The sequence below is a fragment of the Brachypodium distachyon genome, chromosome 3 (genome assembly GCF_000005505.3).
Source record: "Brachypodium distachyon strain Bd21 chromosome 3, Brachypodium_distachyon_v3.0, whole genome shotgun sequence".
Taxonomy (NCBI): domain Eukaryota; kingdom Viridiplantae; phylum Streptophyta; class Magnoliopsida; order Poales; family Poaceae; genus Brachypodium; species Brachypodium distachyon.
In genome coordinates, this window is record NC_016133.3 from 38,678,412 (window position 1) to 38,749,008 (window position 70,597).

General features: G+C 47.7%; 5 protein-coding genes and 1 long non-coding RNA gene across 7 annotated transcripts; 2 read left to right on the plus strand and 4 right to left on the minus strand.

Moving 5' to 3' along the window:
• Positions 1-24,317: 24,317 nt before the first annotated feature.
• LOC112271857 lies at positions 24,318-26,043 on the minus strand. The gene is made up of 2 exons (XM_024462056.1): positions 25,945-26,043; positions 24,318-25,848 (listed from the first exon to the last, which is right to left on the minus strand). Exon 2 carries the CDS (start codon positions 25,364-25,366, stop codon positions 24,425-24,427), a length of 942 nt encoding a protein of 313 aa, XP_024317824.1. The 5' UTR covers positions 25,367-25,848; positions 25,945-26,043; the 3' UTR covers positions 24,318-24,424.
• A 1,430-nt stretch (positions 26,044-27,473) lies between these two features.
• On the plus strand, positions 27,474-29,413 carry LOC100826992 (protein COFACTOR ASSEMBLY OF COMPLEX C SUBUNIT B CCB1, chloroplastic). The gene is made up of 4 exons (XM_003574470.3): positions 27,474-27,767; positions 27,988-28,112; positions 28,667-28,819; positions 28,911-29,413. The coding sequence occupies exons 1-4, from the start codon at positions 27,489-27,491 to the stop codon at positions 29,095-29,097; spliced, it is 744 nt and encodes a 247-aa protein (XP_003574518.1). The 5' UTR covers positions 27,474-27,488; the 3' UTR covers positions 29,098-29,413.
• A 4,498-nt stretch (positions 29,414-33,911) lies between these two features.
• Positions 33,912-42,314, minus strand: LOC106866459. Its single transcript, XR_001406832.2, has 4 exons — positions 42,129-42,314; positions 40,789-40,888; positions 34,329-34,484; positions 33,912-34,232 (listed from the first exon to the last, which is right to left on the minus strand). It is a non-coding gene; the product is annotated as an uncharacterized LOC106866459 (long non-coding RNA).
• LOC106866458 (transcription factor TB1) lies at positions 34,418-35,868 on the plus strand. Its single transcript, XM_014900703.2, has one exon. It carries the CDS (start codon positions 34,796-34,798, stop codon positions 35,603-35,605), a length of 810 nt encoding a protein of 269 aa, XP_014756189.1. The 5' UTR covers positions 34,418-34,795; the 3' UTR covers positions 35,606-35,868.
• An 11,588-nt stretch (positions 42,315-53,902) lies between the features above and the next one.
• Positions 53,903-57,274, minus strand: LOC100827598 (ATP-dependent Clp protease adapter protein CLPS1, chloroplastic). 2 transcript variants are annotated; one of them, XM_010236847.3, is made up of 3 exons: positions 57,059-57,274; positions 56,278-56,419; positions 53,903-54,477 (listed from the first exon to the last, which is right to left on the minus strand). In XM_010236847.3, exons 1-3 carry the CDS (start codon positions 57,123-57,125, stop codon positions 54,216-54,218), a joined length of 471 nt encoding a protein of 156 aa, XP_010235149.1. In that variant the 5' UTR covers positions 57,126-57,274; the 3' UTR covers positions 53,903-54,215. The 2 variants fall into 2 exon arrangements, with proteins under 2 accessions (XP_010235149.1, XP_003574520.1); XM_003574472.4 differs by having other exon boundaries at positions 56,278-56,422; positions 57,059-57,273.
• Positions 57,275-61,915: 4,641 nt separating this feature from the next.
• On the minus strand, positions 61,916-65,145 carry LOC100835858 (transcription factor AIG1). The gene is made up of 2 exons (XM_003572178.4): positions 64,333-65,145; positions 61,916-63,024 (listed from the first exon to the last, which is right to left on the minus strand). The coding sequence occupies exons 1-2, from the start codon at positions 64,825-64,827 to the stop codon at positions 62,416-62,418; spliced, it is 1,104 nt and encodes a 367-aa protein (XP_003572226.1). The 5' UTR covers positions 64,828-65,145; the 3' UTR covers positions 61,916-62,415.
• Positions 65,146-70,597: the final 5,452 nt, after the last annotated feature.

The following is a 70,597-nucleotide window of genomic DNA, read 5'->3' on the forward strand; positions in this document are numbered from 1 at the left end:
CAAAAAGAGAGCACCCGGGGACCCTCCCTCGGGAACTTGTAAACCCTCTGTTTTACAATAATACAAGCCCAGACAAGCAAGACGTAGGGTTTTACACCTCCGGGTGGCCCGAACCTGGGTAAAAAGGGTGTGCATGCGTTCTTAGTGTCTTTGCAGGCTTTGCATTGGCCCCGCTGGCAATCGCCGGAGCGATCCCCACAGTCCATTGCCGAACCTAAAAGGGGGTGCCCGCGCACCCCAGGTGTCGGAGCCCCCCGCGATGACATCCGGCGCGCCAGGTAGGTGGCGCGTGAGGAGAGCTCGCCGGTCACCGCCGGCAGCGACGTCTACACCAGCATCGGCTTCGTCTTTCTCGACGACAGAGCCAGCCACCATGCCCCCCAAGCGGGCTGGTGACTCGAGGATCGACCCGCGTGCGGCCCCAGCGGCGCACACGCGGTCGCACGACGTGCCACGCGCGTCACAGGAACAGGGTGATCCTGAGCCTGCCCGAGCGCAGCCATCACAGCTGCCATCACCGCCTGCATGACCGTCGGCTGATAACCGGTCAAGAGGGCCGCCGTCTCCCAGCACCGGAGCCAGCTGCGCGAGCGGTCACAACGCCACCCGCGCCTTGCAGCGGGGTGGTCCGCAGGCTGACGAACTGCAGCAGCCGCACGAGGAGCACGGAGCATCACAGGCGACACCAACCGGCTCGCGTCCGGCTCACCAGAGGGTGTCCGGGGATAGAGCGGAGGGCAGCCGTTTGGGAAACTGGCAGCCACCCGCACAAACCCCGGCAGAGGCCATCATCGCTGCGCGAGTCATGGTGCGCTACGAGCCGCCCAAGGGCACTCTGGCGCACGAGGCGTGGAGCGCTGAGTTGGACACGCTCCTCGCGCTCGCCGCCCAACAGCCACAGGGCGAATTCGGCCCGGCAGGCTCAGGCCGCGGGCAGAACCTGGGGCGCGGAGATGTGCCCCGCGCCTCGCGGCAAGGGGAAAACCCTCCCCCGCAGGGAGGCCCAGGAGGCGGAGACCTGGAGGGGTCCTCGGACTCGTCACCCACCGTCGCGCGAGGCGACGCGCGCAGCATCTTGAATGCCCGTCAGTAGGAGGACCTGAGTCAGCGCCTGGAGCGCCGGCGCCGGCACCAGGAAGAGCGCCAACGCCCATAGGAGCAGGAGGATACTCCTATGGGCCCCGAGGACGGCTGCACCGCGTTTACGCGTGAGTTGCGGTGGGTGACATTGCCCCGCAAGTTCCGAGCGCCCGTGCTCGGTACGTACGACGGGACCGTGAATCTCAAGGATTTCCTTCTGACCTATACGTTGGGGATGCATGCCATCGGCGCCGACGACAAGGTCAGAGCCAACTGGTTCCCAACGGTACTGAAAGGATCAGTGAGAACCTGGCTGCTCAACCTGCCTGCTGGGTCCATCGCCACTTGGGTGGACCTGCGTGAGCAGCTTGTGAGCGCGTTGCAGGCAGCTACAAGCACCCGGGAACAATGGCGGAGCTGCACACTGTAGTGTAGAAGTCGGGAGAGATGCCGCGGAGCTTCATCAACCATTTCTCCAGTCTCTTCTACTCCATCCCGGAGGCGGAGGCTGCTGCCATCGTCATCACCATCAACGTCCGTGACCCCAAGATGCGCGAGAAGCCGAGCACGCATCGGATCCGGACGACGCAGGATATGTACGCCCTGGCGCACAAGTGTGCCATGGCCGAGGAAGGGCGCCTAGCACCCGAACTTGCAGCTAAGGCTGCTGCGAGCCGGGGAGAGGGTTCGCAGAAGAAGAGTTCCCGCAAGCGCAGCGGGAAGCAAGTCCTCGCTGCGCAGTCAGGGGCTGCTGTGAGGCCTCCAAAGAAGGCCTCGCCCGGTGGCGGGTCTGGCGGCAAGCAGGGCGACGCGCCCCGCTGCCCCATCCACGCCAACTCCACGCACGACGTGCAGGACTGCCGCATCCTGCAAGGTATCAAGCAGCGGCGCGAGCAGCGCCACGACGAGCGACGAGCAGCCGGCGCCTACTACAACTGCAGCGACATCGGGCATCTCTCCCGGGATTGCCCGAACGACCCCAGAACGGGGCCGAAACCTGCGGGCGGCAACGCTGGCAGGGAGGAAGCCCAGGGGGAACGTGGCCAAGCCCGCGCCGGCAGGGAGCGCCCTCCCCGGGGACAAGACAGGGCTCATGAGCAGCGCGAGTCCGACTGCACTGGCGGCAACGAGCCGGGCTTCCAGGAGCCTCGCGGCGTCGCCTGCATCCATGGGGGAGCTTACGCTCTCCCATCTCACGCCGTGGTGAAGCGCCTCACCCACGATGTCTGTGCGCTGTTGCCGGACACGGAGCCGCAGTAGCCGCTGAGGTGGTCGCATGTGCCGATCACCTTCAGCGCCGACAATCACCCAGCGCGGTAGCTGGGTTCAGGGGTCATACCCTTCGTGGTTTCACCGATCATCAGCAACATGACGGTGACCAAGGTGCTGGTGGATAACGGAGCGGGGATGAACCTCCTGTCCGCCAGGTTGGTGGAGAAACTCCAGTTGTCGGTAAAGCAGCCAAAGCCCACCGACCCGTTCCGGGGAGTGAACCCCGGGATCGTGGGCCCCCTGGGGCACATCACGCTGCCGGTGACCTTCGGGTCCCGGGAAGCATTCAGGACCGAGCACGTAGTGTTCAACATGGCGCATACCCTGTTGCCCTACAACGGGATCCTTGGTCGGCCGGCATTGATCATGTTCATGGCGGTGACCCATTGCGCCTACGGCGTGATGAAGATGCCATCCGTGTACATCGTCCTCTCCATTAGGTGCGATCTCAAGGACGCGGCCTGGTGTGTTGGCAAGGTCGCTAGGGCCCCCCCTGCAGCCGACGCCGGTGATGAAGATGTTGCCGGAGACGAAGGCTTGCCGGGCGACGGCCCGGCAACGAAGAAGGGCCGCGCTGCCCCGCAAGAGCTTGCTGGGGGAAGCGCAGGCTCGAGCTCGTGCCTCGGCAAGGGCCAGAAGCTCCGGGAGGAGGCCGCCAGGGTGAAGAGGTTGCCCCTCCAAGCCGGCAGCAAGCAGCGCACCGTCACTATCGGTGCAAACCTTACTGCCAAATAGGAAAGCGCCCTCATCACCTTCCTCCGGGAGAATGTCGACGTGTTTGCTTGGGAGCCGTCGAACCTTCTCGGAGTCCCTAGGGGGGTGACTGAGCATCGACTTGCAGTGCGTCCGGACGCCCGCCCCGTCAAGCAGAAGATCCGCCGGTAAGCGCAGGAGCGGAAAGATTTCATCAAGCAAGAAGTGGACAAGCTCAAGGCTGCAGGGGCTATCAGGGAAGTTCTGTACCCCACTTGGTTAGCTAACCCTGTAGTACTACCCAAGGCGGGAAATAAGCTTCGCAGGTGTGTAGATTTCACTGATCTTAACCGTGCATGTCCCAAGGATCCTTTCCCTGTACCCCGCATCGATCAGATAGTTGATTCCACTGCTGGTTGCGACTTGTTGAGCTTTTTGGACACTTTTCCCGGCTAACATCAAATTAAGATGGTAGTCCAAGACGAGGAGAAAATAGCGTTCATCACCCCGGTTGGCTGTTATTGTTACACGAGCATGCCTTTCGGGTTGAAGAATGCGGGCTCAACATTCCAGCGTGCGCTGCACGAGTGTTTGGGACCCAGCTAGGCCGGAACGTGGAGGACTACATGGACGATATCGTCATCAAATCGAAGCGCGGGGACTCGCTTACTAATGACCTGCGGGAAACATTTGATAACCTCCGCAGGATCAAACTCAAGTTGAACCCTGAGAAGTGCACCTTCGGTGTAGACTCGGGCCAGCTTCTGGGTTTCTTGGTTTCGCACAGGGGGATACAAGCCAACCAACACAAGATAGAAGCAATCGAGAAAATGGAGGCTCCACGCAAGGTGAAGGATGTCCAGCGCCTCAACCGCTGCGTTGCCGCGCTGGGCCGCTTCATCTCGAGGTTAGGCGAACGCGCCCTGCCCTTCTTCAAGGTAATGAAGAAGAAGGGTCCGGTTGACTGGACCCCCGAGGCCGAGGCAGCGTTCCGGGATGTCAAGCAGTACCTGAGGTTGCCGCCCGTCCTCGTCGCCCCCAAGCCGGGCGAGCCACTGCTACTCTACTTAGCAGCGACTGACCAGGTGGTCAGCTCGGTGCTGGTTGCCGAGAGGGAGGAAGACGTCCCGGGGACGGAGGCTGCGAGGCAGAGGGCTGAATGACCCCCGGCAGCCACCTCGGACCCCGGGACCACCCCCGAGCCGGCAGCGTCGGCACCGCGCAGGCAGCTCATGCAGCATCCGGTGTACTTTGTCAGCACGGTGCTGCGCGACGCCTGTACGAGGTACCCGCAGGTGCAGAAGCTCCTCCTGGGGATTCTCCTCGCCTCCCGCAAGCTTCGCCACTACTTCCAGGCGCACCACGTCATGGTAATGTCGGGGTTCTGCCTTGAGCGAGCCCTCCCCAACCGTGAAGCCACCGGGAGGGTGGCTGAATGGAGGATGGAGCTGTCAGAGTTCGATATGCACTTCACCAACTCTAAGAGCATCAAGATTGCAGCCCTGGTGGACTTCGTCGTGGAGTGGACGTCGACGGGTGTACAAGAGGAGGTGCCGGAGACCAGCCTACCAGGCAGGCTGGACGAATGCCATTCGGTCCTGTACTTCGACGGCGCGTTCAGCCTATAGGGGGCTGGCGCTGGGGTCTTCATCGAGTCACTGACGGGAGATCAGTTGAGATTTGCTATCCAACTTGATTTCCCGAACTCCACCAACAAATCGGCGGAGTACGAGGGTTTGCTCACCGGGTTGCGAGTAGCAATCGCCCTGGACATTAAGCGTCTGGTCGTTCGCGGGGACTCCCAGCTCGTGATCAACCAGGTTAACAAGGACTACGACTGCCCGCAGATGGCACCGTACGTGGAGGAAGTCCGCAAGCTAGAACACAAGTTCAAGGGTTTGCGATTCGAGCACGTCAAGCGGAAGGACAACTTCACAGCTGACGAGCTGTCCAAGATGGCAGCAGTTGCTGGGGAAGCCCCTCCGGCAACCAAAGGAAACCCCGCAACAGTAGGTGTCCATGTTGCTGACGTAGCGGCATGTATTGGCAGGGAGACCCCTCCTTGGGCTGTGGAAATCGCCCGTTACCTGAAGGGGGAGGCTCTCCCGGAAGACGACGTCGCCGCGGAGCGAGTGGCTCGGCAAGCCAAGATGTACGCCGTGGTGGACGGGAACCTCTACCGCAGGCGTGCAAATGGAGTCAAGCTCCTCTGCGTGCCCCAAGATGAAGGGCGCGCACTGTTGGAGGAGATACATCGAGGCACATGCTCCCACAATGTGGCCTCCCGGGCGCTGGCCGCCAAGGCGTTTCGGCACGGTTTCTACTGGCCCAAGGCCCTGGCCGACGCGGAGTAGCTGGTGAAGACGTGTGAAGCGTGCCGGTTCCACGCGAAGAAGAGCAACCAGCCGGCGCAGGCCCTGCAGGTCATCCCGTCCCGTGGCCATTCGCGGTCTGGGGGCTGGACATTGTCGGCAAGCTGCCGAGAGCGGTCGGCGGCTACGAGTACTTGCTCGTGGCCATCGACAAGTTTTCCAAGTGGGTGGAAGTGGAACCGGCGCGAAAGGTGACCGCCCAGGCGGCCATCAAGTTCTTCAAGAGCAGTGTGTGCCGGTTTGGTGTGCCTAACAGCATCATCACCGACAACAACACGCAATTCATGAGCGCGGTGTTCCAGGCCTACTGCGAAGGCATGGGCACCAGGATACAATTCGCGTCCGTTGCTCACCCAAGGAGTAACGGACAGGCGGAGCGAGCCAACGCGGAAGTTCTGCGAGGGCTCAAGACGAGAACCTTTGACAAGCTCAAAGGCCACGGGAAACACTGCTTCGAAGAACTCCAGCCCGTGCTGTGGTCAATCAGGGCCACACCTAGCCGGGCAATGGGCGAAACCCCTTTCGCCCTTGTCTACGGGGCAGAAGCGGTGCTGCCCCTCGAGCTCAAGCACGGATCTCCTCGAGTACGCGCGTACGGCAACTCCAGCCAACACGAGCAAAGGGTTGACGATCTGAACTTCATCAAAGAGCTTCGATGCCGGGCTGCTGCGAGAGCCGCGCGCTACCAGCAGGGACTCCATCGTTATCACGACAGGCGAGTCCGTTCCCGGGGGCTCGAAAACGGAGACCTTGTCTTGCGCCGGATACAAGGAACGAAGGCCGGAAACAAGTTGACTCCGAAATGGGAGGGGCCCTTCCGGGTAGTGCAAGTGACCAGGCCGGGGGCTGTCCGGCTGGAAACCGAAGAAGGCTTGCCGGTGCAAAATAGCTGGAATATTGAGCACCTGCGCAAGTTCTACCCGTGAAGCAGCGGAGCCCGACCCTCAGGTGATTCCGCCGATGCATACCTCTTGAACTAGTGTAGCCGGGCAGCCCCCGAGTGTAAACCACTAGTTACTGTGAATAAAGATAAGTGCCGTTTCCTGAATGCCCTCGTTTTATTTGCATGTTCCTTTCACTTCTGTCTCCTGCCCTAGGTGCAAATAAGTTTCTTCCCATACTTGGTTGTGAGCAGGGGGCTGCCGGAGCCTCGAAAACGTAAACCCGTTCCCGGATCCCTCCGGCACGGGGCATGCAGTTGCCAGGTTTCCCACAACGTGCATCACGGCGTGCAGTTGCCGGGCTCCCCGCAACGTGCATCACGCACTCGCTGCGTCTGGGAAATAAAAGTGCTCACATTCAAGTTTGGTATCGACCCTTCTGTGCCCGGGGGCTGGGAGGCAGGAGAGTTATCCATACTGCTGCTTTGTGTTTTTCGTGAATTTCGAATTTTTTTTTGCAGCATCTCGAGCTTGCTAAGAATCTAATGTGCAGGGTAAAGGGGGAATCTTGCGCACTGTAATGCTCGTGGACCGCCCATGGGTCGCGGCGTGTAGCAACGCCTTGTGGTGCAGAGCAACCGCACCACGAGGGACTCGCCGCACTTCGAGGCCCTTGGTTCAGGAGGAAGCCGCCACGTGTGCCACATCAACTTGACATGCGGAGTCGCGAGGACCGTACCGCACTCCAAGGGGTGGGGCGCCATGTATGCTGCCTTGACCCGGCGCACGTGGTGGCAAGCCCCCCTCCCGTGCCTATAAAAGAAGCGTCCCGGCCATGGAACGGCTCAGAGCGAAGCCAAGGAAGAGGCTGCGAAGGCGAACGGTGCCGCAAAGGCACGACGGTAGTGCATGCCATCAGCACCCAGCACCGACGGGTGCACTGCCGTCGCACCCTTGCCGCATTCCTCCACCGAGCCCACTCCGAGGGGTGCTGCAGAGACACGGTGGTGGTGCATCCCACCAGCGCTCGGCACCGGCGGATGCACTGTCGCCGTGTCCTTGCCACACCTCCTCTAGTGAGCGGCTCCGGGGCGAGGGTTGCCGCGGAGACACTGTGGTGGTGCATTCCATCAGCGCTCAGCGCTAACGGGTGCGCTACCGCAGTGCCCCTGCCGCATCCCTCCAGAGGGTATCTCCGCAAGGAGGGAGGGTTGCCGCGGAGACACTATGATAGTGCATGCCATCCGCGCCCAGCGTTAACGGGTGCACTGCCATAGTGTCCCTGCCGCACCCCTCCAGAGGGCGCCTCCATAGGCGAGGGTCGTCGCGAGGACGCTGTGATGGCGCTGGTGCCGGCGTTCGCCATCTGCTTCGGCCCACCACAACGTCCCTGCTACGCCCCTCAGGTGCACTTTCCCCTAGCAGCGAGGGCTGCTGCGGGGATGCCGTCATGTCTTCGCCACCCGCGTCTGCCGGTGGTGGTGAGGATGTCACGGCGTCCCTGCTGCACCCCTCAGGACGGGTTCCTCAGAAAGCAAGGGCTTTTCCAAAGGCGAGGATTGTTGCGTAGGCATGGTGGCAGCATCGTCGTCGGCGCTTGTCGCCGGCAGCGATCCTGCCACGGCGTCCCTACCGCATCCCCCAGTAGGCTCTCTCAAGGGAGACGTCCCAGGCGCACCCCTCCGGCAAGCGTACCGAGCACGAGGCCGAACGAAAAGCTAAGTACTTGAACCTGAACGATGAACTCTTTGAGAACTAAGCGTAACTGAACGCTACCTCGCTAAGTGTGACTCCGAAACATGCGTGTGGCTGGAGTGTTAGAAGGATGCTTGCGGGGGGAGTGCGCTCCCCGTGCGGCTTCCGGGTCCGTCCCGGGAGGGCATGGCTTGGAGTAGTTACCCCGCAAGCGGAGTGACTCGCCGCTGTTGCTTGACCCCAGGTCGGCACTGCGGGTCCGTCCTGGGTCCCTGGTCCGGTCAAGAGTGAGGCGCGCGAGTCCCCGGCAACACAAAGCATAACACACAACGGCTGACGGATCCACCCCGCGAGGCAGCCCTGGGAACAAGGAACGAGGATTAAGCAGAACTAAAAGCTGGATCTCACCCCGGGCGGCAACGAGCAGGCTGCCCGGCAAGCTACCAGCCCGGTAGGGCTAGCGGGGCTTCTGGGAATAATTCCGCTTGGGCACCTCCCGGGAAGGCACTTTCCGGGAGGATGTGTTCCCGGGCGCAGGTTTCCGCCGTGAGGGCGGGGCCGAGCGAACGGAGCAGCAGCGCCACGTGGGCACGCGGCAGGCGTCCAGTGTGCAGTTTGGCCAGGACAAGGAGTGAGGCGCACGACGCATTTAATGACCCGGCAGGAGGGTCGTTATCCGTCTAGTCAGGCGAACAGTGGTTGTCCAGGCCTAGTTTTTAGGCCTTAGACCCTAGCCACGGGGTTGGCGCTCATGCATGCATGCCAGCGCACCGTGGAGGAGCTGCCCAAGCTCCCTGCTCGCCACTTGTAATTCATGCACCATGGCACCTGTGGTATCCCCTTGGCTATAAAAGGAGGACCTCCGCCAACGGTCAAGGGTTTGGTTTTTTGGGGAGGGGTCGGTTCGGTTGTTTTCGGTCAAACAACTCATGGTTTTACACTAGCATTAGCCAAAAGTAGCAAGGAGCACTTAGCCAAAAAGAGAGCATCCGGGCACCCTCCCCCAGGAACTTGTAAACCCTCTGTTTTACAATAATACAAGCCCAGACAAACAGACGTACGGTTTTACACCTCCGGGTGGCCCGAACCTGGGTAAAAAGGGTGTGCATGCGTTCTTAGTGTCTTCGCAGGCTTTGCATTGGCCCCGCCGGCGATCGCCGGAGCGATACCCGCAGCCCACTGCCCAACCTAAAAGGGGGTGCCCGCGCACCCTCGCTGTCGGAGCGCCGCGCGACGACATCAAATCAAAGCGCGGGGACTCGCTGATTGATGACCTGCTGGAAACGTTTGATAACCTCCGCAGCATCAACTCAAGTTGAACCCTGAGAAATGCACCTTTGGTGTAGACTCGGGGCAGCTTTTCGGATTCTTGGTTTCGCACAGGGGGACTCAAACCAACCCAAAGAAGATAAAAGCTATCAAGAAAATGGAGGCTCCCCGCAGGGTGAGGAACGTGTAGCGTCTCAACGGCTGCGTAGCCGTGCTGGGACGCTTCATCTCGAGGTTGGGCGAACGCGCTCTGCCTTTCTTCAGGGTAATGAAGAAGAAGGGCCCAATTGACTAGACCCCCGAGGCTGAGGTGGCATTCTAGGATCTCAAGCGATACCTGGAGTCGCCGCCGATCCCCGTCGCCCCTAAGCCGGGCGAGCCGCTGCTACTGTACTTAGCGGCGACTGACCAGGTGGTCAGCTCGGTCCTAGTTGCCGAGAGGGAAGAAGAACCCCCGGGGGCTGATGTTGCGGGGCAGGGGGCTGAGCTAGCCCCAGCAACCGCTTCGGACCCGACGACCGCCGTTGAATCGGTGGCGTCAACACCGTGCAAACGGCTCGCGCAGCACCCTTTGTACTTCGTCAGCACGGTGTTACGCGACACCCGCATGCGGTACCCGCAAGTGCAGAAGCTCTTGCTGGGGATTCTGCTTGCATCACGCAAGCTGCGCCACTACTTCCAGGCGCACCGTGTCACAGTGGTGTCGGGATTCTGCCTCGAGCGGGCCCTCACCAACCGTGAAGCCACCGAAGGGTGGCCAAATGGAGGATGGAATTGTCGGAATTCGACCTGCACTTCACAAACACCAAGAGCATCAAGAGTGCGGCTCTGGCTGATTTCGTTGCGGAGTGGACTTCGACGGGCGTGGAGGAAGAAGAGCCGGAGACCAGCCTGCCCAGCAAGCTGGACGAAGGCCACTGGATCCTGTACTTCAACGGCGCGTTCAGCCTGCAGGGAGCTGGCGTCGGAGTTGTCATCGAGTCGACCACAGGAGAATAGCTAAAGTTCGCCATTGAGCTCGACTTCCCCAACTCCACCAACAACACGACCGAGTACGAAGGGTTGCTCGCCGGGTTGCGGGCGGCAATCGCCCTCGATATCAAGCGCCTGGTTGTTCGCGGGGATTCCCAACTCGTGATCAACCAGGTTAACAAGGACTACGACTGCCCGCTGATGGCAGCGTACGTGGATGAGGTCCGCAAGCTGGAACGCAAGATCAAGGGCCTACGGTTCGAGCACGTCAAGCGCAGGGATAACTTCACGGCTGACGAGCTGTCCAAGTTGGCAGCAGAGCGCCGGAAGGTTCCGGCGGGGGTGTTCTGGCACAGGCAGACTGCGCCTTCGGTTGCCCCCAAGCCGGCTGCCAGGGAACTCCCCCTGGCAACCGAAGGAAACCCCGCAACAGCGGAGGTCCATGCCGCTGATGTAGCGGCATGCATGAGTAGGGAAACCCCGCCTTGGGCGGTGGATATCGCCCGCTACCTGAAGGGGGAAGCCCTCCCGGAAGATGACACTGCCGCGGAACGCGTAGCCCGGCAAGCCAAGATGTACGCCCTAGTAGACGGGAACCTCTACCGGAGGCGTGCAAATGGAGTGAAGCTCCTCTGCGTGCCCCAAGACGAAGGGCGCGCACTTCTGGAAGAGATACACCGAGGCACATGTTCCCACCATGTGACCTCCCGGGCTCTGGCCGGCAAGGCTTTCCGGCACGGCTTCTACTGGTCTACGGCGCTAGTCGATGCTGAGCAGCTAGTCAAGACGTGCGAGGCGTGCCAGTTCCACGCAAAGAAGAGTAACCAGCCAGCGCAGGCCCTGCAAGTCATTCCATCCTCCTGGACGTTCGCGGTCTGGGGGATGGACATCGTCGGCAAGTTGCCAAGAGCAGTTGGCGGCTACGAGTACTTGCTTGTGGCCATCGACAAGTTCTCCAAGTGGGTGGAAGTGGAGCCAGTGCGGAAGGTGACCGCTCAGACAGCCATCAAATTCTTCAAGGGCATTGTGTGCCGGTTTGGTGTGCCTAACGGCATCATCAGCGACAATGGCACACAATTTACGAGCGCCGTGTTCCAAGCCTACTGCGAGGACATGGGCACCAAGATCCACTTCGCTTCTGTTGCTCACCCGAGGAGCAACGGACAGGCGGAGCGAGCCAACGCAGAGGTGCTGCGGGGGCTCAAGACGAGAACCTTTGACAAGCTCAAAGGCCACGGGAAGCACTGGGTCGAAGAACTCCAGCCTGTGCTGTGGTCGATCAGGACCACACCTAGCCGGGCAACGGGTGAAACTCCTTTCGCCCTTGTCTATGGGGCAGAAGCGGTGCTGCCCCTCGAGCTCAAGCATGGATCCCCTCGAGTACGCACGTACGGCAAGCATAGCCAACACGAGCAGAGGGTTGACGATCTAAACTTCATCGAAGAACTTCGATGCCGGGCTGCTGTGCGGGCTGCATGCTACCAGCAAGGACTCCGCCGTTACCATGACAGGCGGGTCCGTCCCCGAGAGCTCGAGATCGGAGACCTTGTCCTGCGCCAGATACAAGGAACGAAGGCTGGGAACAAGCTGGCTCCGAAATGGGAGGGCCCCTTCCGGGTAGTGCAGGTAACCAGGCCGGGGCTGTCCGGCTGGAACCGAAGAAGGCTTGCCAGTGCAAAACAGTTGGAACCTTGAGCACTTGCGTAAGTTCTACCCGTGAAGCGGCGGAGCCCGACCCACAGGTGATGCTCCGGCAGCATGCCTCTCGAACTAGTGTAGCCGGGCAACCGCCGATTGTAAACCACTAGTTTCTATGAATAAAGATAAGTGCTTTTTTCTGAGTTTCAAGTTGTCTTGATTATTTGCATATTTTTTCTTCTTTCTCCTACTTTAGGTGCACAGATGTCTCGTTCCATCCTTGGTTGTGAGCAGGGGGCTGCCGGAGCCTCGAAAACAAAAACCCGTTGCTGGATCACTTCGGCACGGGCCCATGCCGTTGCTGGGCTCCCCGCAACGCGCATCAAGCAGAAGCTGCGACCTGGAATGGAAGAGTGGTCACAACCAAGTTTGGCATCGACCCTTCTGTGCCCGGGGGATGGGAGGTAGGAGGGTAACCTGTGCTCTATCTCTGTTGCGTCTTTTTCGTGCATTTCGAAAAATTTTACAGCATCTTGGGCTCGGTAAGAATCTGACATGCAGGGCAAGGACGGAATCGGGCGCACTTTGGTGCTCGTGGACCACTCACGGGCTGTGTCATTTAGCGGTGCCCAGTAGTGCGTGGTGACCGCACTTCAAGGTCCTCACCGCACTTCGAGGCTCCTGTTGCAGGAGGGAGCCGCCACGTGTGCCACGGTGACTTGGCGCGCATGGTGGCAAGGCCTTTGCCGCACTTCAAGGGGTGTGGCACCACGTGTGCCGCGGTGACTTGGCGCGCATGGTGGCAAGGTTCTTTGCCGCGCCTATAAAAGGGTGTGGTGGCCATGGATCAACTCAGAGCGAAGCCAAGAAGATAGCTTCCGAGGGGAGGGAGGTCGCGGAGGCACGGTGGTGATGCATGCCATCAGCGCTCAACGCTGATGGGAGCACTGCCGCCGTGCCCTTGCCGTACCCCTCCAACAGGTTGTTCCGAGGCGAGGGCTGCCGCGGAAACGCTGTGGTAGCATTCCTGCCGCATCCCTCCAGCGAGCGTTCCAAGTGCGAGAACAGACAGCTAAGTGCATGGTCCTGATCACCTAACTTTCTGACGCTTAGCATTAACTCGCTGGTGTGGATTGAGCCCTCCGTGTGGCTAGGGTGTTAGAAGGACGCTTGCGGGGGGAGTGCGCTCCTCGTGCGGCTCGCGGGTCCGTCCCGTAGCGCATGCTTGGGGATAGCTATCCCGCAAGCGGAGTGGCTCGCCGCCGCTACTTGACCCCAGGTCGGCACTGCAGGTCCGTCCCGGGTCCTCGGTCCGGTTAAGTATGTCGCGCGCGAGTCCCTGGCAACACAAGGCGTAGCACACGAAGGCCAGTAGATCCGCCCCGCGAGTCAATCCCGGGAAGGAGAAACAAGTACCAAGTAGAACCGGAGAATGAAATTCATAAAAAGCAGTGAACGATTACACGAGCTAATAAAATGATAATTGTTCGAACGGCGCCAAGCGCGGTACTTGCAGGAATCAAAAACAAAGACACAAAGATAAAACAAGGACTGGCAGGGGGCTGCGGTGACTAGTTGCCGGGGTCTTCAGCTGGGGGATCCGCCTCCGGCTCCGGCTTCCTCTACATCCGGTCCGCCACCTCCTCGACGAACCTGTTCACCGCCTTGCAGTGAGTGGGGCCATCCTCGCTGTCCGACCAGGCGTCCCACAGCGTCTCGAAGGGGAAGTCCGGGTGGTGGAGGTGCACCCGAGGGAGGATCGTCTCAGCGATCTCCCTGGCGCACGAGGCTATCTCCCCGTCGCAGAACTTGGAGATCCACACGTCGAGCACCCCGAGTTTCCCCACCATGTCGGAGAAGAAGGGGATCAATGTACTGACGACCGTGCCGTCCACCTTCGCGGCCTGCATTTCGAACCTCGGCAGCAGGTCATGCACGGCCTGGGCGATCTCGTGGAGCTTCTTGGTCTCCCTCCGCCACTGCTCCGCCAGCTTGTCATGGTTGCCGCGCACCAGCACCACCGCTTTCTTGGCCTGCTGGAGGAGTTCTCCTCGCCGCGAGATCTCCGTGGCCTTGGCCATGTTGTCCTCGCCCATCTTGACGAGCTCGCCCCGGGCAGTGGCCAATTCGGACTCGAGTTGGGCGCTCTTCTCCTTGGCGGAGTTGAGCTCCTTCTCCCGCCGTGCCGACGCCGCTGCCGCGTCCTCTGCAGCCTTGGACTGCTCCTCCTGCTTGGTGCGCAGCCCTTGGAGCTGGGAGAGGTAGCTACAGACCAGCTCGCTCTTCTCATTGAGGCGAGCTTTAGCCGTAGTGAGCACCTCCTCGTGCTCCTTCTTGGCCTTCTCCTGCACTGCGGCCAGCGAGTCCAAGGCTCGCTCGTGCTTGGCACGCTGGGCCTCCAGTTGCCGGTGGAGCTCCGCCTCGCGCGGTACGACTTCATCCCTGGCTTGCCGGGCCAGGCGCGTCTCCTCCCGCAGCCGGAAGAGCTCCTACCGCTCCCTCTCGACGGCCTGCCGCACCTCGCCGAGCTGGCCCTTCGCGAGCTCGTGGCACACCCTCACCTGGTTGAAGGAGGTGACGAACGCCAGTTGCTGCTCCTTGATGGTGTCAAGGAACTGGTGCCCCTGGTCGTAGATGCTTGGGTCCCAAGTCGGCCCGGCAAGGATGCCGAAATCTGGGCCGGTGGTAGCAGCGGACGATGACGAGGCCCCTGCCGCCACTGTTTGGCCGGGAGGGGCGTCGTCCCCCTGCGGCGGAGCCTCCTGTTGCTCCCCTGCCGCAGCCTCCTCCACACCCGCGCCCACGGGTTGCGGGACTGGTGGAGTTGCCACGCCCCCGACAGGAGGCGCCTCCTGCAGGGAGACCGCGGGATCCGCGTCATCGTCCTGCACGGCCCGGAACGCGCCGCCGAGCTCCGCCTCGGTAGCGGCGGTGGGCGCCGCCACCGTTGTGTCCGGTGCGGTGGAGCTTGGTGCGGGAGCCTCTCTCGGCTCCTCTCTCGCCCCCGCACCTTCGACGTCGGAGCCGAGGTCGACCACCGCATCGCCCGCTCCCGTCGTGGGCGCAGTCGGGTCTGCGACAGAGAAAAGATTTAGGATCTAAAAATAAAATAAGTTACCAGGTGATGAACGCAAGGAAGCTCTGAACGAGTACCTTGCGGGGCCACCGAGCTTGCGGGAGGAGCCTCCTCCTCCGTCCCATCCTCTGTTGCCGGGGCGCCCGCCGCGGTCTGGACTTCACCTGCGAATCAAGAAAGCAACATGGATGCGGATCAACCGGCAAGAGAAGCGTAAACAATAGAACCAGGGGAGGGGTCAGTACCTGTTGCCGGCTCCTCCTCCACTGGGATTGGGTCGGCGGCAGGCGCAGTCGCGGCGCCACCGGCCCCCGCGCTACCCAGGTCGGCGCTGGCGCGGGCCCGGGTGCGCGGCTTCTTTCGTGTGGAGTTCAACGAACTGTTCCACCTCTTCAACCACCAAAAGTTTGATATCAACCTCTTAAGGCTGTGGTCTGCCTACCAAATAAGAGAACTGCGGCGAATGGAGGTCAAAAAAGTAGCCTTTCTAGACCCCGCGATGTTCAACTACGGTGACATCGGTCTTGAGCCAGAAAAGGATGCCTCAAGAACCCTTGCATCTAAATACTTGGTGGCATGTCTCGAGAAATACGCGAACCACGACTTTATCCTCTTCTTCCTTAATTTGGAGTAAGTTCAATTTTATATATGGAACCGTCTGTTTTTCTAATTCAGTCTTTCTTATACACTCTTAGATACTAAAGTTTGTTTCTTTTGAAAACAGAGACTATTGGATCACACTACTCATTTGTTTGCCTTGGTCCGTAGTGTACTACTTCGATTCACTACTTCTAAAGAAGGGTGTTCGAGGTCGGTTTTGGAAACCCATCAAATAACTCATTAACATTGCCTGAAAAGTGGCGACTAAGGGAAAACTAGCTGGTAAAGGCTATAAAGACGAGCCTCACCACAACCACAGGTTCCCTTGCCAGTAACAGCCGCCCGGTAGTGTGTTCTGTGGCTACTACTGATGTCACATCCTTAGGAGAATGCCAGCATGTTCAAGCCTGAGTGGAAGGGGTCAGTCGCGGCGATGGAAGAATACTGGCAGCCCCGAATGACAATGGGACACCGACCTAAATGGGTCGTGTATAACATGCAAAGGGAGTTCGTCCATCTCATCAACAATGAGGTCATCAAGCCTAGTGGGGACTTCTACGAACGCGTGGAACAAGTGGTGTTTAGGGTTCACCCACAACATTAGGACCTAGCTTGAAATGAGATACATTTGTATTCTTTATATGCTTCTATGAAATTTTGACACTTTGTAATCCATGTCGTGAAGTGAGATACTTTTGTATTATTTATATGCTTTAAATGATGCGGCTTTATATACATTTGTATGGTTTAAATGATGTGATGTGATGTGATGTGATGTGATGCGTCTTTATATGTATTTTTATGTGCTGTGCTGTATATACAATCTGTGCTGTGCTGTATATACAATTCTGTGTATTTTCTGTGATTTTAATTATTTTTTTAAATACCGAAAATGAATCAGTGTCGGTCGACACTCTACCGTTACTGATGATATATACATCAGTAACGGTCGTGTCAGCCCGCCCGCCACTGATGTATATATACATCAGTAACGGTCACTGCGACCGTTACTGATGATGGAGCAACCGTTACTGATGATACCCATCATCAATAACACGAAGTTAGCAACGGCGGCCCCGACCGTTATTGATATTGTTTTTCGACCGTTACTAATAAACCTTTCAGTAGTAGCGTGAGGACGGTGACGGAGGTGAGGATGATGCCTACATTTGCCTCGGAGGATTGCGGTGATGAAATTAAGTCATGTGCACGTGCGGTGCAATTGTTGGCCATTCGTGCAAACTTCCGTATTATCGCTATCAACGCCCTTGACTGGAACCAATGTGCAGTCATCTATACGGCGCTCGAGGGGGAAGTACAAGAGGTATACACTAGCTACCGTATGTTATATCTACTACATGCTTTATGCCTCTTTACATACTTTATATATTGTAATAAATTAAAACCCTTCACATTCATGCTTTCATGTGTAGGAAGGAATGGATTTGGTACTCACTGGACCATATAGGATGCCAGAGATCACTGGCATCCTATACAAGGGTCTCAACATGGATCACATACTTAATTGGTGATTCCGGAAGCCGTTGAGACCCATGTTGAGGTCAGGTTGAACCTCAAAGACCTCAGTTCGAGAAGCCGCGCTGTGTATGGTAGCATCAAGGTAATTGCATCAAACCACAAGGTGTCACTCCAACTATCTACCCCCATCGTATTGTCCAACCACGTGGCCAGTGTTTTCTCTTAATCCTTCTGTATTTCTGCCTGTGATTAGTACTTGGTCCAACTTTTTCTCTGGGCTCTTGTCTCCTTCCTAAGCTCGTCTCTCCCGCAGCCGCCTCCGTGAGCCGTGTGCTCGGGCGCTCGGCCGCCCCGCAAGCGGGGAAAAGGAGGAAGTGAGGGGAGACGTCGTTGGCTTGGAGATGGGGAGAGGAGGAGGTCAGTGGCTGGCTTGGAACCGGGAAGAGGAGGTGAGGGGCTCGGTCGCCGCCCGCCGGCCGTGGACTCAGCCCCGGCTGCCCTCCGGGATTCATTCGGCCTCCGTCCCCATCCCCGTCGATTGGTCTCGGCCTCCTCTACCGCCGCCCCGGGCCGCCGTGATTTCTTGTGGTTTCTTCTTTTGAGTCTTGTGGTTTCTTTTTGAGATGTTTGTGCTCCGATTTTTTAGCACCATCATGTATCATGGGAGATTTTTTTGAATGTTTGTGCTCTCATGTTTTAGTACCATCGTGTACCATGGGAGATACTAATTTTCCATGTACCTCTGTGCTTTACGTACCTTCTAAAATTTATTTTGTGTATTATTATTTGTTTTTTGGTGATTGCTATGAGTTGATGTACTCTTGACATGACGAGGTACTTAAAAATTGTTAAGGTACATGTGATGAACCTACGATGTACTCGTCTCATAAGAGGTACCAAGTTTTGAGAGATACTTATACTGTGATTTTTTCGTGATATATGTGTTGTATCATATGATGTACTCATCTCACAAGTTCATGTATTCTCTGTATTATTATTTGTTTCTTGGTGATTGCTATGAGTTGATGTAATCTTGATATGACGAGGTAATTGTTAAGGTACATGTGATGTACCTACTATGTACTCGTCTGATAAGAGGTACCAAGTTTGGAGATATGCTTGTACTGTGATTTTTTCGTAATATATTGGATGTAGCATACGATGTACTCATCTCACAAGTTCATATACACGAGGTACTTAAAAACTTATAAGGTACCACAATGTACTTAAAAATTGCTAAGGTACAGTTTGTACTATGTTTGGTGTACATGTACCTGACGCGATGAAATATGTACCAAAGAATAAAATTAGTAAAAAATAAATAAATGGCTCCCCAAAATTTTCATCTACAAAAAAAAAACATAGAGAAGCAACAAGAAAAAAAATAAAACTGTGCTAGGTAGAAAGTAGAGAAAGAAACGAAGGAAAAAAAAGGTGTCATGAGGAGGACAGAAGGTCACGTCAAAGCAGTCTGCTAGACATAAAGTAGTATTTTTTTCTGGTAATCATCTCTCCCCCCTCGTACAATACACAGTAAACCAAATTGCAGATGAACGGCACAGCAGACCTCTATGCATGATCTAACCGCCAGCACTATGGATGCAGATAATTGAGGTGGTACAGCCTCCGCGTGAGGCAATTGCCATTGACTATGGGAGCAAAAGCGTCCATCTCTTCAGTTGTGAACGAGGGGGGAGCTTGTCCCTGCCCTGTGGTTCCACGTGGACTGTGGTTCCACGTGCATTCTTCCACTTGGACCACACATGATTGCATTGCCAGATGGTCGACATTTCAAACTCCGCATAGAGGTGGACCTAAGAGTAATCACAACCTCTGACAGCCAAGAAGAGGACAAGAATTCGAAATTCTGTCTAGACTGCAGCCGTAGAATTAGGAGCGAAGAACGTCTAGAGTTCCCCCGTAGAATTAGGAGTCAAAAAAGTGGTCGATGGTGATCAAGTTGAAGTGAACGTCATCTGGCGGCTAGAAAGTACCTTCTAGAAAGGAGCTAGAAGACAAAATAAGTGAAGGAAGGGATGTGCCACGTCTGGAACTTTGTCTATGTTTGCCAGATCATATTATCTATTCCGTGACTTCCTGCGATCCTTCAGTGTGCAACTATTCCTGCGTGAATTTATAAACAGAAAGAGATAACTAATGGATTCCTCTGCCTGAACGATCAGATCAGATGGAGCTTCTTTAGTGAAATTGTGAAACCTGATGAATTGCTTGAAGTATCAGTATCCCTGCGTGAGACATATATCTGAGGCAGACCCACTCTCTTGTTCGTCCTCAAAACACCACACTGTATGCATCAGTAGTGCTATCATAGGATAGGATGACATCTTCCATACTGTGAAAGTGAAACGGTCTTGCCAAAGGACCTAGCGCCCCACCAAGCACTCCCCCGCATCCGCTCTCACCGGAAGGGCAGCAGCAGGTGTAGGCTGTAGTGCAGCAGCCTCTTGATTCAGCAGTCTGCCATCGCCTTCCTTTATCTATACCAATATATTAAATTGGAGTTGGTGGTGATGGTACGGTCGAAGCCGTAGGTTAATTTCGTTAAAATTACAACTAATATGTCGCTGCCTGTTATTTTTTTTTCTTTCAGTTTTTTTCATGATTTATCATACTCCGTCTAACAACCGACGCCACCACACCCGCATGCCTATCTCGACAGTGCCATGAGTTGCCTACACAGAAAATAAAAATAAATAGTTTGTGATTTTGTTAACCAGTAGCAACGCGCGGGCACACCTGCTAGTCTTAATTAATTTCACGTTCCACGGGTGCTGCCGTAGGTTCTTTTCTCCGAAATTCTGGCATTATCAACCTCCATCTTCGATTCAGACGCGACAGGAGCCACAGCATGTTGCACTCCTCCCGGTCCCGGCCCGGGGTGCTTTGCGCATTTACCTCGATCGTCATCAGCACTGCAGAGTGCTCTTGAATTGGCTGGCAATGCCACCCTCATCCACCTCCATCTTTAATTTGTTTCAGACGCCACAGGAGCCAAATCTACTCAGTTGCAACACTCGGAAATCTCGCTTTGAGCCTATCTACTCAGAACAAACTCCACAACCACCTCACCACAATTCAAGCATCTGCAGCAGCATAAAACCCGCTACTCTTACCACCTGATCCCTTATAAACTTCTCCGAGCTGGCGATCGCGCGCGTGGATGCAACCAATGTCTGGGTGGTAGGATAGCTTAGAATAGCAGCACTGCAGCAGCGTATACGTACGTAGATATGGGAAGGTTAGCTGCAGGAGCATTTCTCCTCCAATGCCCTCGGCTACGATGACGCCAATGCCCCGCTCTCCGGGGGATCGTCTCCTTCGCCGCTCCTTCTGCCGGTGCCACCCGCCGGGAAGAGCAGTTCCAGGTCAAGGCACGTCATCGTGAGGCTCATCTTCTCGCCTTTCGCCGCCGTCTTCGGAACAACGTGCTCTCCGTGTGCCCGTTCGAATGACGGTTTATTTCGGAAATTTATAGGGATTTCTTTGCAAAAAGGCCGGCGCCAATTAATTAGGGACAGAGGAAGTACATCTCACTGAGGTGTCCCACTTGTCATTCACCCGTCTTAGTTCCAGAAGGAGGAGGCGGCAGCGGCCTAGCTCGATTCCGGACGGGGATCGTGGTGGGGAGGGTCATTGGGGACTGGCCGGGGCGTGGTCGGGTTACCAGTGGCGCCGCGTTGGATCGGTGATGGAATTTCCCGATACCATGTAGTCCCTCCAATCATAAATTGTTGTCGAAATATTACATGTATCTAGACGTCTTTTAAAAGACGGCTTCTCTCGTACCTAATACTCCATCTAGCCTTGATGGAGTATTAGAGAAGGGGATTCCAGTCTTTGCACGTTTTCACATTAGTAAAAAAAAATCTGAAAGGGGGGAATCTAATTGGCACCGCGATTCTTCCTCTGGTTCTCGTCTCCCCCTCCCTCGATCTTTTCCTATCCTCTCTCCTGCAACCACCACCGATCCTGGACTGCCGCCGTCGCGCGCCACGGCCCCTTGTCGCTCCGTGAAGCGCGGGCCGTCTGACCGGCAGAAGGAGCTGACCTCCAAGAGGAAAATCAAGCTCGAGGCCACCAACAAGAAGGCCTGGCTGGACCAGAAAGACGCGTGGCCTGGCATGAAGGAGAAGACGGCGATGGTGGCTGCCAAGAAGAATACACCGGCGGCAAGGACGGCGTCGCCGACGGCGCTGATGATTAAGTACTGTCGGTGGCGTCGCTGAAGGCGGTTCGCACGCTTCCGGTCGCTGGACATCGACGGCATCCGGGTGTACTAGGAGTCCCACGTGTGTCGGGTCATCTACAGGTTCAGACGCCAAGGTGGCGCTCAAGTACGCCAAGGCCAATGCCATGTTCGGCTATCTCACACCCAACTACTACCACTGACGCCGCCGACAGCTCCTCCACTAGTCCTCCCTCCCTCACCGCCGCTGCAACCCTCCACTCCAGCAGCGAGATGCCGTCGCCGAGGACAGTCTCCTATGCGTCTCCCCTTCTCCACGTTCACCTCCAGCTTGTTAATTCTTTTTCTCCCGTGGGTGCGGTGTATGCACGCAAGGTGTTCGAATTTTGTTTGCACCTGCAGGAGCTTTGCAGGAGAGAACTGGTTGTTTCCAAACATCTACAGTATTTTGCTGCATGTGCATTATACCATTTGTGCAAATTGTATCACATTGGCGTGCTTTGCTTTTTCTTTCGTGCTGCAGAGATGTAGTACGGACCACAGAGGAGATGAGATTACTGTCACATGTCACTCTGTGTTGATTAAAGCTGAATAAATTAGGCACACAAGGAAACACTATGAACTGAATGGATTTTCTGCAGACAAGCAAGAATAGAGCGTACATTGACAAAATTAGATAACAACCAATGACACATGCATGAATTAAACACTTGTACATATAAATAAACAAGGAGGTAAAGTGCCTAACTATGAGCTCGTAGAGCCGTGGTTAATTATGACAGCGTGTGTCAACGAAATCTCAGTTCAAACGGCAAAACCAACATACACATGATGTACTACTGATACCAGCCCGCAACCATGGTCTGGTATTATACTGAATCAAAGAACTCTTCTGATCCTTCCGAGACGGCCATGGTCAAAGGTCACCACCGTCGAGTCGTCCTCCGGCGACCTCTCATCGACGTTATCGTCGCCGCCTGATGAGGCTATCTCGCGACCGACGCCTTTGCCTTCGTGCTGCAGGGGGCGTGCCTCACTGCCGGGTTGGGCCTTGGCGACGCTCTTCACGCGACCGAAGGTCACCATTCTAGATGTTGCTTCTCTGCGCTGCGCTCTTGCTTGCTGTGGCGCTCGCCTACGGCTATCTCGACGACGACGTCTGCGTGGTGGCGGCCGTCGGGGCCCAGGCACGGCAGGGCGCACGTGGCGACAGGAAGAAGCAGTGAGCTCTCTGTGTGGCCGCGACGAGCCGACGAACACAACGTGTAGCCCCGCCTCACGGCCTTAGAACTCCGCCGCTTCAAGCCTCAACCATCCCGCGCTGCTCATTTCTCGGGAGGCAGTCTGCGATCGGCGGTCGAACGCGCGCAAAAGCAACGGAAAGCACCAGAGGCGGCGGCAGTGGGAGCTCAGCTCTGGGAGGTGGTCTACGGCGGGCGAACACATCGACGGGGAGAATTGACCAATGGGGAGATTGGAGAAAATGAGAAACTGTCGGCTGTTTATGCAGTGGGTTGGATTACGTTTTTGCTCCTGATTCCTGATACTCCCTCCTAATACTCCACACCTCTAAATTGGAGTATTGAGGAGTATTAACAAATCCTGGTCATTAGATAAAAAACTGAACGGTTCAAATTAATTATGGAGTACTGTAGAAAAGCTTTTTTAAAAATAGATACATACATGTCTGGTCAAAATCATACAGTAACACTCAACTGGATTTCGTTTATACTGTTGTCCACTTAGCTTATGGCATCGTTTATACTGTTGTCCTCGTGCATGTCAGCACGCACCCACATGCATATGGTTCACTCACAGACTCACTTACTCGCGACAAGATGCAGAGTTTTTTCTCTTTTTTTTTTGGGACAACACGCGACAAGATGCAGAATAGTTAAGTTACTACTAACCATGTCGTAGTTGGTGAGTCTACCTAGTACTCGCTCACTATGCAGGAGTAGTTTTTTAAAGGAAGATGCGCAGTAGTTACTCTAACCATATTGTACTTGCCACCAAACATTTTATATTTGGAGTGTCTAGCTAGCACTCACTCACGACAAGATGCACAGTGGTGGCCACTATCACGAGCATACTTCCTCCGTTTTAAAATATAGGACCCATTAAATTTTGTAACTTTCTAAATTTTGACCATTTTTATAACAAAAAGTATGCTACATCCACGGTGTCAAATGATGATCATTCGATTCGTTGTGAAATATATTTTCATAATATCTTTGTTGACATGATAAATGTTAACTTTTTTGCTATAAAACTTGAAAATGTTTGACAGCCAACATAAGTTATGCGTCCTACATTTTGTAACAAAGAAATATTATACACTCACTCACGACAAGATGCACACTACTAATTGCCACTATCACAAGCATATTATACAATCCCTCAACTACATAATAATTTGTTGTTAAGTTTTGTTCTAAGTTAATTTATGTAATCTTAAAAGATCAGGGACACTATCAATTTTGTTCAGAAATATGCTGACACTGTATATGGCAGTGTGGATATTTGAACTCTTCTTTTTCTAAAAAATTAGGGAAACACTCCAGCCTCTGCATCGATCAATGCACACAGCCAGGATTTTTGGACTCGAGAGGGTAAAAGACCAATGTTCTTTAGTGGATCCCAAGTGCTGACTTCTCAAAGAGAACCGATGTGACATTCGAGTACCAGTGTTGGCTTCTAGAGAACACCAGCAGAAGGGGTGAATGGGTGATAATGTGGGATCCTTTGTTCACACAACTGGAGAAGAGCATTGGTGTTGTCGCTGTAAACAGCGTAGCAATATCGTGTTTTCTGCTGCCAGAGGGATACAAGGCGCTGCTCAAATCTTGAAGAAACTGAACTCGCAACCAGAGAAGGGCTTCCCTTTTGGGGAGGTTATGGTGTCAGGCTAGCTACCAGCAGACTGATGGTACAACAAGTGCTGTATGAACTGATGGCCTCCCAAGCGAGTTTAATAACAGTGATTACACATAATATTTCCAAATCAGTTACGACGCATTGCCAAATGCCAACTGACAATTTATAATTGCACACACACCCTAGAAATTGATTACTTCGCATCAAATGGAATTCAGATACAAGGAATTTTACCAAAAGGAAATTAGAGCTTAGAACATCGACCAGTACATGGATCACATCGTCGTAAAGCAAGCATTGCTTACTGATAGTGCTAGCTACCCTTCCTAAGAGCTGTAATGAACATCCCCGTGATACCGCTCAGTCCGGTAACGACGGAGAACGCCACGAGAATCTTCTTTAGATACTTGTATAAAAAGGCATACCCCTTGACCCGTAGCGGCCTGTCTTGACGGTAGGTCTCAATCTTTTGAAGGGTGCGATAATACAAAGGTCCAGGGCGCAGGCACTGAAGAGTGGAGAAGAAGTGGAGGACCTCCTTGTTGGTTAGTCCTCCTCCATGCAGCACGTTCTTTGCTCGCAGCTCGTGCACGTCCTCGCCTCGGTCCATCAACATGGCGAGGAGGCGGAGGTATGAGCAGACAGCATACTTCTCGATCCCTCCTATAGTGAAATGATGTGGCAAGCATAACTCCAAAGCTGCCATGTTGACCAGGACGGATGCACATAGATGGTTTAGGGACAAGGGTGCCATTTCAAGCTCGGCAGTGAGCCTACTTTCCCTGATGTTAATCCTGGAAACCTTTGCAGGCTCTGTTGTCTTGTTGGGTGCGAGCGTGATGCCGATTTTCGCCAGCTCAATGGCGCTAACAGAAAATGGCTTGATCAGGTCGCCTACACTAGACTCGTTGCTTCCTACGATACACATTTGGAATAGCCCGAGGAGATGTGGCGGCCGTGTGACACCATCCAGGACATCAGTACTGATCTCGAGATCCTGGCGATCTTGCAGACAGCCCTGCAACTTAGAAACGAAGCCCTGCAAGTGCATGTTGATGTCGGGGGTGAACCACATGATGGTTTGAACCACGATCCACGGGACCTGGTTCTCAAGCAGCAAGACGTCATGCAAGATGTCAAAGCAGTTGCGGTCGAAGTAACTGGACAACCAGACATTATCTTTTGGCATCTCGTCATCCGGTTTAGCATAAGCAATCATGAACTGCACCAAGAAGCAAGCATCAAAGAACATCATAGGCAGGAACTCGTCGTCAAGGATACCTTCTCGTAGAGGGGAACGTTGTAGGCGGCCATACACTTGGCCTCCTCCGCCTCGTTGAGGGGGCCGCCGCGTAGGGCACGGTCACGGTGGTAGGGACCGATGGACACGACCGTGGGAACGGTGTACCGCTCGGTGAGACCTCGAATGACCGGAGGGTACCTATACATCTTATCTACGAACAGCGTGATATCACCCTGAAGCTCATCTGAATCTATCTGGAACTGACGAATTACTGTACCATCAGTGATTATGGGTTTAGGTGCATTGCGGAGCATCTGCTGTCCTCTGCTAGAGCTAGCTGGGACAAATGTTTCTTCTAAACATGTCATCTCAGTGGACTCGGGCTCACACGACACAGGGAGGCCAGGAACCCACAAAGCGGATTCCAGGGACCAATCGGCCTGCTGAAAGTTGCAAGGAATAAAGACTTGAGGTTCCATGCTCCAATCAGCCATCTGAAAATTGAGGTAATTAAACAGCTGGTACAGAAAACTGGAAACGAAGAGTGACGAAAGAGAATAGGGGCAGATCACACAGAAACTTTTAGATACCTGTTGCAGGCACTAGGACTAATATATCACGTAGTCGACAGGAGGAACACGAATTAATTGCCTAGCATATGGCGAAGGAGGAAGAGGAAAACTACTGATAGCCTCTGGGAAGAAGAAGCACAGCCTTGTCGCTCCTCTTATAGACCAACCGCGGCCGGCCATGTTTTTTCTTTGTATTCACTCGACGTGGCCACATAGGATTGCCAGCTCCCCTCTTTTGTATCTATTTGAACTGAACTAGCTAAACTTGCTTTATTAAACTATTCTAAGCTAGCGGGTGCCGAATGTGTCCACATTACATCGCATAATGATCTGTAAATGGTAAAACTACTTGCTAGGGGCCCGTTTGATCATCAATAGTTAATGATGACGAAGTGTCATGTGAAGGTAGATGGTCTTCATCTCCAGGATGAAAAACTATGTTTGGGCCTATTGTTTCCACCAGAGTAAATGACACAAAGTAACAAACAAAAACCTTCTCGTGACAGTTTATACCAGATTTAAAAAAAACTTGGTCAGATTTTACTAGATTTAAGGAAACTTTGTGACAAATTTTACCAGTTTTTAGTTTTCCCTCACTTTTTGCTCACTTCGCCCTTTTAAAACATGTAAAAACAGTCACAAAAACAATCATTGAAAACTATTACTCTCTCCGGCCGGAATTACTTTTTGTTGATTTAGTACAAAATCAATTCCGGTAGGAGGGAGTAAAAAACCAAGAGAGAGAGAGAGATGTATCTATGTCGATGAATGGCCTACTATACGGTTGCCAAAACAAAGTCATAATATCGCTCGCGTCGTCACACAATTGAAATGACACGAAATAAAAACGCATCTAGGCGATCTCCAGGTGACCTCGGCCGTCCGCCTCCCATGGCCTTCCTGGCCTCGGAGGTGCAGCGGATTCCATTTATGATCAAGAGTGGGATTTCCACGGTGATTTGGTTGAACCCCAACCTGAACCGGCATCTTTTCAACAGTTTTTCCATACTCATCATGAAACTCGGGATCGGGCAACTCACAACCAATTGCAAGATGATTTGGTTGAGCATTTGTGGTAGCATGTTGGAAATCAGTAGTGGATTTCCTATTTATTTCAATGTTTGGACTATATTTGTTTATTTGCATTATTTGTGTTGAATGATTTGGAATAATTCCGAAGATATGATTTGTAATTTGGATGATTTGCAATAATTCCGAACGTTTGTTTTAATTTTTGGTCTATTGAATTGTATCAAATGACCACAAATGGGTGACACTGTTGGACGTGCGGCCCGACCTAAACGGACGAAGGCTGGACCGAGACTTTTTTCTATCTGTCTCGCGACCCGGACCAAAACGGACGCAAAAAAGATCCGTTTGGGTCGGCCCTTAGCAAAGAAGTTGAAACTTGAAAGCTCATATTCTTCCACGTGTCCCATTCCCCTCCTCCCAACTTGTGCTCCCCAAAAGCAATCATCTAGCCACTTACATGCGGGCCCTCCAACCGAAAGAACGCAAGAGTCCTAGTGGCTACTTGTCCGCCCGGTCTTATCCCCAACCAAATGGAAGCAACCACCACGAGCCGCGTCCTCCTGCCGTTCCGCGCCGCGCCGCCGCGAGCAGCGGCGGCCGGCGCGGTCGCCTGGCCCCGACGCCGAGCGGGTACGAGAAGACGGATCCGGCTAGTCCCCGCCCGCGCGTCGCTCGACCGCGCCGCCGTCCTCCTCGACGCCGCCGTCGGGACCGGGTACTCGCAGGCAAGCTACTACACGTCGCTCGGGCTCTTCGTGCTCTCCGTGCCGGGCCTCTGGTCGCTCATCAAACGGTCCGTCAAATCCAAGGTCTCTGCCATACCTTTACTCCTTCTCGTTGCTTGCTTCCTTGGCCTCGTGACCTCGTCCATCTGTGCTCTGTTCCTGATTATAAAATTTTGATAGCGACTGAAGTGTTGCTGCTGATGGTATTCTCACGTTCGTGTTTTTCTTTTCTTTTTCTTTCTTGGATGTGTTGTTTGTCTGTTGGCCAGAGATAGTTAAACCTGTTGTCGTCTGTGCGGTGCAGATTGTGCAGAAGACGTTTGTGAAGGAGGAAGGGCAGCCGATGGCGCCGAATCTGGTGGCTGGGGAGATCCTGTCTTTTTTCACCCGTAACAGTTTCACCGTCTCTGACCGTGGCGAGGTCATCACGTAAGTGGAATGCTGTTCTCCTACCTTGGCAATGCTCTCTGCAAGGGTCGAAAATAGAACCATTGGACTGTATTTCAGTATCTGTGTGGCTAAAAACTTGAGGAATGCATACAGCGTCGCTTTACTAGTGTTTTTGTGCTTTTTAGTTCTCTTCCCAGTCAAAAATGTTGCAGTCCATTCACAGATTTATGTGAAGATTGAAGTCGACCCTGGTGTTTGACATGTAATTTGTTTTTTCAGACACACAAATTGATTGCCCAAATCCTAACACATGAGTAAAACTTGTTACTTGGCAGTCCTTTACTTACATTTACATTATGTTACAGTTGGCAGTTGTAGGAAGATAGCATCTAATATCTGATTCATGGCTTTTAAAAAAAAAAGAAATCTGAGTCTTATGATTGCTGTGCAACAATTACATGTCATTCATGCAGTGTGAAAGTTGTAATAATCACCAATGCTTATGTATTGTGATCTGCACAAGCTTATTTATTTTAATTTTACATGAAGTTGCATTGAAAACTCAAACTGAGATACTTGATGTGTCCGAACAGCTTCGAGGGCAGAATGATACCAAGCAGAGGACAAGCAGCACTTCTAACCTTTTGCACCTGCATTAGCCTCGGGAGCGTTGGGCTTGTTCTTTCAATTGCAGTCCCAGAAGGTGGCAACAACTGGTTCTGGCTTATGACCTTAAGCCCCTTGGCGTATGTCTCTCCAACTCTACTAGCAGTAATTCAGAATGAAACTTACAATATATATGTAGTAAGTAGTAACTATCCATTCTCAATTGTCCAGGGGAGTGTACTATTGGACAAAAGCATCAAGGAAAGAAGAGATCAAGGTGAAGATGGTCTTGTCAGACGACGGGAACGTATCTGAGGTTCTTGTGCGAGGCGATGATGTACAGGTTGAGCAGATGAGAAAGGAACTCAAGTTCAGTGAGAAGGGAATGATATATGTGAAGGGAATATTTGAAACATGACCCGTAGCTTCATATCCGGAACCAGACAAACGGCTGAAAAACAAGGCTTTCCTGTGAAGCAAACTGAATGTGAGAGAGGAGGGGAGGGTGTATGTTTTGAATATGTACTGTACGGGCAAATCTGCATCTTGGCTTCAAGAAATAGAAATTATCATCATGTGTAAAATTGTAAGGAGAGTGTTGGCCATACTAGAACAATAATGCATTATTACCCTGTGGGACAAGTTTTTTGTGGAGAAAGGAAGTTGGGGATTCTATGACAGATGGAAATAATTTTTAATAGAAATGAGAAGGATGGAGGAAATTGAAGAGAAAACACTGGACCTGATGCATTTGCAGTAATTAATTTTTGCCATCAATAGTAGTTATGAAATCCTGACTATAAATCCCAGTACCATTACATCAGCGTAGGTCATCAGGACAATATATCTTGCTTATGCGCCAAGTGTTCTTTTCGAAAGGAAATTTTGTGGGAACTCAAATCTAGTTGATATCTTAATGATGTCATGGCAAGATAGTTATGTGAGCACTGTTAACAAAAAAGAATAGACATGTGAATAGCTTGTCATTCAATTTGGCGCAGACTAGACTTGTTCAGCTTTCAGAGAATCCAGGATTTGAATCGTGCAAGCATCAAAGAAAATGTAATCAACTCACGATCAGAAGTCTATATTTGACATGTTACCACCTAGGCCTTGTCCCGTTCTCCGCTTCTCTCTAAAAAAATAAATTCTGAACTCTGCTTTTTCTTCAGAATAGTGGTGTACATGGCACAAACTCTGCTACAACTGATATCAAAATATGTACAGCCGATGATCTTGTTCATGCAGAAATTATTGCAGCCAGAAGCTAGTTCTAAACTCCTTACGGTTGCTGGTCTCTTGAATTTTGGCCATCCTCCCTGAAGTTTCTGCATACGGTTTGTTTCTTCTACCGGGCTTTGGCCTTTCTGCTCTGGACAGCCCGTCTCTCTCTTCACCCATCCCTCCGAAAAATGAAAGTTTCCTTTGTTTAACGCGTAAAAGGGGGCAGTCTGTCGTCGAATGCGCCGTATAGATGGAATCGATGTTCTTGGTTCATCCCGGGAGAGACACGTACGCGCGCATGAGAAAAAAGAAAAGGTGGATGGATATGTTGTCGGTCCATCTGTGGTCGATGAGTACCGAACCTCATCCGGGTTTACCAAATTCAGAAAGCGCATATATTCTTTTACGTGTTGTCTATCGAACTTCAGCTTGGTAGTTCATCAGCAGCAGCAGCCTCTCGCGCCGAAAGAAAGAGCGCGACAGATGTGTCGAGATCTAAAAAATCTCTAGATCGAGCAGATGAGATCACCCTCTGTCTGCTTACCTCTTCTTCCTGGCGTAAGAATGCTAATGCTGCAGCTAGCCGCTAGATAGGCAGGTGGATTGGTGGTGGATTCTTGGCCTCGGGCGTGGCTAAATAGCATTCGATCATTTTCTCAGATACGTTGCATACTAACGTTCAGAACAAGGCCAGGTGCATTTTTGCTAGCGAACTTCGCTGGGGTGTCCCGAGAATCAGGTTCTCTCCGTTGAATATATATCGGCTTACTGATTGATTGCTAGGTATTGAAGCGAGAACAATTTGATAGACTCAAGATTCAGATTCACAATTCACAACACATTTCCTGATACTCTCTCCGATCCAAAATAAGTGTCGCATTTTTGAACGGTTCAAAACTACGACACTTATTTTGGATCAGAGGCAATAGGTTATTTTTTCCGCTCATCTGATCGTTCATGGTCATGGACAAATGAAGGAGCTCGGAGAATGACGACAAGGTGTACACAATCGAGTTGTGTATAGCTCAACCGGGAATCAAGAGGGGCTATTTTTCCTTGGCGTCGCATTGGCGCATCAGTCACAGCTCCTGTCAATCAAGCTAGTTTTATTGTGCCATGACTCCATGAGGAACTGTCAAGTGCCAACTGAATTGAGAACTGATTGTGGCTAGCTGCATGCATGCATGTGTATAATCTCTGCAGGAGCACATTATTTAGGGCACTCGCAAATCCAACTTTTGCACTGCAGAGCTGACCTAAATCAAATCCGCACTACGTGACAAGCTGTCTGGGCTGATCATTTTCAGGCAGCGTGCATGCACTAACATTTTGTATGGTATTTAATTACTGCTGCAAGAATAATGCATGCATGCTCTAAGCACTGAACTACATGCTCCGGATATTATGGGTAAAGCAATATGGCTAGTGCTCCAGATTTGTGTTACTACTAGACATGCATATATAAAAGTAATGTGCATGGATATCACTGGAGATCTAGTGGTTTTGCTTTACAGGTTAGTTGACAGATTTGTTCCATATGCCGCCTGACCATAAGCTATAGTTTACAGGTCCTTAATTATTTAATTAGACTCAGATATATAGCTTGCTTGTCGACAGTTTGCAGGCAATTAATGTTGATGCCGCACCAAACATTTCGACGTGGGACAGGAATTTGTATGACCACAGCGCGCGTCGTCCTAACAAATACTAAAAAAAATAAGACACTGCCAAATATTTCTAACATTGGTAGTTGGACAGTTTAGTCATCTTACTGGTTGTCTGGTAAAGTGGACTTATAACAACTTAATTAGAAGATCATGGGTACTTTACAATTTTACAAGCGGATAATTAAGGTTTGTTGATGCATTAAAAGTCAACGGTCACACAGTCTCCCGTTTTGGCTTCAGGCCAGGATCCATGGGTCCCAGTACTTTTTGAAAAAGTGAAACTGTAAATTTTTCAGAAAATTACGTACTCCCTTCAATCCATAAAAAATGTCGTTTATTTTATCCTATGTTACAAATCTTGTACTAAGTGAACGAGCGGACATTTTTTAAGGATCGGAAGAAGTACATGCGAAGCCCACACGTTAAAGAATTCTTCGATCCCGCCGACACGTACCGGCCGGCCGGCCGGTCTATCTCCTGGTACTTTAATTGCACGACCAGCGCTTTACGTACGTTTGGCCTGCCGTGCCGGGCGTCGACACGATCGATCTTTCCTCCTCACCTCTAGCTGGCTTCTATCTTCTTCCTTTTCCGGCCGGAATCCGGAAAGGCAGGAGGCTGCGTGGGCCAAAGCCCAAAGGCTGGTCTATATCTATATGAAGCCGATGATTGGCGTGCGGGCATAGCTAGTACTCCAGTCCAGGTGTTGTTCGGCCAAGCGGCCAACAATGGCGGCATGCAAAAACGGAAAGAACCCCGAAGTCCGGAACGGAAACGGAGCTGCCGGACTAGCTATAGCTAGTAGGGCGTGGATGCATGCTTTGTAGCAATGCCTATACGGAGAAAAGGATATTGTTACTGACGGTCATGGTCAGGTCATGGCTTCATGGGAGATGCAGAGGGAGCTGCTGCGAGCGCATGCTCCAACCCGAATTGCTAGGTAGCCCGGGCATCTTTTGGCTACCCTATACAGCATTCGGGCCGGCATCCTTTTGTCTACACGTGCCGTGTTTCTTTTCCGGCGGTGGTCATAGTCCGCCCAAAACTACACAAAAAAAAGCTTTGCAATGTTTAATTAAATTGCGCCTATGCAACAAGAATAGATGCATATGCAATAAATCTCAATTTGTTACAACACCAAATCATTGAGTAACTAAAACTATTTGCAACATAAAAATAGTCCCTTACAACAACCTCATGAGCATTGCAACATAGCGTATGCGTGTATGCAATAAACACCATACAGACTTGCAACATGTCAAAAATAACCTTTAGGCATTTGATCGGCACCATGCATCTTCCCAAGCTTGGTGGTGCAAAACCAATGTGTCAAACTCCAACTCATGCAAGCACCGTATCTCCATATGGTGAGCTTAGTGACCTCAGTTGTCTAGGGCAAAGGAGGAAGAGAAGTGGAGGACAGCAAGAAGACGTGGAAGAGAAGAGAGGATTCTTTATGGTGACGAGGAGGAGCTATGGAGATGGCAACTGGTGGGATGGATGGTGGGGAAGGTGGGGAAGGAGCGCCGCTTGTCCTATGTAGGTAGAGGGAAGGGAAAATGTTTTCCCACTTCATTTCCATATTATTTTTTTCAAGAATCAATCGATCTGCTATCGGATGGAGGGAGGCAAGGTGTAGAGGCGTGGAAGGGTGCGTGGGATGGAGACCTAGAGGAATTGTTTCCCTTTTTCACTTTTGTTTCGTAAAATATTGTAGACTGTCTTGAGATAGCTAGGTAGACGATTTGAGTGAGGACTTCTCTCCTACGTGACCGTATCATTAGTAGGCTTGGCAACATTTTTGTTCTCCGCCAAATTTTGGTCTTTCCCCTGCTATTTCTCATCGCGTCATGCATCCTCACTGCGCCACCCCTCCTCCACTACACGTTTATCTTCCTTGTGCTCTACCACAAGCGCCTCCTCTTTCTGCCTTTTGTTCCTCCTCCATCATCACCACTGCCATTGTGAATCGTCCTCGTAGCAACGACGCTCGTATCTTGCCAGGCTAGAGTCCAACCTCGACATTTCATCGTCCTTGATCCACCACCACATGCCGTTCTGGTAACCAGTGAACCCATCAAATAACCTAATTTGGTCACCAATTAAATGCCCAACTTTGGAGGTGATGATTTATTTGTGGACTCATTTAGCACAAAATCTGTTCCTAGATTTGTTCAAAATGGACTTACTCCATTAATTGTCTTTTTCGGTTCATTATTTGGTAGTAGAGTAGTAGACCCATCAATTGATTGCCTCTTTTTTCTTCGCGGTGGAGCAATTGATTGCCTCTTAGGTCGAAGATATGCCCTAATGAACAAAATGACAACGGGCATAGTGCCGATTAATCAAATATCTCGTCATTTTCTAGCACTGTATGCATAGATGTGTACAAATATCTGACCATGCTCAGAGGCGTACGGGCCCTATAGCTGATCCCCACATGTCCCTACAGTAATAACTGCACACACATATAGACAAAGGCCTCACAGTAATGCCTTTATCATTAGCCCACACACACACCACCACCAGAAGCGGCAGCAACAGCCTTACCTTTCCTGTGCCCACATATATACCAGTACACACACAACAGTTTTGAGATCGCTAGCTATAGCGATATGTACATGCATGATGCATCAATGCCAATGACAACCTGCAGACCAAGCTGCAAATAAAGAGCCAAGGAGAAATAAATTAATAAAATTAAATTGAAAATAATAATTAAAAGTACAAAGTTGCAATGTGCATATATCTTGCTCACCTGGGGCCTTGAGGAGTACCCTAGGTAGCTAGCTAGATGCCTACAAGTACGTCTATGTCTAGCTGCCGGTTGCTGTACGTGTGGCTCTTCCTCCTGCACCCCCTCTGGCCTTCCCCTTTTCCTCTTCCTCCTCCTCCTTTTAGTCCCCTTACCCTTCTGATCACACACCACAATATGGACAATGGATATGCTTAGCTAACATAGAACAGAGATCTTCCCTAGAACAAGAAGAAGCTAGAGGAGCTAGCACAAGTTGGAGTAACACTACTTTAGATCTTCATTGCACTAGCAGCTGTTATACTTGATATATATTGTGTACCACCAATGCAAGTTACCAACCACACCATCAGACCAGCTAGCAGAACAGCTGGAAGCTTCTAACTGTTCATCCACTCGACCCAATTCACTGCTGTTCAGTTAATTTGGCTTTGCTACTGAAGCTAGCTCTTCTTCTAACTGTTCCAGAGATGTTACCCCCTCCTCACCCAAAGATCCCTCGCTATCATCACCATGATCATGATCATGATCATCATTGTGTCGTCGTCTCCCACCAAGAATTAGAACGTCCTCCATTCCCAAACAACCCTACTTTTGCTGCTGGCCTTGAGTACATGCCGCCGTCCGCGTCGTCGTTGGACGAGCAGTTCTTCTTCCCCGCCGAGATGTACCAGCAGCAGCAGCAACACCAGGAGACGTTGGAGGCGGTGCTCCGGCAGCAGGTGACCGCGGCGCCCCCGGCGGCGATTCCGGAGCCGGGGATTAATGGGGCCGGGAGGAAGCGGCCGTTCAGGACGGACCGGCACAGCAAGATCCGGACGGCCCAAGGGGTGCGCGACCGGCGGATGCGGCTGTCGGTGGGCGTGGCCCGGGACTTCTTCGCGCTGCAGGACCTGCTGGGCTTCGACAAGGCCAGCAACACCGTCGACTGGCTGCTCACCCAGTCCAAGCCCGCCATCGACCGCCTTTCCCTCTCCGACAGTAGTACTCCCCAGCAGGGGGTTCCTGCTGTTGCTGCTGCGATAACGGGGAAGGAGAAAGGGGAGGCAGCAGCAGCAGCCACTGCGAGCTCCTCGACGAGCACTGGCTGTTTCAGGGATGAGAGAGCGACCGAGAGGATGGAAAGCATAGGAGATGTCAGCGGCGATGGCGGCGAGATGGACTGGTTCGCGTCAGGGGCGCCGGCGATGGAGCAGCCCATGGAAGGGTTGGACTACTACTACCAGTACTACCAGCTGGAGGAGATGATGAGAGCTGCCACAACAGAGGATCAGTACTGATGATTAAGGTGATTTCTTGTATATGCAAACAATATGTTCCAGTCCAAACGGTGAAGGCTTTGTTATATATATGGCTCTTAATTTGATTAATTAGGCCTTCCTCTCCGTCATGATCCTATGCATGCTATGTCTAGGTATATACATTATTATGGTTCTAGTTATTACAGGACTTGTGTAAAGTATGTGTGATATATATATCAACCCAGCGCGCCGAGACTAAATTTTCGAGTAAATCTTTATGGTATGAATATGATCGATCCTGTTGGGTGTATGTCTGTGTCATATCTCATATGTGTGTTCTCGGATTTTGCTAACTATATCTATTGGATTACCTTTTCTGATGTGCTAATTTAAGGTTCTTAATTGGAGTTGTTGTGAGTTGAGTTTTCCCCGCGGATGCTATATGGGGAAATATCATGCGTAAGAGATCAGGTCAAGCACATTTTGATCAGAAGATTTGGGCAGTCTATTTCAGGTGAAATTCTTCAAACCACCCTATATATATAGTAGCTAGGGGCAACCAAAATACTACTCCTAATTTGGAATTCAGGACATATGTTTAGCAGACTCATTTTATGAATAAGGCATCTGTATATATGCTTTGTTGCTTAAACTAACACAACCTACTGAAGAAGAATTTTTATTTCATCAAGCCACATTTCATGCATATTATGCAAGGATGTATCAGGTTTGAGGTCTTTGTGGTTACACACGATCTCTAGATAATCATATTATGGCTTACTTATAGTTAATGGACAATCTTTTGGCTCTGCAATTCTATAATTTTGACAAAAGCTGACTAATAGAAGTAATATTTCAATCTAATGTCAGGTCAGGTGTCACCATGAATTTGAATTCATTGAATTACCCGTTTGCCTCTTCTCAAAGCTCATCACATAAAATTCACATATCTAGGTCTAGAAGGCCAACACAGGGAATCATGTATACCTGTGTGACCTGTATCTGGAGGTGAACCATATGATAAAAGACGAGTCTAATTTCCCTTTCTGAGAATAAAAGAGAGGCGCCTAAGTTGACGAAAACATAAAAGCAAGAGTATCAGCGTGATGATTAATGAATCAATGGTCCTGGTAAGGTAACCAGCAAGTAGCTAGATCCACATCCTTTCTAAAATTGACTATAAAGTATGTCTACCAAGCCAAGTGTTAATTTGGCACAAATTATTTTTAATTTGCGTGGTATATATATAGCAGATAACATCTACCTTGACTACAGATATGTACATAACAGTAGTACTGCATGCTTTTCTTTTTAGTTATCTTGGTAATACGGCAAATAGTTGTGAAAACAGGAAGCTTCTTCATCTACATAAGACAAGTAAATCATGCAGTAATATTGACCCTGTTCTTAACAACTGCTACTCATCATTCCTGTATACTAACTGCATCACTACAACACGGGTAACATCGATCTGAGGACAAATGAGCAAAGATAGCACTTATTAGCATAGAAGCTACCAAATAAACAATCTAATTAAGGAACTTATTCACTTCCTGTGGCACTTAACATGTTTGCATGTGTGTACATAGTTCCCCAAGAATGATCAGTACCTATGTAGTTAATGAAAATTAGTTGATCATACAGAAAATGCTACCGGCCGGCCTTAATCTGTTGCCTGAGAACATCTGACTAGTTTCCTCACATTGGTGCACAACTGATATTGGAAAGTGAGGGAAAAAGTACTACTATCTGAATGCAACAAGTAAAGAAGAAGAAGTGCGTTCAATGATTGACACTTGTAGATAGCTAGCTAGCTAGTCATATGCATGAAGGCAAAAGTATGCAGTGCCATGTGCTAGCTCAATCATCTGAAAACAAACACTAATTCAGTTTAGTCCGATCCTCAGTTTTGTTGTCTAGCTAGGTAGGTTCAAACTCTCTTGCCAAAAATTAACAAAAATCTGTTACTATTAGTGTTACTTTTCTTTACCTGTAATTTTTCGTATCGTGAAAGTTTATTATCACTAATTATTTCTTGTTACAATTTTTTTAGTAAAAGTAAACCTAAATTTTAGGTAATATAACTATATGTATTTGATCTAACCAATATCATATATATACTGCAGTGTCTCCTTTAGGACATATGGTGTTATAAGCCAAACTCTGACAACTTTGTATCATGCATCTTATATATGGTCAACTAATAGCAAAATGATTACATTCATAATTAATAAATGCGACTAATAGCAAATTATACCATGGACAAGTGCATTTTTTTGTCACCAAAATCATCATACTCAACTTGCAGAGATCTTGGTACATAAATTGACAAGGATATATGAGAGCTAGCAAGAGAAGTCATCAGTATTTTAAAAATCTTTTGTGTGGGTATTTTAAAAATCAAATTTATCGTCTATATATAGCCTAAGTACATGAACCAAATTATTGTTTTCAAAGACCAGAGCCGGCTAGGCCTGAGCCTATATATTTACCTATATACTGCTTAGATATCTATTTGCTTGTCATTGTATAATACATCTCCAATTGTTGCTATGTATAGTACATGACGTTCATCCATGCTAATTCCATGTGTACTTATACATAAACTTATTAAAGATGGCAATGCTTTTCCTTCGTTCCAAAAAAAGAATTTATTTAGATTGTTGTTTCTATCTTCCCTGATTAAATATCCAAACATGGATACTTACACCCATGTATATATTTAACTAAGGGGTGAATAATGCATATTATTTGATGTGCTCATGGTTCTAACTTCTATGCTTTTGCCTAGGGTACAAGATTACATTTGATCAATTTGGTGAGTACTACATTTTGATCATTTTGGTGAGTTTGGTGACAGAGATTGGAGATAGATCTAGCTAGTTTTAGTGTATAGGTCGTATGCCAGCCGTGTCTATATAAATCTCGATCAGTATACACTGACCTATTTGCATTTTATAAATCAGGGGCACCGGGTATACGTATGCAAGAATCCGGGGCCATAAACATGCATCAATATACACATATGCCCGGATATCATGCGAGGTGGTTTCTATAATCAATACGAGATCCCACTGGACATTTTTGGTTCATGCAAAATCATATATTTATGCTATAGCAGAGTCTTAGCTAGCTAGCTATAAGAAGTGAATCCGGCAGCCATGCATATGATTAGTGATAACGTGTCGAGATTTTTTTTGCAAAAATAAAGGTGTCATGGTTTGAGTTCTTGTATAAGAATTATAAAATTGGAACATACAGAGTAAGGTAATATTACTGATTAGGCGTTCTAGTTTAAAAATATTGCACGCTCCCTTGATATATTGACCATGCCATGTTCGTAATTATTAATCTGGATATATTTCTCCCTAAATGACTTCTTTAAAGTCTTCTTGAAACTAAGAATTTATTGATTTTTTTTACATGATTTACATTTTGTTGACACGATGAACCTTCATATCAAATACAAACCGTCCGAAGTTTATTTTGGTCAATTCCATATGATCATCCAGAAATTAGTTAGGCTGTTCCAGGTCTCAAGGCACGGCTTGACATGTATGGACCATATTGTCGTAGCTCTCTTATTTGGTTAATTTGAGTGATGTGGTGGGTTGGTCTCCTTGTAAGCATAACAAAGTAGAATGAGGGCAGGGACTGATTCATCCCAACAAATCTTACAGAATTCCATGCATGACACCCCATCATATCATGAGTACAAAGGTGATCCCTCAGACCAAACACCCATACTTCCCAATTTAGTAAGGGTGTGGCCGGCTATTTCCAAGTCGCTTGATTTTTAAGATAAAACCTTAAATCTCAGTCGATGCACTAGAGTCGTTGGATTAAAGATCTGGCTGTCATTCCCACATCCCCATCTCCGACGTGCTCTCGTTGGATTAAGATCGAACAGTCAACACATACATCGACTTAATTAGCTCCGACTAAAAAACAATCAACTTCTTTATAGCAAAACCTATTTAGTAAAATTTCACTCAAAGAGTTTCTAGACCTTTTGTGTGGCAATCTTTTGCTAACCAAATATGTGATATGGCATATCATTTTCCGATTAGCTTCTACAACGAACCAATTAACACAAACAGAAGCACAGTAACTGCTGCCTCCGTTTCTAAATGTACGTAAAAAGTCCTACTTCCTAAGTAAAACCTTTTAAACTTTAACCTAGATTATAGAAAAATCTACCAACATCTATACTCTAAATTAGTTTTATTAAATCATTATGATATATATTTTCATAGTATACTTATTTGATATTCTAGATGTTAGTACATTAATTTTTCAATAAACTTGGTCAAACTTTAAAGAGTTTGACTTAGGACAAAGCCAGGACTTCTTATATTTAGGAACATAGTTAGTAGTTAATTAACTAATTAAAGGTGATACTCAGCTCTAAGTATCAAAAGATAATATTTAAAAGGGATAATATTCCTCTATAAACTTGTAAGAGTCTATTCTGTACCCTAAAGAAAATTGCATTACTATTCACGTATTTCATTGCATATATAATACTCCTGATGTTTCTTAATGTCTGCATATTTAGGTTTGGTTTAAGACAAATCGTATCAATTTTTTACTAAGTTTGTAGGAAAAAACATCATCAATATATATAACACCAAACTAGTATCATTAGGGTTTTGTTTGGTGTTACATCTGTTTGGTTTTTTCTACAAACTCAGTCAAAGTTAACAAAATTATATATATACAACGGAGTAACGACTTTTGTTTACCGGTTTACTACGCACCTAGCTAATCAGTGTAGCTAGATATACGGAATATATATGAGTCAGACTTCTTAGACAGCACGCATCAAGAGTAGTACTCTTAAGTACTCGAGTACTGCAAAATTGGGAATGTGAATACACACACACTGCACGGATGCATAAAAGTTGCCCGAACTTGTTAACCTAACGCCCGGAAGTAAGACAATCTTTTTAATGTACAATTTTTTTCAATATAGAACTATATATGATGGCCGAATATCCCTTGCATAGTAAAAACATCCATGCAATTTTCCTAACGTGTCCAGTCAGTTTTTATTTTACGTTTCGCAGCATTGTTTTATTTGGTTTGCTCCATCGAGTGCTAATACAAGTATATAACTGTTCGGAGCTCCATGAAGTGTATATACAAAATATATATACACAAATTAGAATGTAATACATGCAATGTAGTATTACGTATAGGAAAAAAAAATCTATATTTACCCCTCAATTGTTGGCAAAGTCAACACCTCCTCAGCCGCACGGCCCGCACCTCAATTTCCAAATGAAGTTTGAATGACGTGACGCAACGTTGGCGTGGGTCCTAACCAGCAAAATAAATAGTCATGTTACTTCCATGGCATGTCATTTGGAACTAAACAAGTAATAACAAGGTTAATTATTATATTTTAATTTCCTGATTAATTCGGCCCAGTACTATCATACTAGCCTTTTAATTTGCGGGGTCCAATTCAGCAGAGGGCCCACGTGGCAGTACCTCTCTCCCTCTCATCTTTACTCCTACATGTCATGCAATACGTGATTATATATGTTGATTATTTTGATGTGGAATGATGTTTATGTGTGCCGAACGCATATATACATGCGACACATGCACGTACGACATTAAAAAATGTACCTTAGAATATATGGTCTTGAAGACTTGAATTGAACAGTATTATCAGTTTTAACATGCATGTCGAGCTGCCCGTCGAGCTTGTATTTTGACCGGTCTTAAAGTTGAACTGAAAAGAGAGGGCCTCGTCAATATTTTTTTGGGAGTGTGAGGGCGGAAACTAATTTTGTCCATTCACACTGTATATAAATGTGTACAGATATGATCTATTACTAATTCGGGCAGGATTAATAATTTAAAGGTATTATAATCCTGCTATAGTAAATTGGCACAGAGTTTTGATCCTCATCCGGCCGGCCGGCCGGCCTGTCCCATATAACTTTTTGCTAACGTATGTTGGGGCAGATTCTTTTCCTAAAATTTCTCCAAATAAATTGGTAAAGGGATCCCATTGGTAAATCAAGTGCTCATACACCTAAGATCAAGGGATATATATATAGAAAGGCAAAGTTTTTACACAAGTAATACTAATTTTCTGGCATATGGAGTATATGTTAAATGACTGCTATTCTGTTAATGTGCCCAAAACTGGACGCACATTGAGATCTGTTTGACAGCATGTGCGCAGGTATGTGTATAGAAATTTAGTGGACTGTACGTATGTACATATATGCTTGCGCAAGCATTTGAACTAGCAGCAGATTAATTAGCAACCCTTTCTACTGAAACCTGCAAGTACGGCTTATACCTGCATTTCTATTGACAGTTATCAGACTAAATCGATCCACATTTCCATGGACACTAAAGCCTTGCGCAGCATTAGTGATGAAAAACAATCATATATATCCCCATACATGGAGATCATCAGCAGCCAGCTTATTAGCTGCCGGGAGAATGAACGAACGGATGATCGAAGGCCGATATGCATGCATATCATAGTAGAGAGACGAGAGAGAGAGAGATTAATTAAGCATATATGCATACTAACCACCAGTTGGCCGGCCGGGTTGTCTTCGCTCCTAGCTCTTTCACTGCGCCGAGAATGAATCCATATCGATGCTCCGACCGACGGAGTTGCCGTTGCCGTTGCCGGCCATGCATTGCATCCCGGCCCGGACGGGAGAAATTAAGGAAGGATCGGAGCGAGCTGCTTTGTGTGGCCGCGCTCGCTCCTCCTTTCTGCCGCCTGCATCTGCATGTGTGTGCAGTTCTTTTCAAAGGAAGAAACGGCCGGCCGGGGCCTGGAAGGGGTAGCCATGATTACTGCCACTAGAAACCAGATGCATATCGATGGATGGATCCTTGACGCCCGGCCGGATGGACGACAGGTCGCAGCTAGCACCACGCCCCTACTACGCACGTACTCGCCGCCGTAGCTAGCATCCACTGCACACCCAGGCCCCCTGCTCTCTGCCTTATCTCCCTTTCTTTTTTCTGATATTGGATAGCCAGCGTACGTGCACAGACTACTGCATATCACGTCGTCCCCATCTTTCGCTGTGGCTGTGTTGTGTCTTGTGTGTGTGTGGTTCGGCCAATCGGGCGGAGACATGGAGGCCGGGACTGAATGGGGATGGCCGGCCGGGATGGGTTCCCTATGCATCTGTCGACCGACGTACTGTGCAGGTAGGGGATATGTACGGTTTCGGCGGCAGTGATTAGACATACGGGAGGATTTTGTTAATGGGCGCATATATAACGTCCTACAGTTCCCAGACGCACGTACAGTACCCAACTGTTGAAGAGGTACCATGAAGCCCAAAGCTAGCTATTTTGTGATGCATGCGCACATGGATACAGTACCGATGGTTTGTTTTCGTACGTACCTTCTGCTGCAAGCTCTTCTTGTCTTCTTGCGTCAAGCCCTTTTTCACTAAAAACTTATATAGATTAACGTACGCCAATGTCATTTAGGCTTGCAGATTGTGGGACTGATGGTGTGGGTCCGTGGCATTCCAACTGCAGTTTATCCTCATTATTATGGCCCTAGTCGGTCTCTGATCGGTATATACGACCAAAAAAATTGTATGGCGCGATCACATTGGGGAGTTCTTCCATGCTCTGCTGAAAAAGTTAAAAGCTGTTAGCCAAGGAGAAAAATCCTAAAGCACATGCAAGCAAGCTTTCGGTCTTGCTGCCTTTGCCATGTTCGCCTGCAAAACATGTCTGCGCACCTTTAGAAATTCTGCACATCAACGTACGGCAGGTTTATTTTGGGCACTTGTTCGACATCGGATAGGGCAAATTAAGTGTCTAGACCAGGGTTGGTTCTCGGGCCGAATGAACATAAATTCATTCTTTTTTTCCGAATAGGGTCCGAAATAAAAATCATCCTGGCCATTTTGGCGTTGTCTGGTTCATACGGACCTAAGACCTTCGGCACAAAAATCAGATTACCATACCAATACACGCTAGAATTCCTTTCAACGTTGGATTGCAATTGTCACCTTATCAACATACCTTCAGTTTGAAAATTCAAAAAAGCTCAAGTCGTTTCGGTAGAGACAGATTTTTTTAGCTTTGAAATCCCAAAACCGTGGTCAAGACCGTTACCGCTTATGCAGACCCATTAATTGGGGCTTGTATTTTGATGATCCATCTTTGTACATTTTTTTTTCAAACGTACCGGATCAAGAGCTTTGCCTCATCTCTTTAATTAGTCTCATTAGTTCAAAAGTTCAGATGTCTAGTTAATTAGAGCAAAATAGGTCTGGGTAGCTGTCATGGAACATGACAATATCAATCCATGGCACCACCGGGACCGATCAACCTACCAACACTCCGCCAGAGGAACACCGTTGCTGATGTTTCCTGCATGTGTCATCATCATTATGCATCACTCCTCTCGAACTTCACCGCAGTTGACCACTAACAATCTCTTGCCCCAACAACTACATGAAGCCCATGTCACCCATTCCAAACAGTTAGTTATTCATTTCACACTAAGGACAAGGTAACTCCAATTTTGATGGCGAGCTATGAGGGAGCTTAGGGAGGGTGTAAACAAAGGCCGCATAGGATCACAACAATCGGAAGCTCATTGTATGTCCAAAAATTCCGTTTATTTGAAAACTTCAACTTGAATTTAAGCTAGGAATGAACTTTTGTGACCTTTAAATTAGGAGAGAATGAGAGATATTGTCGTTGCATTTGCAGAATTAGATATTTATAATACATACTCATTTAAAAAATATATTTTGATTAAAACAGGATTTTCCAATTACCACGTGGTTACCGCAAATCTTGGTCTCCCACGAGACAAAGACGAGATCCGGTAGCTAAAACAGCCTACTACCAAAATCAGCTTGTACATGTATGTATGAAATCTCGAGAAGTCTGATTAGCTATGTTTATTTGACAAGCAACACAATCACTAAGTACACACTGTTTCATACACTTTTTTTTTCTAAGGCTATATATCTTATTGTGAGTCTGTACAAGCTAGCGAAACTACAAAACCCTTGCTAGATAAATAGACTAGCTGTGGCTGGTACCGATAGGAACTGTTAAAGAACAGTAGAATAAATATTCAATGTAAAATATAGTGCGAGACAGTACATGCAGGATCTCATAGTTCAGTATAGGACTGGGAGGAGCCCGCATGCTGTTTGGGTAGTCAAGCACGCTAATCAGCCATGCCTACAATTAATTAAATTTCGCAGATATCTTCCGTGTCAGTGAATTAATGGCAGGCTGTATACCTAATTAATCCTCTAAGTACCCCGTCCAACAATAGTGGTCATATTAGGTTTGTTTTGACCGACGTTTTGGCTAAGAATTGCTGCACAAATATCTAATTATATATAACTTCAAATTGATATCATTGTATTTGTATTTAAAGGTACTTGCTTATGGTTATGATTTAGATCACAACAATCGCATATAAGTGAAATAATTTTTGGTCAAAGCATTGGTCAACCGAAACCTAATATGCCCACTATAGTTGGACGGAGGGAGTATGCAGATTCATCAGATATATATACTTTTGGACCAGTAGAGCAGAGAAAAAAAATGATGCTAGATACCAGAGTATATGAGCCAAGAAAAACCAGGGTTCTCCCTTGAGACACATCTATCAAAAGTTGACTTAGAGCATCTCGAGTAGAATCCTCAAAATTTGGTTTCAAGAATCCATATTAAAGATTCCGTCACCCAAATTTATCTAGCAAAATCCCCAAATCTCATTTCCGTATCCAAATTCACTATATTTATTAATACTTCATAACTAACAACACATTTATAAATGACAGCCACACCCCAGCCACCGGAAAAGGGAGGCGCATGAAGTTGTGATCTTTTTCAGTTCCTCTTGTTTCCGACGGTCAATTCAACGTCGGGAGAGTAATTAGTGGAACCACTGATCAACTTCTGGCAAGTAAAATAAACTCCAGAGTCAACGACCCTCTTTGGATCCTTATAATGTTAGAGGAAAATAGAGGATTCTAATCCTAAAGAATAATTCTTATACATGCCCTTTGAAACATATGTTTGCACCAAAGGAACAATTTCACGGTGTACGAATTTTTTCTCCAAATTTTGGAGGAATCCAAGAACGCTTTTCTAATCTCAAAATTCCAGTGTTTTTCCTGTGTAGCACACAAACACTTTATTTCAATCAATTCTCATGTTTTTTTCATTCACGTAGAATTCAACATACCATAGTTTCAGCAATATTCCAAAGAAGTCCTAGTTCTGAGTTCTGACAACACATATTGGCGTACAATATATATTGGCTACCTAGTTCTCGCGAAGGCAACACATATTGGCTGCAGCCTGCAGGCGCTACTCGCGCTAGCTTTCATTAATTCATGGCGACGTGCGTCCGCAGGAACTTTGTACCGTGTGTTGTTGTGCATGCGGTTCTGTCTCCGGTGTAGTATATGCACTATGCAGGCAGGCATATGCATGCAGCGAGCAAGCTAGGTAAGTGAAGACTGGTTTAGACATGCATGCGCGCGCGCGGTGCGACGTGCGTGGGCAGGGAGGCGGCGCGGCCGGCGTGTTGTTGCGCGGTGCATATGCGCGCGTTTTTTAATTCTCCACCAACTACGCGTTGGATCGAGTAAATTAGACGAGACAATAGATAAAACCAAATTAATGTGACGATGGATTGATGGTTGTCACAGCTAGAGCCGTACGGTAGGCTTCGTCTCCGTAGGTAGTAGCTAGGCTTCACCCGGACCCGGAGCAAACCTTTTTCGGGCCTTTCTCGAACGAAACTAGCGATGTCTACGGCAGCGGCTCCTCCGCGGGCCCGCTTCAGCCATCCGCAAAAAACCCGTTAAGTGGTGTTAAGTGGCGTCCGTTAACACCATCCGGTCTAACCGGAAAAGCCCAATTTGTCCAACGGACGCCAGAAAGCACAGCATGTTTCACTGCTCGATGCCCACAACGCCGCTCGATCCCAAGCCGCCGCCACTGCTTGATCCCACGATGCCGCCGCCGCCGCCCGATCTCAGCGAGGGAACACATCGTCGTCCTCGGCCGTTCGATTTCAACGTTCTGCTGCCGCCCGATCTCAGGGAGGCTGCGCCACCACGAGAGGAGCAACCACCAGATGCGCAGCCACGAGAGGAGCAACCGATGGTTATTCGGAAAAAAAAGAAGTGGCATCAACCTGTAGAGGAGATGAAGTTAGGCGCCGCTGCTCGTGATGGTGGTATAAAGAGCCGGAGAGGAGAAAGATCCCAGGAGCCAGAGATGAGAAAGAAGCGTCACACAAATAAGGTATAAAAATAGTTGTTTATGTCAAGAAAGGAGAGAGATCATGGTGTGTTTGCTTATATGATTGCTCCGTTTGTGTACAAATTTCATGACTTCAACTTGTGTTTAACTCCGTTGCTAACCAAGGTTAAATATGCGTCTAATATGCGTAACGCCTAAATATGTGTCTAACCAAGGTTTAAAATTTTGGCTACTGGAATTTTGAAAATATCAAAAATCATTTCGGTATTGTATCCACCAAATTTCTTTGAATTTCAATGAATTTTGACCAAACTTAAATTTTAGGATTTCAATTTAGTTTGGATACTGATAGAGTGCCCCGCATGTCATGTCTACACATGGAGCCATTCAGCGTGGTCGGCTACAAAGCTGGTTTGTCTTAACTAGTTCGAGCGCGAGTAACCACTGTCCAATTGGAATCAAGGTTTCGATTCTTTTTGTAATTTCAGTGGGTACCGAAATTCTTCGGGCTCAATTGAAACCAGATTAAAATCGTGACATTGAAGTTTGGTTAATTTTCTCTAAAATCAATAAATTTCGGTCGAAATTATACGAAATAATTCCAAAATTTCTATGGCATCGGAAATTTTGGAACATGTGGATCCACACTTTCAGAATGACAAAGTGCTTTCTAACGCAGTCGTCCTCATCGACGAGAAAGTGGCCCAGTTTCGAATTCTTGGTCCCTGGCTGTAATGGGCCACTTGGGGAAAGAGAGTATCGCACAACGGCGAATCTCTTTTCTGCCCGCGCACTCCCTTGTGTTGCGCGGTGCGCGCTTGTTTCCGTCGTCGGTTTAGATCGTGCGGCTCCTTCGTTCCCACGCAGTTTTGCCTGTTTCTGTCTGTCTTGGGTCCCCAAGTACTGTTCACAAAAAGAGAACAGCAACTCATCGGAGACTCCTCTGATCCCATCCCCTTGAATCCCCCATCCTAGATAGCGATGTCAACGGCAGTGGCTCGTCCGCGGGCCCGCTTCAGCCGTCCGCAAAAAACCCGTTAAGAGGTGTTAAGTGGAGTCCGTTAACACCACCCGGTCCAACTAGAAAAGCCCACTTTGTCCAACGGACGCCAGAAAGCCCAGCATCTTCCACTGCTCGATACCCACAACTCCGCTCGATCCCAAGCCGCCGCCACTGCTCGATCCCACGATGCCGCCGCCGCCCGATCTTAGCGAGGCAGCGCCTCATCGCCCTCTGCCGCTGCCGCCGCCACCCGATCTCAGCAAGGCAACACATCGTTGCCCTCGGCCGTTCGATTTCAACGTTCTGCCGCGGCCCAATCTCAGGGAGGCTGCGCCACCACGAGAGGAGCAACCACCAGATGCGCAGCCACGAGAGGAGCAACCGATGGTTATTCGGAAAAAAAAAAAGAAGCGGCATCAACCTGTAGAGGAGATGAAGTTGGGCGCCGCTGCTCGTGATGGTGGTATAAAGAGCCGGAGAGGAGAAAGATCCCAGGAGCCGGAGATGAGAAAGAAGCGTCACACAAATAAGGTATAAAAATAGTTGTTTATGTCAAGAAAGGAGAGAGATCATGGTGTGTTTGCTTATATGATTGCTCTGTTTGTGTACAAATCATGACTTCAACTTGTGTTTAACTCTGTTGCTAAAGTTGAGCATCAATATTTCATCGCATGATAAAATTTCAGAACTTGAGATCACCGTAAAATTACTAGCACATTGTCAGCTATGATATTAGATCATTACGTATTCACAATAGCCTAGGCTTGCTAGAATTATATCATTACAACAACATGGTATTAGTTGTTAACGGTAGTGAACCTAGGATTGTATTTCAGGTATTCGTATCTGTGAAGTATTTCTATACTGATGCTTGGGAATAAATTTGTTGCTTGCGCCGTCTTTCCATCTGAATTTAGTGTATGGTGCCACCACACTCTGGGGTGGCAATGTCCCTGTCATCTTGCCATCTGAATTTCTAGAATTAGTACGTAGCAAATTGCAAAGCAATAGGGAGTTTTGGTACAGCAAGAGATCTTCACTTTATAATTTGTAAAGTTGGGTGATACAACTAATTGCCATCCTCTCGATTGCAAAGAAATAATTTGGGTGATATTATTTAGCCTTATGGGTTCAGCCTTATGGGTTACTAGAATCAGATGTCATTGTTTAGCCTTATGGGTTCCTTAATCTCTAATAATCTCAAACATCAGTAGAGGTGATATTCCTCTGTATTTATATGCCTTACTTGCATCTTGATTTTTAGTTGAGCTTGTAGAAGTGGGCTATTTAATCTGACCATGGTTAATCCCATAACTTGTAGAGGTGAGCTATTTAATCTGACCTTGGTTGATTCCAGAGAAGTAGTTGAGCTTGTAGAGGTGAGCTAGGTTAACATGATATATATTTTGTTGACGTTGTTCATGTCTTGTAACCTAGGATGTTGGTGGTTCTTCAGTTATGCAATCCAATCGAAGAGTCCTTTCTCCAGCAACAGCTAGATTCTCTCCTATGGTCCGAATATCTCCAGCAGCCAGGTTCTCTCATTTGGTCAGATCCTCACCGACAGCAAGGTTCTCTCCGGCGGTCAGGTCATCCCCAGCAGCCAGGTTCTCTCCAGCCGTTAGGTCCTCTCCAGTTGTAGTTGTCAAGTCAGTAGGTGTCAATGTGGTCAGCTCAACAATCCAAAGACCAACAAGATTAGGGAAAAGGTCTCAGAAAAGGAAAAGGCTAGATAATACCACTGGCAGCCGAGACAGATCCCCATCTCCAATATCTCCAAGTCAATTAACTCCACCTCCCACCGCCTGTCCAGTTGATGAACCAATAAGATCAAGGAAAAGTTCTCAGAAAAGGAAAAGGCTAGATAATACCACATGCAGCCAAGATAGGTCCCCATCTCCAATGTCTCCAAGTCAATTAACTCCATCTCCCACCGCCTATCTAGCTGATGAACCAGCAAGGAAACCACGTAAGCTAAAATCTGTTGTGTGGAAGGATTTTCTACCGATGTATTGGCATGGAGTAGTTTGGAGTGGAAAATGCAGATACTGTAATGAGATCTTCGAAACACAAAAAAAATGGTACAAGCACATTGCATCGGCAACTGAATAGCCGCACAGCGAGATCACACGTCAATCAGATTGTTAAGAAGCTTATGACTGCAGTTTCATCTCCTGATGCAAGTTTAGCAAAACATTGGAATTTTGATCAAGCAACTTCAAGAAGACTACTTGCTGAGATGATTGCATTGAATGAATTCCCTTTCTCTATAGTTGAATACTCTGGGTTCAGAAAATTTACCAAGAGTTTGAATCCTGCCTTTAAGATGGTTAGCAGGAATACCATCAAAGAAGACTGCATTAGAATCTATAAGGAGCAGAGGTCAGCCATGCGTGAGTTTTATAATGATTTCAAGGGCAGGGTGTCTCTAACCTCTGATTTATGGACATCCAACCAAACAATAGGGTACATGGCTGTGACTTTGCACTACATCGACCATGATTGGAATCAGAAGAGGAATATCATAAAGTTTTGCATGATGGAACCGCCGCATGACGGAATATCACTTTGCAATGCAATGCTAAAGACTATCCAAGAATGGAATATTGAGGATAAAATCTTCAGCATAACTTTGGACAATGCTTCTGTAAATGACAAAATGATCAAGTATGTGAAAGAAAATCTGTTGGTTAGGAAAATGTTACATGTTGATGGAAATTTGCTACATTCTCGTTGCGCAGCCCATGTTCTGAACCTCATTGTCCAAGATGGTTTGAAGGTTTTGAAAGGTTTGATTGACAACATAAGAGAAAGTGTGAAATTTGTGAAGAGTATGCCTGCTCGAAAGGACAAATTTGATGAAATCGTTTCAAGAATTGGAATTTCTGGTGGTAAACGTCCTTGCTATGATACGCCAACAAGGTGGAATTCATCATACCTTATGACAAAGTATGCATTGCCATTTAGAAATGCTTTTCGGACATTGTCATATGAGGAGCTGAAGAGTGGAAGCGAGCTGAAGCGATATGCAATTTCTTGAAAACATTTTACACTGCAACCAACATAGTCTCGGGTTCATCCTATCCAACAGCCCATCTGTATTTTTCACAGATGTGGAGTATCAAGGTATTGTTGGATAAAGTCCATCTGTATTTTCCAACATAGTCTTTAGTTTTTAGGTGCTCCCTATTGTTTCTTTCGAGCTGGGGTACATATAATTCATCAAGCTTGTTAATTGTGATGTTTCTCAGGTTCTGTACATCACCCTCTTGTCAGGGTACAGGTTATTCATCAAGCTGATTAATTGTGATGTTTCTCAGGTTCTGTACATGTCTTGGATTATTCATCAAGCTTGTTGATAACTACAGATGAAGTGTTATACCTAGACTGAAAGCTTCAGTAAGTTCTAATGGTACTAATTCCAACAAATTAAAGTACTGCATATATATCATCAAGGGCACAAATCAATTTAACATGTATATTTTGTTTATACTTCTTCGAAGTGAACACGTTAATTTCACTCTAGACATAAACCTGGAGGAAGTAAATGGAATGCTTCAGTTCAACTAGGCTGCTTTCATGGAAGAACTAGCTACTTGTTAATTCTGTACTTCAGAACAATACTGTACAATTGTTCTGTGATACGATGTCTAACTGCCTCATTGTTTCTACTAATTCAGCCTTGAATGAGTTGCGCTACATGGACGGCTGAGCATCAACACGGCGTATATGAGATCAAAACATGACTCTTGACCGCCTCACAATTCTCCTTCTTCTGAAGTATTGCCGTCTCGGACAGTCAAACAACAATTCAAAACTCTTGCATAGAGCTAAGCTTCAGAAACACTCGGCAGCTCTTGTGTTTGTGCTAGTTAAACTTGATTTGTTCTCTTGACAGCAGAAAACTTGTTTGTTTCGGCATATGCGAATTTCTAGAAAATATTCTGTGTATTGATCTTCAAAATTTTCTGTGAATTGATCTCTGAATATGTTTCAGAGATTTGTTTTGGAATTAAAAGAAGGGACATGATGTGACTCTAATCGAAACATGACAAAAACTTCCTGAAAATTCATTCAACCATTGCTATTTTGGATTGATCTTGAATATTTTCTTCCTGAAAATTCAGAGGATCTTCTCTGAAAGTATTTTTCTTTGTATTTTCAGAGTTTTCTATGTATTTGATGTGCCTTTCTGTATTTTCTTACAGTTAATACAACAACAGTTAGTACAACAAAATTCAGAGTTTTCTGTTGTATTTGTTGTGTCTTTCTGTATTTTCTTGCGGGTAGTACAACAAAATTCAGAGTTTTCTGTTGTCTTTCTGTTGTATGTTCTTCCTGAAAATTCAGAGGATATCCTGAAAGTGTATCTTTTTTTCTATTTTCTTCCACGCATTGATCTTACAGTTAAACTGAATATCTCTTCGAATTAATACAGGACCACCAAACCAACCGTTAGCCAAAAAGCAATATTTATTTCTGTTGTACATATTTGATGTGCCGATCGGTTTTTACGGCTCAGCCGCGGCGCCGCTGGACAACGGCTCTGATATGTTGAGGGCAAAGCGGACAGAACCGGCTCTGATATGTTGCCGTTGACATGGCTAAACGAAACGACGGTTGCAAGTGTCGGCGTCCGGATATGTCCGAGTAGTTTTGGAAGTGTGGGGTTAAGCTGGCTGCATGCATGCCCGTCCCACGCGCGCGGGCGTCGCGACGGGGCCCGGCCGGGCATTTCGCAGCAGCACACGCAACAGACGCAGAGACACTGGCACACACGGGGGCACGGCCCAAAATAACGTAACTTCGTCGATGGAGTGTCTGTGTCATGTGCAATGGCTCCGTCTCGCACGGCCACCGCGTCACGTTCCAACGGATCTGGCGGGCAACCGCGATGTGAGACGTAACGTTCGATTCGTTCTCGTTAAGGGTCGATAATCACGTTGCCTTGACCTGGTAGTCTCGTCTGTCTCTGCACGATCAGTAAATCTCCAGATGTGTTTAGAAAAATGTAAAATGCACCGTATGTCCTAAAACTATTCGGAATGTGTCAAGTGAGTCATAATTTTATTAAAGTGCATATTTGGAACATAATTCTTTGTAAGTTGTTCACGCGTGGTCTTAATTGAGCCCGAGCCACTGCTGACCGGCCAGATGGCAAGTTGATTGCCACGATGGCTAATTGTCGGGTCGCTGGAAATTGCAAATAGGCTCAACATTTTCATTTTACTCATCCCGCGGTTCTTTCCTCGATTCTCCCCACCCCGCTTGAAATTGCAAAATGGAATGGTTGTGCCTATTTGCAGTTTCAAGCGACTCGGCAGTTAGCCAGCGTGACAATCAACTTGTCACCTGGCCAATCAGCAGCAGCCCGGGCTCGATTAGTAGCACGCGTGAACATCTTATAAAAAATTAAGGTTCAAATATGCATTTTGATAGAATTAGGACTCACTTGACCCACCCCAAATAGTTTTAGAAACTACGATGCATTTTACTGTTTAACAAAATGATAACCAATGAAATTTCGACAACTTAAACTCATAGAGTAGCTAGTACTTTCTATTTCTACTACCTGACACAGTTTGTTTTGTTTCCATTCCGTTGCAATCACCTGTGCAAACTAAAACTACTTCTAATAAAGATTTAAAAAAATTGGTACAGTACCTATTTTTTAGGGAATTTTTTTGTACTTGAGCAGCGGGATTTAACCTGAAAAGGATAAATCGGAATCAGTACTTGGGGGCACAATTCTGCACCTCATCTCATCAGGCCCAATAGCCAACTGAGCGATGTTCGCTTTCTAACTACCCGAGGTAGTCCAAGTGTATCCACTAATGTCTCGAAAAAAAGAGTAAACCCCACAAAAAAGAGTCCTCCAAGTGTTACTTATATTATTTTCTGGACATATGAGTTCACACTTTCTCCAAGCCAATTCAAAAGTAAATTTAATAGTATACACCCATATTGAATCGGCGCAGCTCGGATGCTGTGTAAGACGAACAAATTTTTGTCAAAGAAAGTAGCAAGAGACTGAATAACAAATATCTTCAGAAGCCTCAAACAAACGCAGCAAGAGACTGAATAACCGATATCTTCAGAAGCCTTGAAAGCAAAAGCAGCAGGAGCCTTGGCGCACCATATCTTGTGCAGCCTAAACAAAACCCACGAGTTGACAGTAGGCAGCAATTACTCTAATGTGGTACCTCCAATTAGTGTAACTAAAATTTCATAACTGAGGACACTATAATTGGTCTACATGATTTACATCTGCCAGGAGTTACTCATGTCACTCCTAACAGTAACTTTGTGTGATTCATTGCAGTTTATCTGAGCATGCAGTGCAGCTATATCTACAGACTTTTAGAGGCAAAAACAGGAACCCTTTTTTCAGCAGCCACCACTTGCCGGTTCGATTGAGCTCCGGAGGCCATTGCCCCTGAGTGACGTACAGTGCTCTTCGGCTTCAGACTGAGAGCAGACAATAACCACTGCCAACCCATTCACGTGTGCCTCTTGCATGATATTAACGGCGTTGTCGACCGTCATCCCCGGGATAACCTTCATCAGGACTTGGACCACATACTCACGCCTGTTTTCGTTGTCATTGTGCAGGACGACACGGTATGGAGGAGACATTTTCCGGGATTTCCTGCATACCAAAAGAATGCCATCATAACTCATATCCAGTGTTCCTTAGATGAATTGACCATAAAGCTCACCAAAGAAGGAAAACGACTAGCAAAAAGAGAAAAAGTATTAGTTGATCTGATCTTGAAGTTTAATCCTTGGATGCAGTCTTGGATATCTGACAGTTTTCATCTAGCTATTTTACAGTGTTGTCTCAGAATATGCTGGCTCAGGACTGACTTGGTTTCTGATCCTGTGGACACCTTTCTTCCACTACATGTTGTGATTTATTTTTAATATTTATATTCCAATGGATCAAACTACCACCCTGAAAACCAAAGCGTATGGAACTTCATATAGTCTATGAACAAAGGGAATGTTGATGTATAGTAGAGAGCATTCCTTACTAAGAATTAACCATCAATGTGCTAACAAATACACAAGAATAGCAACTATAACAAACCTGGAGAAACAGTAAAACACAACATCACTGTAAGGCATAAGCTCATTGATAACGACAGAACGGTCATTATTTATTTTTCACAAGTATAGGCATTTGGAATAACATCAAGGCGAACAAAAATATGATGTCAGAATCGATACATATTATTGTATTTTGAAACCATAAAGTCTTCGAAAATAAGCAATACTGATGAGAGAGTGCTCCTTGTGCAATAATACTTTAACATATCAAAGACCACAACACGAAAAATCAAGCATGGCACTAGGCAAACGCCTAGACTGATTAACCTGCCATGGTACATAATGTGCTGGACCAGTCACTTTTTCTTATGCCTAAGGGCATTAAATGTGAATATTACAACATAGAAAGTGAAATGTGCAGATTTTTCTCAAAAACAACTAGGGCGAGATGTATAAACGCACAAAACACCCCGCAATGGAAGAAACCTTGTACTGACAGTTCCGACAGTAACCTGAACATGAAATATCTCATTCAAGACAACAGCAAACTACAACAGACATTTCAAGCCTTCACTGAAATCGCTATATTTGCAATGGAGCTCGCCAACTGGCATCATGGCAAGCCCAATTAACATAACTCTGGAAAACAAAATTTATATATTGACGTTTATTATATATTGACAACGATAAACCAGCTATATAGCTATAAAACTGCCAAGTTGGATAACCCCAGGCTCCCTTGGTGCCCTTTTTGTAAGACAATTGAAGGATCATCCTCCTGGCCTCTTCATTTTGTGATGCACACAACATATGTAATTCTATTGAGTCGTGACCAAGTTGGCATACAAAAGGCTAAAAATGCCACACAATGGCTAAAACTGGGGAATCCCGCCACAGGCAGCACGATGACCTGCTATTCTTACACCTATCAGGCTATCACAGAGTACATAAAACAAGCAGTACAGGTAGCAATTGGGCACCAAGATAACACCTTCTGGATAACTTCTGAATTATGGTTTCCCTTTGTCGAGAGCAAAAATATTGGTTGTGCGCTATGGCAGTAACAACATTGAATATGGAGGGTGTAGTTGATAATTAAACCTTTTCAGTGAAGCAGTCCAACACTATTCAGATTGGAAACTTAGTTATCTGTTTGGCCTCATGCTATTTGGATTGGAAAGTTAGTTATCTGTTTGGCATCGCTTAAAGTAGTATTTTGTAGTTTTTAGTTCCATCATTAGGTGAAAAAATACACCCTTCATGGTAGGGTTTAGATTCTGGTACTGGGATCTGATACAGTAAAATTCATACTAATTTATTTTAAAAAAAACACTATCCAAATCCTGCAATTTTACACTTAAATGGGGAAAAAAATCGTAAGTTACAGAAATGAACTTACTTCACATCGAATTCAGACTGACGGCCAGGTGAAATTTTCTCTGCTGGTCGATCAAGCACGCCACCACCTTTGCCTGCTGCTGTGACTACAATAGGAATGGCGATATTTGGGTACCTTCCCCTGTAAATAGAGGATCTACCTCCTGCTGAACATGGACAAAATGAAGAAAAAAGATGAGAAAACAATCCTGCAAGGACAAACACGGACTAAGATGACCTAAAGAACAAATATCATCTATTTCTTTTTCGAGAATTAATCTTCTATCCAAGTTAAAATCGTCATAGCTCTTGCTCGGAGTTCAAGCTCAGGTTGGTCTCCCCATGTCATGATTAAAAATATATAAAAGAACTTTCAGCGTTGTGACACGTTTACGCAGCTAAAAGGATAAGAACCTGACAAGCATACAGTACATGAATAGAGTAACCAACATAACAGAACGAAGGTCCCCCGTCCTAATGTCAATACAACCCCAGCAATTTCTTATCAGAAAGTTAAAGAATACAATCGTATTCTCCCGAGCTCAAATGGGCCAAATCTTGGAGCAAATTTCCAAGACGAGAAACGCCTAAAATCAGCAACAGGCAACGATTCTTGATAATTAAAAACTGCGCTTCCTCCTTGGCAATCACTAGCTCCATTCGGAACCAGGAAAATCAATCTGTTCTACAACAGAAACTCATCCTGCTGCCTATTTTGCCAAATCTTATCCGCCCAGTGTGAAGCCGGGGGTACCCAACTGGCATCCAAGAAAAAAAGAAGAGTGGGGAGCGTCCGGTAGTACCTGCCACCACGTGGTGGTTCATGATGCGGGCGGAGAGAGCGATACGGCTGGGCACCGCGGCCTCCATTCTCGACTAGCCGCCGTCCTCGCGACGCCCCCGGAGTCGGAAGCCGGGAGCCCCTGTCTTGCCTCGCCTCTGAGCGGCTGAGCCTCCTCCGTCCGCGGTGGGGTGTGTGTTCCTCCGTGGGCCGGTGGCTGTGCGGTTTGGAGGCACGGGAGAGAATATTTGTGGCCCAGTTGGGTGCGCGTGGCTGGCGTGAACCACCTGTTCGCCGATCTTGAGATCTGGCCTTCTCTCAGCCATTGGTCCTCCTGATATTTTTCACTAGCAGCCTCAATTCAGACATGGAAAACTGAAACCCACAGGAATTCGCGAACGGAATCGTGGGAAATTGACGAGCTTTATCCGTTCCACGCTCATGCAAACCGTTGAATAGGATGCGATATAATCCCTCCGTTTCATAATTCTTGTCTTAAATTTGGCCAAAAATGTATGTATCTATTTTTTTTAAATGCCTAGATACATGTAATATTTTGACAAGAGTTATGAATCGAAGAGAGTAAGTTAATTGATATACTATATCTGTTTCTAAACATAAGATGTCTAGATTTATTCTACGTGTAGTGACCAAGTCTATAAAAAAATGCCAATATCTAAATAAATATGCTACGAAATATATCTCATGAGAGGAATTATAAAACTAGTCTAATGTTGTAGATATTGATAGCCTTTTCTATACTTTGCCAAACATTAAGAAGTTTGACACTTCTGAGTTCAAAGTCCTAAATACAACTACTCACCAAGTTCCACGATACAACTCCACACTAAAAATAGAACCTTTAAACAAGCACGCGGTCTTTCACGTGGACCCTTCTTGGCCCACCATCTGAAGGGAGAAGTAACATTGAAGAGAAAAATGTACAAAAAATATATATTCTATCTTCTCTTAAATGAAAGAACAAGAGAATTGAAATATTTTTTATTGTCATAAGAATTCAAAAAAAAAACAGTGTTGCAAGGCATGAATATTTTAGGCTTTTAGCACTCGCAAGTGCAAAAGAGTAATTCTTTTATTGTCATAAGAATTAAAAAAAATAGTGTTGCGAGGCATGAATATTTTAGACTTTTTAGCACTCGACAAAGGGCAAGACTCCTTGCCTCTTCATACTTTCATTCACACAATCATAATTTATTTAAAAATATGCCAAGCATCGAGGTAAACTATCAGCTTATACAGATAAAGGGAGAAAATGAGACCAATATATGGTCCAGTGGCATCCAAAATCTCCAAACTTCAGCACAAATTAATATGTCGTCATTGACCAAAATCCACGGACGGTAACAACACGCAACAAAACAATGAGCATGATACTCAAGGACATGGTCTTCAAGAAACGAATCATCACTTGTATGTCGATGATGTTGCCGGGCAAAACCAAGAGGTCACACATGGTTATCACCTCCGGACAGAAACTTTGAGTATCACGTACGCACGCACAGGGGCGAAACCAGCAACCAACTAAACCTGAGGCTAATTCTATTATACACTAAATTTTGCTGATTTTTAGGATTTATATTTTAAAGAACGATTTTACAAAGACTTTTGCTGCAGGCAATGGGCTACAGCCTCTTGCCACAAGCCTGTCTCTGACTCTTCGTACGCCGCGCTGCTCGATCAAACAAAATAGGCTAAACCACGGGTTTTCACTCGAAGAACATGCACACTCATTGTGTTGATGCCGATATTGTCATCCACCCTTGCTACCATCGAGCGCCTACTCACATAGTGCATCGCTCTAACCTCGTGCTGATGGACAAATTGGCGGAAGCAGATTGAGTCCAATGTGTCGATTAGACCAAGCCGCTGCTCTGATCCAGAAGCCGCTCTGAGAGGATCTGATCAGCATTCCTACAACGAAACCCACAAGCCGCTGCTCTGATCCAGATGACCAGCCCGATTGAAGAGACCGTGCCACCAGAGTTCGCTGTGGAGGTCTCACTGAGCGACGAGAAGGAGGAAGAAAGCCTTTGAGATCCCTTTACCCCTGTCTGCTCTCCGTATAAATGAACGTTAATAATTATACTCTTTAGTTTTGATTTTTGAAACAAAAATAGCGTCAGGTAGAGATTCGGCACTTACTAGTAATACTACTACTTCATGCATTCTAAGTGCATCTTCAACAATGGGTACTACATGGGTACCAAGATAGTAATGGCCAATGTAGAGGAGAGATGTGCATCACAAATAAGTAGTGGTTACTACAAGTACTCCCTCCGTTCCTTTAAGTATGTCATGTTAGGTTTTTTAGTCTATTTCAGTTTAAGTGTCGTTGAGAGTTTTTTAGCCAAATTTGCCCTCCCCACTGCTAGGCTGCATGCAGCAGCAGTTATTACTCATGGAAACCAAAGCGACAGCCTCTCCTCTCTCTTTCCAACTGCGCCTCCTTCCTCTTCCTTACTCTTCCTAATCTGTTCCTCTTCCCTGCCATAGCTGCACATAGGTTCTTCCTCTTCCTAATCTGTTCCTCTTCCATGCCATCCAACACCAACTCGACCTGAGAAGGAGAGGTGGCAATGGCCGGAGAACAAGGAGGAGAGGCGGCCATGGCCGCAGAACAAGGAGCGGCGGCGGCGGACGTTGCTCTGCGCCTTCAAGCCGTGGCGGAGGAGCAGCTGAGCGCCGCCGAGAAGATGTGCGCTGGTGACGCCGTGCGCTCGTTCGAGGAGTATCTTCATGCTCCGAAATGAACAGGGAGAGGTAGGAGAAGAAAAGAGATGATGAGAAGAGAAGAAGGGGAAGTTGAACCGGCTGCACAGCAAACTTTCTCATGGAGTCTTCTTATAACGATGGTTCCGAAATTTTGAATGAAAATTCGGACGCTAACTGCAAGCAAAAAATTCAACCAAAGGCGCTAGAATTTGAAGTTTCGTGGGCATGGTGCTGCTTGGAGGAAGAGCGGGAGCCAGCAGGCCAGGCGCGTTCGCGGCCGCGCGGGCGGGGAGTCCAGCCTTCGTACGTAACTGCATGCATGCATCATATCCCAAGCTGACACCACCGGTGGCATGCACTGTAGCATTAACAGCTACCCGTAGGTGCATGCTTAGGTTATTAATTGCAGTTAGGCTCAAACACAATCTGGATCAGTTTTCTTGGTATGCGTTTTGATATCTAAGATGACATACTTAAAAGAACGGAGGAGGTAAACCACTGTTACACAGGTACCAAGAAAGAAGAGAAGATGACATGTGGGTCCATCAAGAAAGAGAAATGAATAAAAAAATGGAAACATACGAAAGAAAGAAAGAAAGAAGAAGGAAAAAATTAGTATCAACCACCATGCCCTAATATATCCGATGCTGGTCTCCTGCTAATCCTTCACGTGGTTCAATTAACCCTGCACCCAGGTGGGATCAGACAAAGTGTCCACCCTAGCGAGAAGGCGTTCCGTAATCATATACTGATGCGCATGGGGTTCATCTATGGACTATGGGTCCACACCTCGCTTCATGCGCCCCCGTGCTGCATGTTGTTGGGGCTTTTCCGTACTCTACCGACCACAGCATCGATCCAGCTTCCAGCCAGCGTAGCACCAACTTTTATCGTTTTTGGGTCAGCTTCTAGTTTTGTCCCATGTTCTCACTACATACAAGGCGCATACGTACTCCGGATCGATGAATGGTCGTCAGAACCCAGGACTCAGGAGGATAGAGCATGTAGAGCGTCAATAAGCAGAGGCTGGCTAGCCGTGACGGCCGGAATCTTGAATTCAATTAAACATACGCGCTTTCTTGTTTAGGCCCGCTGATCGATCAGAAGAACATGCATGTGGTTGCAATAGGAGTACAAATATCTGCGCTTATAAATGAAAAACTGACTCAGGAAGTATATGTGTGCTTAATTAGTTGACATGAACTAGCTAGATTTGGGGGAGTGTTATATCCCACGTGTTCGTTTTTCTCTACTTCAAAAGGTACGCAAGTATTCTTAGGAAAAAACGTAGGACATGAATATATATTAGCGAGTATAGATCCATGGATCACGGGTGCATGATCATCATAGGTTGTTTCAAAATATTTTAAATCGTCCTCAAGTTTTTTTTAACCCCGTAAAAAGTTATACATATAGACATGAATATTGTGTGCTAAAAATGTTTGTTATTGAAAAACAAGGCAACGGGGTCCAATATAGGGACTATGCATGAATGTAAGCACTTTGTTGTTTACGCACAACGTACAAATTGCCCAATTATATTTGTTGTGGAAACTTAAAAAGGACATACACATGAAATTAAGCACATGCTTCTGAGTGAAAAAAAACTACGCCGCTCCAAATGTAACAAACAAATTCAAACAATTTAACATATGATGTACTACATGTGTGTTGCCAATTAATTTTCATTGTAAAATATCAGTTATATGCGCTGTCTAAAAAAACAATTTACTGCTTAGCATTGCTTCTCTAGAGCTTATAGTCTATATAGACATATAGTTCTACGTCATTGCTTGTCCAATGTGCAAAACTGTACACTTCCCCATGAAAACTAACAAAACCTTATTATTTACAAGACTTGAACTTCCTTATATGTGACTGTTTGACATTAATTTGCAAGCTTTTTCTTAATTTACCATTCACCCTGAGAGCCATTTCACCTTTCTATATATTGGTAGCAATAGAATTTGTTGAAATGAAATTGATAATGATCAAATTTGATTGGTATTAGGACAGTACAAAAATCGATCAGCCATAGAAATACAAAATCGACAGGCATTCTGAGCTTGCATATAAAATTAATATAACTAATGAAAAAAAAGGAGGAAATCTCATTATATTCCAAATGATGAAATGCTCGAACAAATTAAGCAACCCCACCATTTCCTTCTTCCATTATACCCCCAGAGATTACATGCACGTGTATACACCCACATCCCCCGTTGTACTGTGAAAGATTAAGAGTAAACAGCTCAAATTATATATTGACCCCAGCCCTCTGCCCAATACATATGCAAGTAACATGCACACAGACATATATATAGGGGATACATATATAAAACTGATCTCCCTCTACCTTGGTCCGACGACGACACATATCCAAATTAAGATTTATCCTTCATTTTGTTTCCCGCATGCACACACCAAAAAACAAAGAAGAAAAAAAGAGAAGAGCCGATCGAACTCCTAAATCTCGAAGAGTGAGCTATAACTTTTTAACTATACTAATTTGATTTTGCAACGACTTTGCATGCATAAGCTAGCTACATGGACGATGCATATTTCATGCTAGCTAGCTAGCTAGGCATGCATATATATGGAGTTGTAGCTAGCAAGTGCGTTACCGGGGATCCGGCCGGACACGTACTAGAATGAACCTTGCTCCCGTGCGCCGTTCACGCGCTGCCTCTTGATGCTGCTCCCACCGCCGCCCCCGCCGCCGGACGAGGACGTAGTATTGGTGTCGCTGCTCGCCCCGGCGCCCTTTCGGTCCATGACGCCGCGCAGCGCCTCTTGGATGGACGCCACCAGCTCGTGCCTCCTCCGGTGCGAGCCTGCAGCGCCAGCGCGCTCGTCCTCGTCTTCTTCCTCGCGCCCACCGTCTCCTTCTTCTTCTTCATCTTCGTCGGCGGCGGTGATGAGGAGCACGTTGCGGACGCGGCCGCCGAGCGTGGCGATCTCGGCGCGGCGCGCGCGCAGGCGGAGCGCGGCCAGGGCGCGCGCCACGTCCGGGATGAGCCCCGGCCGGTCCTCGCAGCACAGCGACGCCCGCACCACGAGCCGCCCGTCCTCGCCCGCCGCCGCGTCCACCTCCAGCTCGTCCGCCTCGGTCGGCAGCAGCAGCTGCCGCTGCACCGCCGGGGCCGCCGCGTGATCCTCCCCTGAGGCCGATGAGACGGCCATGATCGCCGACGTCTGGCGCTTGAGCTCCTTCACGTGCTCGATCACCTCCGCCAGCAGCGACGCCTTGTCCGTCTGCACCACACACACATACAGTCATACAGATGGTGTGCATACAGATCCATCGTCAGAGCTTAGCCATCATCATTATAAGCTTTGGGCGCGTGCAAGCAAGAATGCACGGTACAGTAGTACTCCGTATAGGCTAGTGGCCAATGGCATGGTAGGCAGAGCGGGCAGGGAAGCGAGTATAGTGGCGGTAGGAGGGGTGGCAAGCCATGGATCGATCGAGTGCTGCTGCTGCATGCGGGGGGGAGGCAGGCATGGAGGAAAAGCTACAAAAATCGCGGGGCGTGGGCTTTGCTTTGCATGCGCGGGGGCTCGCTTTCTGGGGCGGGGTTGGGTGTAGTGCATGCAAGCTCCTGAGTCCTGACACCAGCGTGCGCGCTTGTCTCGCACCATCCTGGCTTCTTTCTCCCCGGCCGCGACCAGTTAGCGGTCTCCCATGAGTCCAAAGGCTTCTTTATGTGCCATCTTTTCGTGCCTTTGCATGTCAGCGGCGAATATGGTCAGCGAGGAGTTCAGACGTACTACGAGGCTCGCAGCTTTTCACTTGGTACAGTACAGTTATGCTTCACCCGGCCCCTAGCTCATTGCCCTTGTCTCACTGTCTCCTCCTTTAGCTTTGCACAAGTAGTACATATACTACGTCCAAGGTATATTAGAAAGAGGAATGAAGGAACATGTATCGATCTTCTCTCTGAAAATAACTCCTGGGAAAGTTCTTGTGAAATTCTTTGTTCAATTTACCTTGGGCTGAAGATGATAAATGGATTAACTATAAGGAAAGGATACACAGAGATGATGCCCGAATTAATGCCCGCCTCAAATTCAACTTTGCAATTAGGTTGCCGTGCGAGGGTTTGTTGCGACATGTAGAGCTTCTTAATTAATTAGTCGTGAGCTTGCGAAAAACTGGTTAAGATAGGGTAGCTAGATCCATGCATCTTATACTTTAGTTTTGTTCTTACTCCCTCCGATCCTAAATTCTTAAGATGTGTTGAATTTAGAATTGAATGAAGTACTTCTTAAGATGTGTTGATGTGCTCACTGTGGTCCATCGATTTATGCACTGATGTCGACCTTGCGATTGCACATCAAGATCAGTCAAGACCAACAACTTAATTAGGGTTTGCAAACACGAACATGAAGTGATGATCCATGATCATGCAGGGTCCAGCCAGATCGAGCAGGAAGGTTAATTGATGTATATAGGGGTCAATTGGCATGCATGTGCGTATGAGATTACCAAATGAATCGACCATGCATGTCATCTGAGTATTATGAGGGACGAACTAGTATCATTCATGCATGGATGATCACCTTGGTGGTGTTGGGGAGGAGGCTCCGGAGCCTAGCGAGGTGGCTGTTGATGCGCTGCCGGCGTCGCCGCTCGGCCTCGCTGTGGCTGCGGGACGCCGCCAGCGCCTTGGCGTCCATGATCTCCTTGGCCGTCATCCGGCCCAGCTCCGCCTGCAGGCTCCCCAGCAGCCCGGACACCATCATCCTCGACGACGACGGCCCGTGCAGCTCCGTAGGCGGCTCCAGCCCGAACAGCCCCCCGTACTGATGCTGCCCCTGCCCCTGAAGCTGCAGGCCGCCGCCATCAGCGAATCCATCACCAAAAGACCCACCGGACTCCGGTACGCCGAAGGGCGCAGACGGGATCATGTAGGACGGCCCGGCGGAGGACGGGCCGAGCTGCCACGGCAGGAGGCCCGAGGAGTACTGGCCGTGGTCGATGGATCGATCTCCGCCGGTGGCCTGGAGCAGGAGCGCCTCGTGGCTGCCATGGACGGCGCCAGCCCCTTCCCACATGATCTCTGCACCTGCCGCTAGCTCGATCGATGGATCGGCCGTCTTCTTGGAGGAGGATCGAGGAGGAGGAGGAGGAGGAGTGCTTGTTCTTGGTCCTCTAGCTTCTCGCACGCTTGCAAGATCGTGTTGTTGTTCTTGTTTTCCCCTTTCAACCAGTCAAAGGGGGAATGCGTGGCCTTTTAAACTCTTGTGTCGACCTGCGCACTGCGCAACATGTATGGCTTTTGGGATATCTACCATATCGATCGCCAGCTTTCTTTCTTTCTTTCTTTTTTCCTTCGGTGCATCGTGTGGCCTTTTCGCACCGGGGGGGCTGAAGTGGTCGGGTAGTGGTCGGGACGGCTATAGCTAGCTAGGGCTCGTGTGTACGTACGGCACTTTGAGAGTTGAGGGGCCTATTCCCTTCCTAGCTAACTTTTCCCCTCATCTCTTGATCTCTGTGTCTTGGAATTTTGTTTCTTGTGTTAGGTGTCTTGTTTTTCTTCCAAGTGTTTGATCAAGTTTATTGCTTTTCTTTTGTTTTGCTCCTGGTCTCTAAGCATTGTGCAGTGTTCCTCTTCGGTAGTGTTTCGTTGGTACAAGATGGTGCAACTAATGTAATGGAACCTTAGAAAAAAAACTGGAATGGAACCTTGGTTTCTCAAAAATAATATTCTCCTAATATGGCTAACCATTTCATTTCTGAAAAATGTAGGAATCAGTTGTTTTCAAATGGAACCAAGTGTTTTGCTTCCTAATTAAAATATAAAAAGCTACAACCGTTCCATTTCATTCCACCTTGCTCTGCAAGCAAACACTACCTTAACAGAGCTCCCGTGAAAAGGAGGAAGGCTGTTGGCTATTGCTATTATTCTTTCTCTAAGACCCATTAATTTCACCTGATTTTCCTCTCTCACATCTCATCAAATAGCTTACACATGCCCTAAGGTTTGATTCACAAACATCCCTTGTGTGATGAAGAAAGACACCGTGAAGGAGGTTGTTTTCCTATACTAAAGAGATGCGCATGGTTGCATCACCATGCGTCAATTGATGCAGAGATCTAGGTGCGGTGATTCCCTTTTTGTAAAATTTATAGTTACATTTGTTAGAATTTTTGTAAAAAATATATTAGAACATCCGCAGGGTGATGTACAAACTAACATACATCGGCTGGTCTATGTTTTCCCACGCTACCATTTCCAACTGGCTAAATATAGCATTGGCTAAAATGTCATGCACGTTGCTCCATAAGCTCCATGCATGCATGCAGTACACAAATTCATGAACGGATCCAATTGGTAGCCACGCAAATAACCGGCAAAAAGAAGTTGCCAAGTAATGCTTATTTGCTGTCTTGCATACAACTTTGTCTAGCTGCTAGTTAAATTACTGCAGATCGAAGTGCAGATTTATCCAGGTCTTGTTGACTTATCAGGGCATGTGCCATCTGATTTTGACCGTTCACTGGCTTGGATCCACGTAGTCTCGTCGGTGGTGGGAATCGGGGATAGCAGACTGGAGCCTACCACAGTATAGTACACAGTCCCAGAGCTGACATATATGCTCTGTTCTTTTTGGAACCAAAGCTGATGCACTGTTGACGGCGCAGGAGAATATATAGGTTTCTCTTATCATGCAAGAATTTTGGACAGATCAACAGTGGTGGAATGGTGAGCATGCGAACGAGTGGCTTTTCCGCAGGGCGGTGACGATTTTATTATACGTGGATGGCCCTAGAAACTGTCACGACTCTCAGTGGGACGAGTATATGCAATTATGCATTGTTGGGAGCTAGCGTTGGCCTACGGCATTACGGACAGCTAGTTTATAAGCTCCACGCCGTGGATAATAAACCCTATGTAATGTAATGTTGGCGTAGCCGACCCAGGCCGGGGCGCATGCAGTCATGCAGGGCATGCAAACGAACCGCTGCACCGAGCCAGCCGACTAACGCTGCCCAAAAGTGCCGTAGAGAGGAAAAGAGAGCTTTTCGCTCGCGGGATCCATCTTCCTAGGCGGCTACGCGCAGCGCAAATACAGTACATGGATTGATGCTAGCTACGGAGAGGGAGCTGAGATTAAGCCAAAGCAAACACCTGACCGAGGGGGCCCAAGCCAAAGCCAACCAACGGAGGCGGAAGCGGAAAGAGCCCTGGCCAAGAAGGCAAGAACCACGTTCTGTCCCCTGTCCGGCCGGCTTCCACTCTCTTCAGTCTTCAGCACGCCAGACCGCCCAATGCCCCCGATCGATGCCACAGCAACACAGCAACCTTCGACGTGGAATTAATGTGGACTCTTTGCCATCTTTCTCTCTCTACTAGCTAGGTGTCTGCAGGCTGCAGCCCAGGACTAGCTAACTGACCAACCCGACCCCAACCACAAGCCTTCTTCGATCTTCCCCTCCTGGTTTCCATTTTCACCTTAATTCCCCGGCATTCTAGCTTCAGCGAGCTCGAGCTTTCCATGTGGTGACATGCCTCTCCGTGCTTGCCTCTGTGTTTATCGAGTGAAAACCACGCCACGTAAGCAATGATGTAGTTTCGGTCAGGTAATTGGCCAAGTTTGTCCGGTCGTTTAAAAAGATGAGATACCATATTTTTCTATTTTATAAGTCTTTCTCTAAAAAATATAAATAGGAAAAAAGGGACGGTGAGTGACGAAAACCATACTTGAGTCCTGTTAGTAAAAGGAATAGATTTATTAATGAGACACTAATCATTCCATCTGTTCAAAAGTATATATTAAACCAATAAAAACCAGAGACAGCAAGCGAAAACCTTGTTATGCTCGACTGTTTCAAGACGAAAATATATTTCTTCACCCATCAACTTGTCGAAAAGCAAGCAAATGGTCTTTCAGCGTTTTCCTATATTTTTCATCTCTCTACTGCTGAAATTGGACACCAATGATCTCTCACCCGAAACGAAATGGTATTACTGCTTACCTGTCATGGTTTCGCCTTGAAATTGGCACAATGACACAATTTTATTTCCTGGAAACCGGGGTCTAAAAGGAAAAGATGTCAATTTGTCATGCTTAGTGGCAATTTTGAGACCAAAGCCATGACATGTTGACAACAATACCACTTTTAATGGGGCCAGACACCATTGAATTCCGGTTTGACAGTTAGGGATGAAAAATATCAGAAAAAAGTTAAGAACCCATTTTCTTACTTTTTGACATGTTAACAGTCAGAAAATATACTTTTCTCTTATTTATTTCAAAGGACAATTTCATATGATGCCAAGCTACGGATCATCACAATCGAAGGGAAGTAGTGAATCATTAGGAAACAAAGAATGGAGTTGGCATGGGATCGTGAGGTGCGTACATATGATGGTGTCATGGACAGAGATGATGTTGAATACGTGGATGGGAACCGGACAGGATATATGATGATGATGACGATGGCACCGGCACGGCGGCACCCATTATTTACGCGCACCACACCACCACTGCACCAGGACCGGACCGGACGGGGACGGTGGACCCCCATGCACTTGAGATCATCGGCACGCCATTATGACGTGGGGGGAGTTTGGGTGGCGCACTCATTTGCTCGGCGCCCTAGCGTGCCCGTTGCTTCACTCCTCCGGAAACCACGACAAAAATTAGTCCACCAGAAGTCCAGAACCAGTGTATATTCGCCTCCCTTTCATTCATTCACTGTGGTGTCTTCACTTAGAAATTAAAGACGATCTTACATGAAGTAAGTACTACCACATTTTAAAACAAAAAGGTTGTGTGGGGCCATGTCTCGCTGTGGTAGTTAATTAATTGCTAAAGCTCACTTTCACTGCAATCAAGCAAATGACGCTAATGAACACCATTAAGAAGAAGAAAAGTAAAGAAAATGGGCTCAAATTATAGTATCATGGTCACATATGGCCATGAATAATTATTGGCACGCATGCAGTTATATACTCCTCCGTTCCATATTAAGCTACGAAATATTACATTTATTTCTGGACTTTTTTTTGTATAGATACATTTATATTTGGACAAATTTGAGTCAATTAATATGGGACGGATGAGGGAGTTGCTTAATTAATTGTTTGCTTGGCTAGACTCACTATAGATTTTTTTTCACAATTGACGAAGTAAATTTGCATTCTCTCTCTACTAAACTTTTCATTTCTTTACCTTCCTAAGGTGTCAGAATTTTTTAATTTTTCTATCTTTAGATCTGAGCCATTATAATCTAGGCCCACAATGATTGACGGCAGAGACTATTTAGCCTACTTGGACAAACCTATGGTTTAATCTATACTTATATAAAAAATACGGACCGTTCTCTTCACCGTCGTCTGTCAAACTTCTCATAAAATTTGTGGGCCCCCATGATTGTACCGAATCTATCTACATCTATATACCAATGTAAAAAATACGGACTGTTCCAACTTCTTTTCTCCCTTTATTTCGTCAAACCCCCGAGACCCACCTCGTCCGCCCGCACGCAAACCACTCCTTCGTCCGCTCCAGACGCCGAGCAAGGGAACATGTTCGTTCTCTCAGCCCTCATCCCCCCGCGTGTTGATCTAGGCCAACGGGAGCCGCTACGACAACGCGCGCTAAGGCGATTCAGCGGCCGTTTAATTCCACAGAAAACAGGTAAACATGTTCGTTCTCTCAGCCCTCATCCCCGGCATGTTGATCTAGGCCAACGGGAGCCGCTACGACAATGAGCGCTAAGCCGGTTCAGCCGTGATTACGGGGGATGATTGAGGAGGGGAAAAGGAAGGAAAGGGCAATGGGATATGGTTCAGAGCACCTGAACGGGTTGCGGGTCAAGGAGGCGTCGTCGAGGACGGAGATTGCGCCGGCCGGCGCAGTGTGTGCTGCTTTAGGCACTAGGAGGAAGACGGGCATGAGCGATTGTGCGGGCATGGGCTGGGCGCTCTCGGGGAAGCTGGCCCAAGAGGAAGAATGGGTGTTGCCCAAGAAAAAAAAAGAAAAGGAGAGAAAAAAAGAGAAGACCAAAAAATGACTTTTCTTGGCCGTGGCAGCGCACGGCGTTCTGCTAGTTATATAATATATGATTCAATGGCCAATTTCATTAATGGAACGAGGATTATCTTAGACCCCGGTAAAAAAACAAAAATGGCAAATAGCATTTAGCTTTGAAGTTAAGAACATACAAGTGATCCATATCAATTTGATAATATCATCTTTTTATGATCTGATCCAAATAGTATCTTTTATAAATAAATAAATAGAACCCTGGAAAGTATTATCTTAATCTTATAAAAACCACACCATCCAAAAAGCCAAGCCTGAATTATCAACAAGTGTTCACGTCTATTTTCGGCCATCGAGTATCCTAGGGTATCTTTAGCTTTCTTTTCGGTCTCCACGAAGGCGGCAAAAAAACAAGAGAAAGCGTGCCAGATTTATGTTTTTGCTTGTACGGCAAGGAAAGTGGCCATTCTTTGCCTTAAAGAACACAGCAAGGGAAAAACTGGGGCACAACAGTACTCCATCATCCTTTACCTCGTTGATAATTCTTCCATATCAACTGATTATATATACAGCTGTGTGTATTGATTGTCACCTGCATGCATACTTAATCGTTTATGCTTTTGAGGAATCAGCGATGTTCGGTCAGCAAAGATGATGTCATTTTTGTATATTTTTGTGCGATATAAGTTGGTGTGCCTATTTTTTTTTATTTCAGTACTCTATTGAAAATTGCCAGTAAGCATGAACGGAGATCATAAACTAAAGAATGAATTTCGTTTCTTACCCTGCTAAGAAGATCTAAGACACATTTTACTCGGTTTAGCAAAAC

Excerpts from the sequence above, each read along its gene's own strand:
- LOC100835858 (XM_003572178.4), bottom strand. The coding sequence starts at position 64,827 with ATGTGGGAAGGGGCTGGCGCCGTCCATGGCAGCCACGAGGCGCTCCTG. Across the intron at positions 63,025-64,332 it reads TCCTCCCCAACACCACCAAG|ACGGACAAGGCGTCGCTGCT; the intron begins GTGATCATCCAT and ends TGTGTGGTGCAG.
- LOC112271857 (XM_024462056.1), bottom strand. The coding sequence starts at position 25,366 with ATGATGTTCTTTGATGCTTGCTTCTTGGTGCAGTTCATGATTGCTTAT.
- LOC100827598 (XM_003574472.4), bottom strand. The coding sequence starts at position 57,125 with ATGGAGGCCGCGGTGCCCAGCCGTATCGCTCTCTCCGCCCGCATCATG. Across the intron at positions 56,423-57,058 it reads GAACCACCACGTGGTGGCAG|CAGGAGGTAGATCCTCTATT; the intron begins GTACTACCGGAC and ends GTCCATGTTCAG. Across the intron at positions 54,478-56,277 it reads CAGTCTGAATTCGATGTGAA|GAAATCCCGGAAAATGTCTC; the intron begins GTAAGTTCATTT and ends TTTGGTATGCAG.
- LOC106866458 (XM_014900703.2), top strand. The coding sequence starts at position 34,796 with ATGTTACCCCCTCCTCACCCAAAGATCCCTCGCTATCATCACCATGAT.
- LOC100826992 (XM_003574470.3), top strand. The coding sequence starts at position 27,489 with ATGGAAGCAACCACCACGAGCCGCGTCCTCCTGCCGTTCCGCGCCGCG. Across the intron at positions 27,768-27,987 it reads AACGGTCCGTCAAATCCAAG|ATTGTGCAGAAGACGTTTGT; the intron begins GTCTCTGCCATA and ends TGTGCGGTGCAG. Across the intron at positions 28,113-28,666 it reads GACCGTGGCGAGGTCATCAC|CTTCGAGGGCAGAATGATAC; the intron begins GTAAGTGGAATG and ends GTGTCCGAACAG.